General features: G+C 43.9%; 1 protein-coding gene across 1 annotated transcript; it reads right to left on the bottom strand.

Annotated features, from left to right (window-relative positions):
• Nucleotides 1-16804: 16804 nt before the first annotated feature.
• LOC135515442 (D(4) dopamine receptor-like) lies at nt 16805-34455 on the bottom strand. Its single transcript, XM_064939107.1, has 6 exons — nt 34375-34455; nt 34185-34297; nt 30994-31312; nt 30628-30740; nt 25744-26450; nt 16805-17067 (listed from the first exon to the last, which is right to left on the bottom strand). Exons 1-6 carry the CDS (start codon nt 34453-34455, stop codon nt 16865-16867), a joined length of 1536 nt encoding a protein of 511 aa, XP_064795179.1. The 3' UTR covers nt 16805-16864.
• Nucleotides 34456-60948: the final 26493 nt, after the last annotated feature.

The following is a 60948-nucleotide window of genomic DNA, read 5'->3' as shown; positions in this document are numbered from 1 at the left end:
CCTCATGCTGGTTATATGAGGCAGTCAGGCACTCTGGTGGAACAAATAGTAAAGCTGTTAATAAAAGTATCAGACCTGTCACAATCAGGGTAATTTCGATACGAAAAACAAAATACTTAATTCTACCACAACAAAAATAATAACCTTAATCATGCCTTCTAGCCACCAAGAAATAGGAAACCGAAAGAAAGCTACTGTCACGGTGGAGGAGTTTCTGGTCGCCGTAGGAGAGAACGTAGGAAACGAGAATGTTGCTTATGCATCCCGGATGAATAAAGCGGTGGTGGTATTTCTTAAAGTAGAGTGTCTTGTAGATCGTATGGTTGAGCATGGTGTACTTCTTAAAGGATTGTTTATTCAAGTTACGCCGCTTTTTCTCCGTCAACAAGGGTAACGATTTAAAATGTACCGCCGTTTATTCCAAATGAGCTATTGGAGCGCGAGTTATTGCGCTTTGGGAAGTTCGCCAGTTCAATTAAGGTTGTCCCGTTGGGTTGCAAACACCCGGCGTTGAAACAGGTTATGTCATTTCGGCGACAGGTGTTTATGTTTTTGGACTCACCGGAGCAGACCTTAGAGTTATCGTTTAAAATCAAGTATGACAAGTATGACAGACTGTATATGGCTTATGCTAGTACGGGTAGTCAACGGTGTCTTGAGTGTGGGGATGTTGGTCATAAGTGACATGCTTGCCCGAAAAGGGAGAAGGCCGAGGGAGGGGCGCAGGTGGTCCTCTTAACGCCTGGGCCCACTGATGTAGGGAGAGTTGGGCCGACAGCGGTAGAGCAGCCACAAGCACCTGTTGCTGAGGAACAAGTTATCCGTGTTGAGGGCACGGAGTTGCAACTTGTATTAGAGGGAAATGTTATGCAGCAGAAAAATATTGTTGTAGAAGGTAAGGATGTATCTGAAGAGCCAGTTCCGCAGACTGGTGAGCAGGTGCCCAGTACGAGTGCTGGGGTAAAGGAGGAGGTTCATGTGGAGCTAGGCTCCCAGGGAGTGGAGGAGATGCCCACTACGAGTAATGGGGTACAGGAGGGGGTTCATGTGGAGCTAGGCTCCCAGGTAGTGGAGGAGATGCCCACTATGAGCAATGGGGTACATGAGGGGGTTCATGTGGAGCTAGGCTCCCAGGGAGTGGAGGAGATGCCCACTACGAGTAATGGGGTACAGGAGGGGGTTCATGTGGAGCCAGACTCCCAGGTAGTGGAGGAGATGCCCACTATGAGTAATGGGGTACAGGAGGGGGTTCATGTGGAGCTAGGCTCCCAGGTAGTGGAGGAGATGCCCACTATGAGCAATGGGGTACATGAGGGGGTTCATGTGGAGCTAGGCTCCCAGGTAGTGGAGGAGATGCCCACTACGAGTAATGGGGTACAGAAGGGGGTTCATGTGGAGCCAGACTCCCAGGTAGTGGAGGAGATGCCCACTACAACTGCTGGGGTTCATGTGGAGCTAGGCTCCCAGGTAGTGGAGGAGATGCCCACTACGACTGCTGGGGTTCATGTGGAGCTAGGCTCCCAGGTAGTGGAGGAGATGCCCACTACGACTGCTGGGGTTCATGTGGAGCTAGGCTCCCAGGTAGTGGAGGAGATGCCCACTACGACTGCTGGGGTTCATGTGGAGCTAGGCTCCCAGGGAGTGGAGGAGATGCCCACTACGACTGCTGGGGTTCATGTGGAGCTAGGCTCCCAGGGAGTGGAGGAGATGCCCACTACGACTGCTGGGGTTCATGTGGAGCTAGGCTCCCAGGGAGTGGAGGAGATGCCCACTACGACTGCTGGGGTTCATGTGGAGCTAGGCTCCCAGGGAGTGGAGGAGATGCCCACTACGACTGCTGGGGTTCATGTGGAGCTAGGCTCCCAGGTAGTGGAGGAGATGCCCACTACGAGTAATGAGGTTCAGGTGGGGCAAGTCTCCCAGGTAGTGGAGGAGATGCTTGGTACGAGTAATGGGGTGCAAGTGGGGAGTGTTGAAAGGGATGTGGTAGAGGGGAGTCAGTTGTTTGTGGCCTCAGCTGATGAGGAACAGGAGAAAGATATCTCTTTTGATATGATAGCAGCTGGTGAGGACTCAATTTACGATCTAGAGGAGGTAAATGGGTTTCTGGATCAGACTTTTGGGAAATATGTCAAATTGGCAGATTATTTTGATGTTGATACGTTTGTGAGGTCAGCTGGGATGTTACAGAAGACGGTGGGGTTAGACCAATTGAGTGAGAAGAAGCGGTTTTCCTTGAGGAAATTTGTTACTGCTGTTGCAGCAGCAAAAGGTGGTGGGAAACGTGGTCAGGTTAATAAGAGAAGATTAAAACAATGATGATGATCATGCTTCATAGGGTGTATTTTTTCTCTTTGGTTTCTCTGTGGTTTCTTCTGCTTTTCTTTTCTCTTTTCTATATGGAGGTACTAAGGGTAGGTTCTCTCAAAATTAATGGGGATAGGGACAGGAATAAGAGGGCTTGGGTATTAGAAGTAATAAAACAGAAAAGGCTTAATGTAGGTTTCCTACAGGAGACACATAGTGATGAGAAAATGAGTTTGACTGGGGTATGTGGTGGGAGGGGCAGCATATACTCAGTCATGGTACTAATTTCAGTGCTGGGGTGAACATCTTGTTTTCCTCAGGTTTAGGGGTGACTGAGGTATCTACAACAGAGATTGTCAATGGTCGGGTTTTATTGGTCTAGGTGGATGTTATGTTTTTTTTATATACAGTATTTAAAAAATTGTTTATGCTCCTAATGAGGGTACAGAGCGTATTGCTGTATTTGATAAAATAAAGGAAGCCTTAAGACAGTGTGACCAAGAGGGGTGTATGGTTTTAGGGGGTGACAGGAACTGTACAGTGGATTTTACTGTTGATCGCGCCGCTGAAGAACCTCACCTGCGGTCAGCCACTTGCCTGTCTGGCCTATTAACTGAGTTTGAGCTTTCGGATGTGTGGAGAGTAAGGAATGCAAAAGTTAGGCAGTACACATGGCTAAAAGTTAATGAAGGTCATGTCAGTGCGGCAAGGTTAGACAGGTTGTATGTATCTGAGCAATACTGTAGTAGGGTTGGAAGGTGTGCCATTACTCCTGTGGGTTTCTCTGATCATCATATTGTTACTGTTGATATTCACTTGTCCTGTCCACGAAGGTCATCACCTTACTGGTATTTTAATGTTAAATTGTTACATGATGTCATGTTTTGTGAAAGGTTTTTGTTGTTTTGGGAAAAATGGAGGGTTACAAAAGGGACTTTTGAGTCCTTGAGACAATGGTGGGAGGTTGGGAAGGCCCAAATACAATTATTTTGTCAACAGTATAGTGCTCTGTCTCAAATTGAAGTTAAAGAGACTATCAAGGCCCTTGAACAGGACATCAAGTCTATTGAATTGAAGCTGCTCACTCAGAACGACCCTGGACTAGTCATGAACTTACAGGGCAAGAGACATGAACTGAGGTCGTTTCTGCATGAAAGAGTGAAGGGTGCCTTGATTAGGTCTCGTTTTGCTTCCCTCAAGGATATAGATGCTCCTAGCGCTTTAAAAAAAATCTATAGTCGACATTGCAACGTAAACAGATGGTCTGCCTTCGTCTCCCTGGTGGTAAGGTGACCACGGATGACAGTGAAATGCGTCAACATGCCGTGGATCTCTACTCGGCCCTCTATAAGGCGGAGGATTGTGATGCTCTGTCTACTGAACAGTTGTTAGACGGTCTTCCTCAATGGGGACCTGAGCAGAGAGTCGCATTGGACTCTGATATTACACTGTAAGAGCTGTCCACAGCAGTTATGCAGCTCTCAACAGGCCGAGCCCCTGGCATCGATGGTTTACCATCTGAGTTTTATAAGCACTTTTGAGGGTCTATTGGTGAGGACTTTTATGAAGTGGTGTGTGAATCTTTTCTTGAGGGTTCTCTTCCTGTATCCTGTCAACGTGCGGTGCTTTCACTGTTGCCAAAAAAGGGGATTTGGCTCTCATGAAAAATTGGAGACCCGTTGCTTTGCTGTATGCTGAATAGAAAATTGTTTCTAAATGTCTCTCAAACAGTTTGAAAGAGTATCTGGGATTGTTGGTCCACAAGGACCAGTCCAACTGTGTACCTGACCGCTCTATTGTTGACAACTTGTTTCTGATAAGAGATGTTTTAGACATTTGTAAACTGTCTTATGTAAATGTGGGTTTGCTTTCTTTGGATCAGGAGAAGGCTTTTGATCTTGTGGACCACCAGTACTTTTTTGTTGTTGTCTTGGATGAATTTACTGTATGCTGGGGCCTCGTATATGGTGACGGTGGGGGGTGGTTTGAGTTGCCCCATCCCTGTCCAAAGGGGCATCAGGCCGGGATGCCCAATTTCAGGGCAGTTATATAGTTTGGTGATTGAACCAATGCTTTGTTTTTTAAGAGCGAAGCATACTGGTTTCTCTGTGCCAGGTGTAATGGAGGGTCGCACGATTGCACTGTCTGCGTATGCAGATGATGTGACATTTTTTATTATAGGGGGTGAGGATGTTAAGGTCTCTCAAACGCTTTAAAGCTGTATGAGGGCGCCTCCTCAACTAGAGTCAATTGGGGAAAGAGTGAAGCGCTGTGGGCAGGTCAGCTTCAGACGGGGTCCGCTCCACGGTTACCAGGGGGGGTTCAGACTGGGTCCGCTCCACGGTTACCAGGGGGGGTTCAGACGGGGTCCGCTCCACGGTTACCAGGGGTGCTTCAGACGGGGTCCGCTCCACGGTTACCAGGGGCGCTTCAGACGGGGTCCGCTCCCACGGTTACCAGGGGGCTTCAGACGGGGGTCCGCTCCACAGTTACCAGGGGGTCCTTCCACAGTTACCAGGGGGTCCGGGGTCCACTCCACGGTTACCAGGGGGCTTCAGACGGGGTCCGCGGGGTCCACAGTTACCAGGGGGATTCAGACGGGGTCCGCTCCACAGTTACCAGGGCGGCTTCAGACGGGGTCCGCTCCACAGTTACCAGGGGGGCTTCAGATGGGGTCCGCTCCACGGTTACCAGGGGGCTTCAGACGGGGTCCGCTCCACAGTTACCAGGTGGGCCGACGGGGGTCCACTCCACAGTTACCAGGGGGCTTCAGACGGGGTCCGCTCCACGGTTACCGCGGGGGGTCTTCAGACGGGGTCCGCTCCACGGTTACCAGGGGGGCTTCAGACGGGGTCCGCTCCACTGTTACCAGGGGTTCTTCAGACGAGGTCCGCTCCACAGTTACCAGGGGGGACGGGGTTCAGACGGGGTCCACAGTTACCAGGGGGCCACGGTTCCACCGGGGGGTTCAGACGGGGTCCGCTCCACGGTTACCAGGGGGGCTTCAGACGGGGTCCGCTCCACGGTTACCAGGGGGGCTTCAGACGGGGTCCGCTCCACAGTTACCAGGGGGGCTTCAGACGGGGTCCACTCCACGGTTACCAGGGGGGGTTCAGACGGGGTCCGCTCCACAGTTACCAGGGGCGCTTCAGACGGGGTCCGCTCCACAGTTACCAGGGGGGCTTCAGACGGGGTCCGCTCCACGGTTACCAGGGGCTCTTCAGACGGGGTCCGCTCCACAGTTACCAGGGGGGCTTCAGACGGGGTCCGCTCCACGGTTACCAGGGGGGCTTCAGACGGGGTCCGCTCCACGGTTACCAGGGGGGTTCCGACGGGGTCCGCTCCACGGTTACCAGGGGGCTTCAGACGGGGTCCGCTCCACGGTTACCAGGGGGGCTTCAGACGGGGTCCGCTCCACGGTTACCAGGGGGGTTCCGACGGGGTCCGCTCCACGGTTACCAGGGGGGCTTCAGACGGGGTCCGCTCCACGGTTACCAGGGGCGCTTCAGTGGGGCAGAGACGGGATGAAGACTTTGTTTTTTTTCCTAGGCTCCGGTGTCTTTCAGAAAAAGAACTGGGAGGGTGTATTGGAGAAAGTGTGTGCCAGACTGTCAAGATGGAAATGGGTGCTGCCCCAGCTGTCTTATAGGGGAAGGGTCCTGGTAGCTAATAATCTTGCTGCCTCTACCCCGTGGCACAGACTAATGATTTTGCAGCCACCAAAGGGTCTGATACAAGAGCTTCAGAGGACCCTTGTCAATTTCTTCTGGTCTGTACAACACTGGATTTAAACTGCATGAGGGTGGGCAAGGCCTGGTGGACATTTCCTCTAGAATCATGGCTTTCCGGCTTCAAGCAGCCCAGCGATTGTTGTACAGAGACGGTTCTAGCTGGGTCGAAACAGCCTACACATTGATGAGGAGAGCGGGCTGTTTGGGCTTAGATAAGCCCCTTTTCCTCTTAAAGCTGGAGGGGGTTGATTTGCCTGCCTGACTACATTTTATGAGTCTGTTATGCAGGCTTGGAGAGTCCTTGTCAAGTCCCGTAAGGCCTGCACGCCACCAGGGATGTGGCTTTTTGAATAACCTCTTTTTCACAACACTGCCATTCAGTCCCGTGTTCTGGGTTCAGCTAGCCTACGTTCATGCCTGTTAGGAGTAGGGTGTACCAAGCTGGGTCATCTGATGCGGAGCAGGAGCAGATCGTTGGAGGAGCTGGGAGAAAGAGCGGGGATCCGATCATCTCGCCTACTGAGGAAGGTCGTCGCTGAGGTCTGCGACTCCTTGCCAGTGCTTCATCTTCAGTATATGACTGACACTTCCAATTCTGATCGGTGGAAGGAGGGTCTGGATTATGTGTTCCCTGCACTGATTGTTAGTGCTGCGATGGGGGCATTCGAGGAGGACGTGGGGATGCTGCTTTCCTTCGATACCCCGGAGCTAGGGGAGTTCAAGGAGGTGGGAAAGAAGGCCATGTACAGAATATGTGTAAAGGTGTCCCATGCCTCTTCCCTGGAAGGGGTAAAATCGGCGAGGTGGGCGGGTGTGCTTGGTCCAGGTGCCTCTCCAAAAGGCCGTTGGTGATCATTATAAAAAACTGCTTATTGATAAGAGGATAGCTGACCAGCTGCTTAATTTTGTGTTATGGGCAGCAAAATTAGCGATATGGAAGACCCGAAAGAACATTATTCGGGGACAGGGGTTTGTGGATGTGGTGGGAATGCTGGAGGGAATGTTGGCAGCGAGACTAAGGATTGAGTTTGCCTATTATAAACTTGTCAACAATATTGATCTGTTTTTGAGTATATGGAGTATTCAGAGGCTGTTGTGTTTAGTTACTGTGGAGGAGGAATTGGAGTTGTGTTTTTAATTGATGTGAAACTGTGGTTTTGTATGAGTATTTATTGTGTGGTGGGCCCCCAGACCCAATAAAGATTATTTACAACTTTTTTTTTTTTATCTCTTTCTCCCTCTCCCTCTCCCTCTCCCTCTCCCTCTCCCTCTCCTTCTCCCTCTCCCTCTCCCTCTCTCTCTCTCTCTCCCTCTCTCCCGCTCCCTCTCCCTCTCCCTCTCTCTCTCTCTCTCTCGCTCGCTTGCATCTCTTTCCCTCTGTTTTGCCTTTCCTCTCTCCCTGTATGTGCCCATCTCTCTATCAGTCTGTATGTCTGTGTATCTCTCTCTCTCTAGAAAATTATCTATATCCCTCCTCTGCACTCTTTACTTACTTGTTCTCTATCTCGTTCTCCCTCCTCCTGTTTAAGGGCCAAAATCTCAAATTTACCTGATTCTACACCTGGTGACCGTTCTGCTATTGTTCTCATCCATTTACCTTTCTCAGGCTCAGGGCTAGATGTCACAACAATTAAACAGAGCTTCTGTGCCAGCAGTAGTCTGGAATATGTTAATGAATCTCTCGTCTCCTTTAGCTTCCCTACATTTATCACAAGAGCCTGACATAAAAACCCATGAAGTTATTGTCCAAGGTGCGCTAAGGCTTCATTTATTGGGGTCTGATTTCGTGTTCCCTCCCGCTGAGTTGGCCACTAGTGTGGAAGTGTAAATTACATTGTGTTATTATGTATTAACACCTTCTGTTGGGAATGAAGGGGAGTTATATTGTGAATAGAGCAGGAGAGGTGTTGAAGAACATGCGATTGATGTCATGTTAATTCTGAGAGAGTCTATTTTAGATGCTAATGAAACACATATCTATTTCCCACAGAATAGATAATTAGTGGTATGTGTGTGTGTGAGAGAGCGAGAGAGGGACAGACAGACAGACAGACAGACAGACAGACAGACAGACAGACAGAGAGAGGGGGTGGGGAGAAGGACAAACAGACAGTGGGAGAGAGAGCGAGAGAGAGAGAGAGAGAGAGAGAAGGTAATGTGATGTGTGTGTCCTTAGCTAGTGAGCTCCTTTCCTGTTTTGAAAATGTTGCCACTTACTCATCTCTCTCTCTCACTCCCCCTCTCTCCCTTTATTTCCCTCCCTCCCTCTCTCTCTCTCTTCTCCCCTGTTTTATCTATCCTCTGACACTTTGTGTCTGTCAGATTAGCACCTTTAGTTTCTCAGCAAAGCAGGTGGGGAACATCATTAGAGCTCCACAAATAGTCTTGGCAAGCTCACCAGTGGGAGAGAGGTGTCACTTTAAAAAACACAATGTTGTACATTGGAGTCATGCCATGGTTACGTCATACACTGCTACCCCGAGGCCCAGGCGGAAACATTTTCTCAGCCAGAGAGATTTAGAGAGAGAGTGCAAGAGAGAGAGAGAAATTAGTATGGAAACTAGGCTCATATCTGCATTGGGATCCTATTTCAATCATAATTAACGGGCTGTTTTTGTTTTCAAACCAGTCATTTTACTTTCTCTCAAGAGTAGTGATTGCTGAATGATATATTGTTGTGTAGCACTCGTAGGGTGATATTTTTTGTACCATCAATCATCGGAATGAAAGCTGCCGTCAAGGCTCCACTTGATAAAACGCAGCGCAACAGTCTGACGGGAGATCAGTCTTCATACACAGCAATTTGAAATCCAAGCAGAGGCAGCATTTTTTTTTTTACAGCGCTCCTCAGATCACTCTCATTTTAGTCTTGATTCAAACCAAGGGTGCAACTTTGGTTTTAGAAGTGGGGGTGACATTATTATTATTATTGTTGTTATTTTTGTTTATCCAGTCAGATCAACACTCCAAACAGCCTACCCGACGGCTCGGAGACAACCACATGGTCCTAAAGCACACCGTTGCCTCGTTTTGTATCCCCCGTCCCGTCCCCCCCGTCCCCCTATCCCCTGTCCCCAGTGAAAGTTGCGCCCCTGATTCAGACACCTCAGCCATGTGCATGTTTCAAGGTGATGCTCAGTGTGAAATCTCATCACGTAGGCTTTTATTCACTGTCAGCTCAGTCAACTGTTGGATCAATCTTTCATTATTTTTCACCTCAGGGGTCGAATAATAACTTGAGATATTATGCACGTGTAACTCAAACTTTCCCGTTGATCATGTATTGATATCAGTGTAGGATTAGCAGGAATACTGGAGATGCACACATTGTTCAGAAGTACTGATAAAACTTTTAACCCTCGGGCCCCTTGATGAATTCAAGAAGCTTATGTTTCTCTGCCTGTTTAGTGTTCAACTTTGACTTTGACACGTTGTTTCAAAGACTATTGAATACTTTTGTTTGAGTGTGGACAGCATCCCTTAGTAGAGTATTTTTTGTTGTTGTTAAATCTCTTCAATTCCTCACAGCTTCTGATCTGCTCGCTCGATGATAGACTCACACATAAGTGTGTGCCTGTTTTTTCAGGTAGTATACAGACATTCAGTGTATCACTAAAAGTGTCACTTTGTTTAAGGGTGTTTTGTATGTTTTCTCTGTCTAGCTATTAAATATTATGGCCATAAGCCTCTACTGTTTTATGAATGCATTCTGTTTACCTGACCTTCATCTTCTTAAGTAAACTTAAGAAGGCTTTGATAACAATGTTCTTTACTTTCGGGGGAAAAATGCACTCGAATGGGATCCGTTGAAGTCAGAAGAATAGAAGTTGTTTTCTGCAGTATACTTTGCAAATTCGATACTTTTTTCATGAAACATGTGCCACTGCTACTACACTCCCCTCCGTATTTATTTGGACATTGAAGCTAAAATGTTTACATTTGGCTCTATGCTTCGGAATTTTGGATTTGAGATAAAAATGTTTCATGTGAGGCAACAGTACAGAATGTCACCTTTTATTTGAGGGTATTTTCATACATATTTGTTTTACGATTTAGAAATTAAAGCAATTTCTGTATTTACTCCTCCCTTTGGAAGAAGTCATAAGTATTTTGACAAATTCAGTAATACAATAGTCAAAAGTTTAGTATTTGGTCCCATATTCACTGCACACATGATTACATCAAGCTTGTGACCTTAGTGAGAGTTGAGAGTAAAACATTTCATTACAATTTTTTATCAAAACTTTCAGAACAACCTTTTAACAAAAATCTGTGTGCTTAGGCAGAAAAGGAGAGACGAGGGATTAAACACAATTTCTCGCTGAGAGGAAAATACAGTCAGTCTTGCATTAATTATAATGCTGCAGGGATGAGAGGAGCTATGGCCAAACAAAGGTCACATCAGTGTCTCTGCATGATAATTTGATCTCCTAGATCTGATGTGGACCTGTAATATCTATTGTACTCTCTAACAGAGAAGGTATGGTCAAGAATCTCATCGATGACCCTGTTCATCCTCCTCCTCTACATATATTGGGTTTTGGTGGTTGTCTTGGCCATGGTGGAAAGTTTGGAATCTGATTGATTGCTTCTGTGGACAGGTGTCTTTTATACAGGTAACAAACTGAGATGAGGAGCACTCCATTTAAGAGTGTGCTCCTAATCTCAGCTCGTTACCTGTATAAAAGACACCTGGGAGCCAGAAATCTTTCTGATTGAGAGGGGGTCAAATACTTACTTCCCTCATTAAAATGCAAATCAATTTATAACATTTTTGACATGTGTTTTTCTGGATTTCTTTGTTGTTATTCTGTTCAAATAAACCTACCATTAAAATTATCGACTGATCATTTCTTTGGCAGTGGGCAAACGTAAAAAAATCAGCAGGGGATCAAATACTTTTTTCCCTCAATGTATATACTGTAACCTAGCAACAAATTAAGTTTCCCCCAACTTTAATCATAGTACCTTGCCAGTGTCTGCCTGCAGTTGTGGCTTCAAATACCAAGCTGATAACAACTTCAGGGCTCCTTCCCCCTCCCCCTCCCATAGTTATAGTGTTCCACATATTTTCAGAGCTTCTTCTTGAAGGCCCCAGGCTCGAAGCTCGAAAGTATTCGCCCCCCTTGGCATTTTTTCTATTTAGTTGCCTTACAACCTGGAATTAAAATAGATTTTGGGGTGGTTTGTATCATTTGATTTACATAACATGCCTACCACTTCGAAGATGCTAAATATTGTTTATTGTTAAACAAACAAGAAATAAGACAATTTTTTTTTACTTGAGAGTGCATAACTATTCACCCACCCAAAGTCAATACTTTGTAGATCCACCTTTTGCAGCAATTACAGCTGCAAGTCTCTTGGGGTATGCCTCTATAAGCTTGGCATATCTAGCCACTGGGATTTCTGCCCATTCTTTATGGCAAAACTGCTCCAGCTCCTTCAAGTTGGATGGGTTCCACTGATGTACAGCAATCTTTAAGTCATACCACAGATTCTCAATTGGTTTGAGGTCTGGGCTTTGACTGGGCCATTCCAAGACATTTAAATGTTTCCCCTTAAACCACTCAAGTGTTGCTTTAGCAGTATGCTTAGAGTCATTGTCCTGCTGGAAGGTGAACCTCCGTCCCAGTTTCAAATCTCTGTAAGACTGAAACAGGTTTTCCCCAAGAATTGCCCTGTATTTAGCGCCATCATTCCTCAATACTGACCGGTTTCCCAGTCCCTGCCGATGAAAAACTCTGGGGATGGTGTTGGGTTTGCGCCAGACATAGAGTTTTCCTTGATGGCCTAAAAGCTACATTTTTATTTCGTCTGACCAGAGCGCCGTGGGATGTTTGAAAGTTTCTGAACTTTTTTTATAACCCAACCCTGATCTGTACTTTTCCACAACTTTGTCCCTGACCTGTTTCGAGAGCTCCTTGGTCTTCATGGTGCCACTTGCTTGGTGGTGCCCTTTGCTTAGTAGTGTTGCAGACTTTGGGGCCTTTCTGAACATGCTGTTTATAGATTTTTCTACTGTATTATTGATTGTACATTTGTTTATTCCATGTGTAACTCTGTGTTGTCGAACTGCTTTGCTTTAGGTTGTAAATGAGAACTTGTTCTCAACTAGCCTACCTGTTTAAATAAAGGTGAAATAAATACATAAAATAAATATATACTGAGATCATGTGACAGATCATGTGACACTTAGATTGCAAACAGGTGGATTTTATTTAACAAATTATGTGACTTCTGAAGGTAATTGTTTGCACCGGATCTTATTTAGGGGTTTCATAGCAAAGGGGGTGAATACATATGCACTTACCATTTTCAAATTTTTTGTATTTTTTTAAACAAGTTATCATTTTAATTTCACATCACCATTTTTGACTATTTTGTGTACGTCCATTACATGAAATCCAAATAAAAATCAATTTAAATGACAGGTTTTTATGCAACAAAAAAATGCCAAAGGGGGATGAATACTTTTGCGAGGCACTGTATGTTTAATAACGAGTTCCTAGGGACACTGATTGATTGGTGGTGAGGTACAGTACAGTAGACTATAATCAGTTGCATAACGAGCCCCCCTGCGGTGGGGTTGTGTTCTGCTCAATATGCCTCTCAGCTGTTGTTTGTCCATTCAGTCGATAGGGAGATTGTTAGATAATGCAGATGTAATCACTGACTGACTGTAGTTCTCAGTGGACCAACACCATGGCGCCAATAAGAGTTGTGATGTTGATGATGCTGTGCGTTCGAACGTGCTGATCAATTTGTGTAGTTTGATTAAAAGTAAAAGTACCTGTATAACTTGATTTGGGGAAAAATAATTAATCAGTCATGTACAACTTCATCTAGGGAAAATAAATGATTTTGCAATGAAATAGGTGTGTTTTGTTAAACTGATGGATTGTGTTTGATTGAGAAAAACAGGAGTAGGGAGGGTGTTAAGATAGAGGGGTGCTTGACAGATCATATGACTCACCCCCTTTGCTCCTCACAGACTCTAAGAGAGCTTAGGCAACGCTCCACCATCCTCACAAATCTATTTCAGGAGGAGTGGAGTGCGAATGAAAGAGCGAGAAATACGTTGGATTGTCTTTCTAACAAAGCCGGGGATAAGGAGGAGCATGAATCAATGGGAAAACAGAAAACAGCTGCATATCTCTCCCTCTTTAACCCACTTTAACCCACTCAGCAGTGGGCGCAAAGCCTCACTGTGTTAACAGACCCTGTAGTGAGAACGTAGCGTCCTGTCCTTTAGCCCTGGCCCCAGTCCAGCCAACAGAGATAATGGATATTAAATGAAACCTGAACGTAAAGCATTCCAATTGATTTAGGTTTCACCACCATAGCTGGGACATCTTGTCAATTGCTTCTACTGCTGTGGATTGATTCAAAGGTCCTTCAAGTATACTTTTTTTGATAACACTCAAAGTTGTTGAGCTGGTTGCAATATCTGTTTCTGCTTCACAGTGAGAAACTTGCAAGCCTCTTTGCTATGAGTTTGAAACGAGTTAGCAGACACTCGAGTCCAATGTTAACGTACCCAGGTATTAAATCAGCCTTCCTTGAGTTAACTATGAAAATCATTCATCCACATGTTTCAGAACAACATGTGCAATTACTTCTCAATTAATTTCAAGTAAAAAGTCACAACATCTTGGTTGATTTCCAGGAAAGGATTTCATTTTGCTTCGCATTTTAACTAATGACAATAACCATTTGGAGACTCATTTAAACGGTCTATTTCACCTTCCATTCATGCATCCTTGTTGATTTAAGTGTGGACGAATGCTAATGTTTTAGGCCCAGCTGTGAGTTGAGAGAATACTTCATTAAAGAAGTGAATTGCTAATATTCTAAATATTCTTTTTAACTTAGAGATGGGAGACAGGAAGACAGATACAAAGAATGACAGACAGACGGACGGACATACAGAAACCAGACAGACAGACAGGACATTGAGCTTTTGAGAAAATCCATACATACTGTATGTTATTACTTTTCCTTCTTTTTCACATTTCTCCACAACAAAACACGGCCTCCTCTACCTGTCGACCCCCCCCTTCTCCTCCTCCTCCATTTATCACATATCAGCCGATATGTTTGACATATAAATCGATACAGTTGGAATTCTTGTATCCTTGTATCCTTGATCATACTTTGATTCCATTTTTACTTTTGGCTTTGTACATTGAACATCCAATCCATGAAATTACAAATGTATTCTGTCGGCTGAATTATTTCTGTCATTAGATGCTGAGGGCCGGGGTTTTGATTTATAACAGCTGTGAGACCTTCTGACTCTCCCGTTATATCTTCTCTGTATGTGTGCAACCATTCTGGACTTCAATCTGCTGAACTTCAATCCCTCTGACTGCCTAACTGTACATGCTTTGCCCTGTTAACTTTGCTTTTATTCACTTCTCCTGGTGTGCTCTGACAGCATCATATATCATTTCACTCTGTTACTGATGGTCTATTTGGGTTCGGAATAGGGAGTGAAATTAGACTCCTTTTAAGAGAATATTGAAGAACCTCTTTGGAAATAAATTGCCTTTCCAAATCCTCCTCATATTGAAGATATGATTTGGGGTAATAGGACATAACTTTTTGTGTGAATGAAATGGATGGATCGAAGTAAGGTGAAAATGGACATCACCAAATCCTTGGTGATGTATTCAAGTTTTTGTCAATCTGAAGAGGGCCACGGGTCTTGAAAGGAAAGGAGACTGAAAGGCAAAGCTCTCCAAAACGCCGTATAAATGGGCATAAAGAGGGATTGGAGAGAAGGAGATTAAACAGTTCGGAATAGATGTTCTCACCCATTTTCTCCGTTCAATACTCTGTTTTATTTAGTCCGTGACAAAGACAGCAGATGGAAGAGATTATCTCCGTGATGCACAATGCATCAACAATGACAACGATGGAAGAAATAGGATTCCTTCCTTGATTTGATTCAGTATTTATCAATGCCGTCTTCAAAGGATAAATACTGTATTTAAAAGCTCCTCTGTCCGTTTTTAAAAAGGCCATAACCCGAAACCCATTGGTTCTACTTTTAACAATTAAAGAAGCCTTTTTATTTAATTCCATTGTTTTCCAAAAGTTGCTGAATATCCTCTGTACCTCAGTCTGCTCCTCTATTCATCCACCTTGGTTGGAAAGGCAGGTAGCGGCAGTGATCCCTTCCGTTTATGGGTGTTTTTGTGCGATAACGCTCTAGCAAACCCCTGGTGTCCGACAACAGAGTTGTGGGCCATTTTCCCCTCAGACTGCCTTTGGCTTTATGGTTTAAGAAGAGTCACATTTCCTTGTGTCAGGTCATCATAGCACGGCCAGAGATTAAAACATCCAACTGTGATTTTATCACTCTTGTCGCTCTGCCTTGGCTTTCAGGCATGCTGTGGGGACGATTGCTAGTGTGGTCAGTGGCTGGCTGTGGATCAGATCTACATAGATTGTTTTCATACATGGTGGCTGGTCACTAAGTATGGCTCATTGGTCCACGCCTCAGCTCTCCATCTCTGGGTGTACGTGTTCCTCTAGCTGGGTGAGAGCTGCGTCCGCCAGCCACAGCAAAGACAGCTCATTAAGCTCAGCGCTCAGGCCTTTATGCTTGAGGTGAAATTGCATGATTGCGTTTTTCTCTCCCCATTGTAGATAACACGATAAGCCTCCCTGGCAACATATGTCTTGCGGACAAGGATCATTTCACGTGTGATGATCATTTCCTGTGGGTGTAATACGGCAGTGTCTGCGGTGGCTTTTGTTGACATGAGGGGATCGACCAACATTCCGTATCGCTCTCAGTGACATGGAAAAATAGATTGTGTCTATGTCATTTCAAATGATTTAATTCTGATTGTGACGAGTGTTCTCAGTTTCTTACATAGGGGAAATACGGCATTCATATTATGTGGAGCATGTTTTATTACTTTTCGATCAATGACAAAGAGAACTGTTTACATTTGTCACATTCACCTCAGTTAATTCACAGCACTTTTGTAAGCATTTGATCAAAATAGGTCAAAGTATAACTTTACGAATGATATCATCTTAAATAGTTCTTTCCACAATGTTGGCCCTGAAGTCTGTAATTTGTCACTTCTTGTGGCGTAAATGTTCATGATATTTATCTACAGGCAATGTCCGTAATCCACAAGATAGAATATGTAATGTTTGTTGTATAATGTAAGTTCCTCTTGAGCCACACTACGTCCCTTAAGTCTCCCACGTCCTCAGGATAAAAGGAGACAAAGTATATTATAAAGAAAATACCATGAAATTTCACAGAAAACCTGCACATTATTAAATCAAAACAGAGAACCATACATAGCATTAACATTGAATTCTGAGAGAAATCAAAACTCACATATCAAATAGTTACGTGTTCTTAAATGTGCACATTGTTCACATATTTTATGCCTTTGGGCTATGATATTAACAGTATTCACCATCTTCTTTATCCAAGCAATATTTTACAGGACGAAAAACCGTCACACAGTATCAGCTTCAATGTAGAAACATCAGATACAGTATGTCTTTCAGTTCACAATATGTCAACTAAGGCATCAGTCGAATTCTGTCAGGTTGTCCCCTGCATGGTTCATCCACTTTGACAACCTCACCTTCTGCCAGCACTTAGATCCAGGAAAACCCCTTTGGGTAAGGAAGTCACTCTCACATCCGTCAACCGAGGAGTTTTGTGAAAGATAATTTAATTCAGGTCTCATGGCCGAGTGCAACATTCTAGAATTCAGGTATCAGATTGAACCTTAAAGAAAGTTGTTCTTCTATCTCTTGGTCAAAGAGGTTCCAGAACTCAGGCCTCATGCTCGACAGCAGAAAAGTTTGTGAAAGACATTTCGGAACTCTGCGTTGAAGGCAGTGTAGATGATGGGGTTGACAGCACTGTTGACGTAGCCCAGCCACGTTACCACGGAGATCAGAGTGGGGCTGATTTTGCAGGATACGCACAGCACGTTGGTCACATGTACCACAAAGAAAGGCGTCCAACAGGCTAGGAACACACCTGGTATAGGTGAGAGAAGGGGAGGAGGAGAAGAAGAGGGAGGATGGGTGGGGAGGAGAAAAAGGGGGAGGAAGAGGAAGAGGGGAAAGGTGAAGCAGTCAATCTTTTCAATAAATTAATGCATGGCAAGGGATACATAACTACAGTATATTACTGTCATGATGTTGGCCTGGGGATAGATTTATGACAGTCATAAATACCTCTTCCCCCCTTTTTCCTCTCTCTACCCTACTGTTGTTAGAGAGAGATTCTGGGAACATCAGAAGGTGGGGGGAAATGAAATATATTCTGGTAATCAGACCAATTGAACATATGCGGTGGTACTTAATGAATATGATGTCAGTTTGGTTGTCATCTGAGACATTCTCATCAATGATAAGATGACATACAGTGGAATGTCAACACATCAGAGTTATCGGATTCACATGGAATTGTTGTTCAATTTAAATGTTTGAATATGAAATTATTCGTGATGGGATGACATGTGATTTTAGCTTCTAAAATGTGAGATTTGGGTTTTCATAAGTTAGAGCCCTGCTCAATCAGTGGCCCGCCCCTGTGAAGGGACATGGGCTATAAAACCTTTCAAACACGCCCTCCTCTCCCTTCCTATATAAAGCCTCGACGACAATGTAATCTCCTGTTCCGAGGATGCAAGGACGACGGTCCGATGTCAGAATGGTTCAGATAATAACTACAGAACGAAGCCAACATCAGCGTGAGCTTTGGTTGCGAATGGTATGAACTCTTATTCACTACAGTAGTGATACCTCCTAGCCGTTGAGTTAGCAACAGCAGCTGCAAACGCAGGTTAGGAAGGAACAGACAGAGTATTCTGTCTACCACACAACGACGTTACTACAATGTATCCAATTTACCAGCAGAGATATTCTTCAAAGGACAAAGGACTCGGTTTGGCACCAACCTACCGAAGCGCAGCTCAGAGTAAATATTTATTGCATCTTCCTTTTCCAAATGGGCGGTAATTTAGAATGCATAAGATACTGTATTTATGATAGCACAGCTTCGCCCTTTTTTCCTCTGTCTTCCCGCTCTTTCACTCAAACCCAGCCCCTTTTCTTTTGTGTAACCAGCTGTCATATCTGTTCCGCATGCTAGGGACGTTTTCCTTTATGACGTAATTTGTAATCAAGTGATTAATGATTACATAATTATGATTAATTATGTGTATATGTAATTCTTGGTGATTAGTTAGGTATTTAGTAAATAAATCATTAAACCCAATTTTGTATTGCTGATTCAAATTGTTAGCCAGGGTTCGTGCAGATAACCAAGAATTTACAGCTTTCAGATGAGACTGAATTAAGGTGACGAGTAATATTGACTGCTATTGATGTAAAATATTACTTGGTCTTTAAGAGTTTATTCAGAAGATAACAGCTCTATAAATATTCTTTCATGGTGCTCCGACTCTCTACTTAATTACATTTACATGATTAGCTCAATCAGGTAATATTAATTACGGAGAAATGATTTTATAGAATAGCATGTCATATCACTTAATCCGGCATAGCCAAAGTCACGACAATTACTATAAATAGAGATGGTAAACATCAATGTGATATGACATTGAGGAAAAGGTGTTTATGACAGAATCTGCATATAGAGTTACTGGTTTTGTATAATACCAGTATATTGGTATAATGTGAGATGGTAAATATCATGTGGTGTCCCATTGAGGAAAAGCTGTCTTTGACAGGCAGACTGTAGCTCACTGCATATAGAGTTACTGGTATTGTGCTATCTGTTTGTGGGTGTGTAGACTAAATGCATGTGGCACGAAAAAGTGTTTGCACAGATCGTGTGAACCATGGTAGAAGATGGCAATCGAGTGGCTGTTTCCTCCTCTACTTGTACTGCAGGCTGCATTACCATTACCAGGCTGCATTACCTTGCAGACACTTATACCATGTGTTAACTCTATATTTGGTCGCCAGCTAATTAGCCGGTAACACTTTATCACCTTTCCAGCAAACGTGCCATGATAACGTTGTCACACTGAGTAAAGTTAGTCAGCTCTGCCTGTACACCTGGCCTGCGCCAGTTTCGGCGTGAACGACTCTCTCAGAGTAGACCTGCATAGATGTACGTAGACAATGGGGGTGCGTATGTCATGTTTTCCTTCCATTCATTCAGCACGCACCGACACTCACACCTGTGCACACACGCACACATATGGTATGATATAGCTTCGATCCACAACACAGACTGCGGACTCTACTTCTTTCTGCTTGGTCCGTTCAGACACAGCGGGAGTTGGTTTATCAGTGGATACGGTCCTACATTAGTAAGCAAACATGCCCAGCATTGTGTGAAGAGACTGTCCTGTGGAGGGTGCCATTATTCATTCCTCTATTTTTCACAACAGCATGAGCATAACGCTCAACACATCCTGCTAAATCTGTGGAGCATCAACACCGTCTAACACCACCGTCTCCCCTCGTTGCATTTGAACAGTCTTGTGTTTTCAAATGCTGAATACATAGCCAGTGTGAGCCTTTTTCTCACATAATCAAAATGTTAGCCCCTTCTCAGCATGTAGCCTCTTTCAAGCATTCAGGGTTTGTTATATTGATGCCATCCCCTGTGGTCTCAGATTGCAAAAATCTGATCCTTGTTTTGTGTTGCTATAAACCTATGTTATTATGTAATGCTGAACAAAAACCATTGATTTCAAACATCCTCTTCTTGACCCTTGTCTGGCAGTAGAGTATTTACTCGTCTCTCAGGAGAGGCAGGCGTAATGCCTTTAGTTGGCGTGGGCACTGCCCGGAGGTGGCGACAGTTAAGTCATAGTGTTCCTCATTTCTGCATCTCGACGTCGTAAAACCTAGGTGTGGCGCTTTCACCTGTTACCACTGCAGGTGTTGTCCACTCTTTTAGGCAATCGAGCTTGGTGAGCACTGTTTCTCCTGGCGGTAGCAACTGTCGTGGTCTAGCCCCGTGACGTTGGTTGTAGTAGAAGGCTCGTTTCCTCTTTTCTGCTGTATCCTGATGTGTTTTTTTTTGTTGGGCCACTTAGGTTGCAGGTTTCTCACCAAGGTTGGGAGCGTCGTTCAGATTTTTCTACCCATGAGGAACTCTGCTTGGCTCATTCCCGTTGTTGTGCATGGGGTTGACTTGTAGCACATGAGAGCAATCAGCTGGTCTTTCTGCTTCAGAATCCTCTTTGCGGACTGCACTGCCCTTTCTGTGTGACCGTTGCCCGGAGGGTTGTGACCGCTGGACGTAATGTGCTTAACGTCAAGCTGCTTTGCCATTTCTTGGAACTGGGAAATAGAGAATTGGGGCCCATTTTCACTAACGACCTCATCTGCAATCCCATACCTTGCAAAGGTTCCTTTCAGCTTAAGGGCAACCTGTGTGCTTGTGGTTGTAGGCATGTGTAGTATTTCTATGAATCTTAAGTAGTAGTCAGATATAATCAGATAGTTTTGTTTGTTATGCACGCATAGATCCAGATCAATTCTTCTCCATGGCCTGCCAGGGAGCGGTGTTGAGATTAGTGGCTCCTTTTGCTGGGCCAAGAATGACATGACCTTTTTCTTCTCTGAGATCCCCGACCACAATACCGAGTCATTGGCCCTCTCTCTGCATTTAGTCTGACCTTGATGTCCATCGTGTATTCTATCAAGAATGTCCGCCCTCTGTGTCTGTGGTACTAGTATGCGGTTCCCCCTTGTGACCATACCATTGTACTCTGAATGTTCAGTTTTCACTGGGAAAAACTCTCGTGACTGGGGTTTTACTCACATGTTCTGGCCAGCCTGAACCAGTACTTGATCACTGTCTGTAGTTCATCATCTGCTGCGGCGGCAACTCTGCTCTCCATTTCTGTCTTTGTAGCAGGTATGTTGTTGATCATGGCGGCAACGTAACACTCCATGTATGTGTGTGTGTGTCTGTTTCCTTTTCTGTGAGTATCGGCAGACTCCTTGAAAGAGTGTCCGCCACGACCATAGTTTGTCCTGGCGCATACTCCGCTGTGGGTTTGAACCCCATCGGCCTCATGAGTAGTGGCACCATAAAGGCACGTTATCCAAGCCTTTGCTGTTAATTAGTGGGACCAAGGGCCTGTGGTCTGTCACCTAAGAATGCGACACGAGGCGACCATCTCTGTCAGCGCCATCTCTGATTATCTGGTATCTGCCTCCATGAGCCACAAGGAGCAGTACACCACAGGCTTCCATTCCTCACCATGGAGCTGTAGCAGTACACCACAGGCTTCCATTCCTCACCATGGAGCTGTAGCAGTACACCACAGCCTTCCATTCCTCACCATGGAGCTGTAGCAGTAAACCACAGGCTTCCATTCCTCATCATGGAGCTGTAGCAGTACACCACAGGCTTCCATTCCTCACCATGGAGCTGTAGCAGTAAACCACAGGCTTCCATTCCTCACCGTGGAGCTGTAGTAGTACACTGTCAAGCCCAAAGCTGCTTGCGTCTGCTGAGACTGCAATGGCTCTGTTGCTGTCATAGAACGTCAGGACTGGGGAAGTCGTCAGAAGTTCTTTGAGGCACTGGGACACTGCCTGGTATGCGTGATCCCATGTCCATGCCGTCTTTGACCTCAGGAGCTCATGCAGTGGTTGACCCACTGTGGAAAGGTTGGGGATATACTACCCTAGGTATTTATCCATCCCAATAACTCTATTCAGCTCCTGCAATTTCTCTGGTGGGGAAAAGCTGCCAGATGGCCCCCACTTTCTCTGAATCGGGCCTGATTGGGTCAATGAGGTGTCCCAGGAAGCGTCGCTGTGTTTGACTGAGGGCACACTTTAATTTGTTCAACTTTAGTCTGGTTGACTCATTCTCTTTTTAGTCACTCGTCGTGCTCCTCCATGGTATTTGCATATACCAAAATGTCATCCATAAAACGGTGACTCCCGCAAGGCCTTGCAATGTCTACATCATTTTTGGGGGGAAGATTTCTGGAGGGCTCGAGATCCCAAATAGCAAACGGTGGAAACAGTACCTGCCAAAAGGTGTAATAAAGGTTGTCAACTTTCTGCTGTCACAGCGTAGGGGTATTTGCCAAAACCCACTTGCTGCATCCCTTTGTTGAGAATACTTTGGCTCTGCTCAGCTTTGCCAGCTCATCCGAGGTGCGTAGGATAAACCGTTCTTTGCACTCTCTTTTCAACGCTTCGTTATTCTTTTTCAAACCCACACATGTTCGCACTTTGCCAATTTTCTTCAGGACAGGCACCATGGGTGCACACCAATCTATTGGCTGCGTCACCTTCTCCATGATGTCATTTTACTCCACCCTGCACAGCTCCTCTTTCACCTTCCGCGTAAGTGGTATTGGGATGCTGCGCGCTGTGCGTTCTCTTTCAGTTGTATTTTAAATAGGTACACAAAGGTATAAATATGAAATATCCTCCTTTCATTATTTGGGTTTTATTCTACACACTGGCTATTATTTGAATGACCTCTGCCCCCAAACAAGACCAAATTTGGTTGGTCCGAACCTGACCAAATCTAAACCAATCACAGACGTCTATGTTTCACAAGTTTGGACATCAGCACAGTAGAGCTCAGTAGAACACAATAGAGTACAGAACAGTAGAGTTTAGTACTGTAGAGTTCAGTACAGAGCAGCAGAGTACAGTAGTGCAAAGTATAGTTCAGTAGAGTATGGTAAAGTACAGTAGAGTTCAGTACAGTACAATACATTACATTATAATGTACTAAATTCTAGTGTGCTCTACTGTGTACTGAACTACACTCTACTTTTCTTTACTGTACTGTGCTGTACTGTACCATACTGTGCGGTCCAAACTATTATGTGACTACTATGATTTCCCATTGTAGCCAACTCAATTGCAGAAATTCCTGACAGATTTTTCGGAATTTTCGGTTACCGATTTGGTACTCATAGCTTTCATTTTACACCCAATTGGACATTCTCCTATGAACTTCACATGCTGGTGCTCATGGCTCCTTTTACATGGAAATGACCCCATTCATCTTATGATAGATATGGGAGACAACCACATGTACATAAGTACATTTTCCCACAATACAGAAATGATCAGCAAAGTCACTGTTAGCTGGAAAAGACTATTTCTTTTTTTTTATGGGGGGAGGGGAATAAGACAGATATCTTATATTAAGATACTCATTGAAGAGGTAGATTTTCAGGTGTTTTCAGAAGATGGGCAGGGACTCTTCAGTCCTAGCTTCAGGGCAAAGCTCATTCCACCATTGAGGTGGCAGGACAGAGAAGAGGTTTGACTGGGTTGGGCTGGAATGGACAAGATACCAAAGGTGGCAGAATTGAGTACTCGGGTTAGGATGTAGGGTTTGAGCATAGCCTGAGTGTAGGGAGGGGAAGTTCCCCTTGCTGCTCCGTAGACAAGCACCATGGTCTTGTAGTGGATGCAAGTGGAGTGTGCGGAGGACTGGGTGACATGGGAGAATTTTGGAAGGTTGAACACCAAGCATGCTGCGGCGTTCCAGATATGTTGCAGGGGTTTGATGACACAAGCGGGTAGCTCTGCCTACAGCGAGTTGCATTAGTCCAGACGGGAGGTGACAAGTGCCTGGATTAGGACCTGCACTGCTTCCTGTGTGAGGTAGGGTCGTACTCTACAGATGTTAAAGGGCAAGAACCTGGAGGAGCGAGTCACTGCTTTGATATTTGCAAAGAAAGATATGGTGTTGTCCAGGGTCACGCCAAGGTTCTTTGCACTCTGGGATGGGGTCACTGTGAAGTTGTCAACTGTGACGGAGAGGTCTTGGAGTGGGCAGGCCTTCCCCGGGAGCCAGAGTAGTTCCGTCTTGTCGGAGTTGAACTTGAGGTGGTGGGCCGATATCCAAGCTGAGATATCTGCCAGGCACACAGAGATGCATGTCACCACCTATTTGTCAGAAGGAGGGAAGGAGAAAAGTAGTTGAGTGTCATCTGCATAGCAATGATAGGAGAAACCATGTGAGGATATGATGGAGCTGAGTGACTTGGTATATAGAGAGAAGAGGAGAGGGCCTAGAACCGAGCTCTGGGGGACACCAGTAATGAGAGCATGTGGTGCAGACACAGATCCTCTCCAAGTCACCTGGTAGGAGCGGCCTGCCAGGTAGAATGCAATCCAAAAGTGTGCAGAGCCTGAGACGCCCAGCACTGAGAGGGTGGAAAGGAGGATCTGATGGTTCACTATGTCCAAGGCATCGGATAGATCTAGGAGGATGAGGACAGAGGAGAGAGTCAACTTTGCCAGTGTGGAGAGCCTTCATGACACAGAGGAGAGCGGTCTCTGTTGAGTGACCCGTCTTGAAGCCAGACTGGTTAGGGTCAAGAAGATTTTTCTGAAAGAGATAACGAGAGTGATGGTCAGACTGCATGCTCAAGTGCTTTGGAAAGACAAGAAAGAAGAGATACCGGTCTGTCATTTTTTATGTCAGAGGGGTTGAGTGTTGGTTTCTTGAGGAGGGGAGTGACTCTAGCCATTTTGGAGTCAGAGGGGATGCAGCCACTGTTCAGGGAAGAATTGATGAGGGAAGTTAGGAATGAGATGGTCTGGAGAAGGGAGGAGGGGATGGGGTCAGGTGGGCAGGTTATCGAGCGGCCAGACGGCACTAGAATTTCATCTGTAGAGAGAGGGGAGAAAGGGGTCAAGGTGTAGGGTAGTTCTGTGTGAGTCATACCAGTGGACTCTAGGCTGGCAGTGGATATTGTCTACCTTCTTTTCATAGTGGTTGACAATGTCTTCCGCAGAGAGGGGGGGGATTAAGGAGGGAGGAGAAGGTGGCAAAGAGTTTCCTAAGGTTAAATGCAGGAACCTGAAATCTGGGGTGATAGGAAGTGGTGTTAGCAATGGCTACATAGGAAGGGAAGGTAGAGAGGAGGGAGTGATATGATGATAGAAGTTTAATTTTAGTTTAGTTTAACTTTCCTCCATTTTTGCTCACCTGACATACTCAGCCACCGAGCAGAAGGATAGGGCAAGCCAACCGGGAGGACAGGGGACAGTGAGTGTCATACGATACAGAAAGGGAGGATAGTACGTAAAGAAGATGGCCCGAGCTAGCAAAAGACAATACTAGACAAAACAACAAATTAAGACAAAAAAATGATTCTTCTCTCTCTTGGAGAGAGTAGGAGTCGTCTTGCTCTAGATTGAAACACACTGAACTGGAGCTTGAGAAGCTGGATATACTGTATAATCAGAGAAGAGGTGAAACCACTCACCCTCCAGGCACTGATTACCAAAACAGCAACAATCACAAACTGCCCTGCACTTTAATCATAGTTGATGTGTCAACAGTCAGCTGTAGGTTATGAGGTTATGTATTCTGAGTGGGAAACCCCTCATTTCCATACCCCTCCATGTTTATGTAATTAATACTTTTTAAGCTCACCGCAACCTACTGTTTCCTTACCCCAACGATGCTAAATGTCCTTTGTTGACATGATTTGTGTAAATATTAGACCTTGGAAGACACATGCATGCACACACACACACACACACACACACACACACACACACACACACACACACACACACACACACACACACACACACACACACACACACACACACACACACACACACACACACACACACACACACACACACACACACACACACACACACACACACACACACACACACACACACACACACACACACACGTACACATACCTACCAACTACAACAGGAAGGACCTTCATGGCTTTTCGCTCCCTCCCACTCACTCTGCTACTCTTGCTGTTGCGGCGCCCCCTCTTGGTGGCCTTAGCGTGGGCCAGCCCATTCTCCTTCCGGCTCCTCCCCTGCCAAGGCGGCTTCTCCGTGGGGTCTGCGTCCGAAAAGCTTTCTATCTGGGTAGTCATGGGGTCGCTCTCCGCCATGCCAGCCCCCACACCATCCTGCTGCTTGTCCTCCACCCCCGGGGTCGCTGTGGGCGACGACATCGATACGGTCGACGGTGACATTGGGCTGAGCCCTGAGGGCATGAGGTACACCACCTTCTCCTTGGCCCCCGCCCTGACCCCTGCGTTCTCCCTCTGCAGGGCGGAGCTGAGGCGCAGGGACAGGCCCCGTTTTCCTCCCCTCGTCAGCTGGGAGCGCCTCCTGCCTGAGCTCCAGCGTCTCAACCCCCGGAACATCCAGTAGTACAGGTAGAGCATAACTGGGCAAGGCACAAAGAAGGAGCACACTGAGGAGTAGACCACGAAGCTGTCGTTCTCCAGCTTGCACACGGTGGGGTCGCGGCCCGGCACCTGGTTGAGGCCGAAGATGACAGGACTGGCGACGCCCAGTGAGAGAACCCAGGTGGCCGTAATGAGGACCAGCTGCCGCAGGCTGAACTGGTTCCTGTTGTACTTCAGGGGCACCACCACCGCTATGTACCTGCAGGGACACAAAAATCACAGGGGATAGAATACATTTAAAATACATGGAGCACATCTGTTGTACTTCAGGGGCAATGCTGCCACCATGGCTATGTACAGTTAAAGTCAGAAGTTTACATACACTTAGGTTGGAGTCATTAAAACAGAATTTTCAAATATTCTTGTTGACAAACTATAGTTTTGGCAAGTCGGTTAGGACATCTACTATGACGCAAGTAATTTTTCCAAAAATTGTTTACAGACAGATTATTTCAGTTATTATTCACTGCATCACAATTCCAGTGGGCCAGAAGTTTACATACACTAAGTTGACTGTGCCTTTAAACAGCTTGGAAAATTCCAGAAAATTACGTCATGGCTTCTGATAGGCCAATTGACATAATTTTAGTCAATTTGAGGTGTACCTGTTGATGTATTGAAAGGCCTACCTTCAAAATCAGTGCCTCTTTGCTTGACATCATGGGAAAATCAAAAGAAATCAGCTAAGACCTTAGAAAAAAATTTGTAGACCTCCACAAGTCTGGTTCATCGTTGGGAGCAATTTCACAGTAAAACGACTCATATCTCTACATAACCTGAATGGCTGCTCAGCAAGGAAGAAGCCACGGCTTCAAAACCTCCATAAAAAAGCCAAACTACAGTTTGCAACTGCACATGTGGACAAATATTGTACCTTTGGAGAAATGTCCTCCGGTCTGATGAAACATAAATAGAACTGTTTGGCCATAATGACCATCGTTATGTGTGGAGGAAAAAGGGGGAGGCTTGCAAGCCGAAGAACACCATCCCAACCGTGAAGCACGGGGGTGGCAGCATCATGTTGTGTGGGTGCTTTTCTGCAGGAGGGACTGGTGCACTTCACAAAATAGATGGCATCAAGAGGATGAAAAATTATGTGGATATATTGAAGCAACATCTCAATACATCAGTCAGGAAGTTAAAGCTTAGTCACAAATGTGTCTTCCAAATGGACAATGACCCCAAGCATACTTCCAAAGTTGTGGCAAAATGGCTTAAGTCAAGGTATTGGAGTGGCCATCACAAAGCCCTGACCTCAATCCCATAGAAAATTTGTGGACAGAACTGAAAGAGCGTGTGTGAGCAAGGAGGCCTAGAAATCTGACTCAGTTACACCAGCTCTGTCTGGAGGAATGGGCCAAAATTCACTCAACTTATTGTGGGAAGCTTGTGGAAGGCTACCTAAAACGTTTGACCCAAGTTAAACAATTTAAAGGCAATGCTACCAAATACTAATTGAGTGTATGTAAACTTCTGACCCACTGGGAATGTGATGAAATAAATAAAAGCTGGAATAAATAATTATATCTACTATTATTTTTACATTTGATCCTAGCTAACCTAAAACAGGGAATTTTTACTTGGATTAAATGTCAGAATTGTGAAAAACTGAGTTTAAATGTATTTGGCTAAGGTTTATGTAAACTTCTGACTTCAACTGTACCTGCTGAGACACGGATCAAAGCGAATGACACAGTCTAAATTTAAAATACATCAATACATACATTTAACATGGAGGGGCTTCAACACAGCAGGGAAGTACTCAGAGGACATGGTGGCTGTTCTGGAAACATTTGAAAAACCTCAAAGTTGTTCAGAGCTGTTCTGTGGTCCTACAGGTTCAAAGTAAACTTAGATATGGAGACACTGGAAGGCCACAGATGAAGTTACAATAATATTCACCTTCATTTGTAACTCCACTCTATTCCAACCCCCACAACCTGGCTCTACCCTGCTTCTCCTGTCTTATAACTCCAATTAATCTCAATCTATTGATTAGATACCATGTAATAACACCACAATGCTATAGAACCTGCCAGACTCATGAGCCGCAAAACACTAGGGATACAACATTTAACTAGCAAGAAGTGTGTGCCGTGTGGAACCTATTTAATGCTTATCTTCTATTTTACAGTCGGTTTGTTTTTGCTTTGCCTTAGAAGCTCTCGGTCACACTTAGCCCTTAGATGTTGTTTTGGGGTAGAGTCCCCTGGGTGGTTGGCGTGAGTTTGCTTCTCTCTGTTTTGAGTAATTAGCGGGCCTTGATGAGTGGGTCGATGAGGGGGTTCCAGAGTTACGGTTCCATTAGCCTCCTATAGACCACAGCCATCAGTTAGCGTCCACTGTGTGATGTCTGCTAATGGTCTCGCTACGCTCTTCTCACAGTCTGGCAGAATGCTTTGGGGGATTACTATGAGTGACAGGGCTCGCTACAGAGCTCGCTACAGATATTAGAAGGACATTTTGAACTTGCAAGTTGAAGATATTGTTTTTGGTGTTTTTCAATGGCTCTCTTTGTTACTTTCAAAAGTGGGAATTAAGGGTACACCCAGGGTATTTCTTGAAGAAACTTTTTGAAGAAGAACTTGCGTTATTATCAATCTTTTCCTAATAATTCAGAGATATTGCGGTAGTTCTTTGCAATTCTTTGTGAACTCAAATCATACTGGAGACTGCCCAATGGGCACAGCATGTCATTTCAACATGAATAATTAGGTAATAATTGGTTGACACGTCGATCAAAGATATTACAACCTATATTCACCCACTCAAAAAGACAGCCAAAAGCTAGTTGAATATCCATTGGGTCATCACTACGCTTTCAACCATCTGAAGGCACAAACAAATTCCAATGCCAAACAATGTCTGATTTGTGGTTTATTTATAGAAAAGATTATTGTGTTATCACTGTGCATCATAACCAAATGACCTGGATTGCAGTTAAGATTGCATTAAAAGTACACGGTGCATGTGATCAATGCCGTTCGAGATTCTGCACAGATTATTACAGAAATTGTGATCATCTCCACAGACCAGCGGCGACCTATCCATGCTATTTTGAATATGCACGCCTTATCTGATTACATTAGAATACATTCATAGTTACAGTAACCTCAATGTGGCCATGGATGTGTTACTCATTTTAAAGTTACATTCGTTTCCACAATAGCCTTAACTTTAGGCTATTTACTGTATTACAAATGTAATATTGAATTGTGTTTGGTTGTCAACGCAATCAAATATCAACATTATCTTCTGCTTGGATAGTTCCATTTGTGCCACTAACTTAGTCTGGCTTTAATTTCTAGTTTGTCGAAGTCAAAGATCAGAACTAAATAAAATCAAACTTTTAAAACACTTTCAATAATGTTTGTTTTGATGTCCTCTTATTCTTTAAATTAGATTTTTGATTGAGATGAAGACGTGAATCCAACATATCAATTATTCATTTGTAGACAAATTGGAATTAAAAGGCAGACTAAGGCAGTGGCTCAAATGGAACTAGCCAAGCAGAAGACATCTCCTTCAAGTGTTGATATTTGGTTGTGTTGATAATCAAGCACACAATTAAATACCACTAAATATCATTCAATTACAAATCAACCAGAGCTTGAAACCCTAGGTCTATTGTATTGTCTATTTTGTTGTTGAATTCTGGGTTGAAATAAAGAGATAGCTTTGGATGTCTTTGCAAATCCTTTAGCTTGTAGGCCTTAATAGCATGATTTGTGGTATATGAGGGATGGTCACATTTAATTATGGTCACATTTAATTTGCTCTGCTAAACCTACCCTTTTGTCATGACTTCGATAGCAACAGTGAATCTATTTCATTTTTTTAAGTGGACATCTCTAAGAAATCATTCTCACGATAGCACATTGGTAATAGTCAGTGACAAATATCATAGGGTAGCTGTAGATAGATCAATTCTCTAGTAGGAGCCAGGAGATGCTGCCCAGCCTATAGTTTTTTCTTCTTCTGATAGTGTGTATAACGTTGAAGATCTGACATTGTTTTAAAGGTACAAATTCAAGGTTTATATACAAGGTTTCCATATGTTGAAATGTGGTTACCATGAGGACATAATCCTGTTGTAGAAATGTCTCCCTCAAAACAACAGTTAATTACTTTTTTTCAAATCCAATGTATTTTCCACGTATATTCCACGTCACAATATGTTGACAAATTACATTGAAACAACGTTGATTCAACCAGTTTGTGCCCTGTGGATGGACATGTGGTGTTGCTATGTTTCAGAGTCCAGTGTACCGTAACTCGACAGGTTAGAGAGGACAGGTGTGGTATTGAAAACTAGTGTGACCTGACAGCCATGTGTTAAAATAGTGTCCAGGCGAAGTTGAGACAGAAGGACTCACCTGTCCACACTGATGGCACATAGGTTGAGGATGGAGGCAGTGCACAACATGACGTCCATGGTCATCAGAGCATCACAGATGTATGTGCTCAGGGTCCAGATACCACCCAGGAACTGGGACACACAGCAACAACAACAACAACAACACATGGTTAACAAGTTGTCAGTCCTGTCAGCGGTGGACTTTAAACTACGAAGAGACAGACAGGGCAGGTAATTGAACAAAACAACATGTATTTGGGTATATGTACGTGTTTCTTCAATTTAAGAGGTCATGGAGGGAAGGTCAACTTACACACGCACACACAGATACACACATAAATACACACACACATACATACACACACACTCTCCGCTCCTCCCTCACCTCAGAGTAGACGTAGAGGGGCAGCACCAGTACAGCCAGCAGTAGGTCGGCCACAGACAGGCTGATGATGAAGTAGTTGGTGGCAGTCTTCAGGGAGCGCTCAGTGAGCACGCTCAGACACACAAGTACGTTGCCCAGGATGATGATCAGAATGAGGGGCACGCCCAGCACCAGGGCAAAGTAATTGTAATCATACTCTTCCCTCTGGCCCAGGACCACCAGCCCCCCCTCAGTCAGACCCTCTGGGGTGGCATTGCTGCTGGGTGACGTCGTCACGTTGACCATGTCGATTATGGAGGCCCCGGGCTGCACTGTCGCTCTGAAGTTAACATCTAGGGAGGAGGCGAGAGGAGAGTGTTTACTGTGGTGTGTGTGTGTGTGCCTTCAGTAAGTATTCACACCCCTTGAATTTTTCACATTTTGTTGTGTTACAAAGTGGGATTAAAATTGATTTAATTAGATTTTTTTTATCATCAATCTATACAAAATACTCTGTAATGTCAAAGTAGAAAGACAAATGTGATCATTTATTAAACATTTAGGAAAAGTAAAACACAAATATACCTCAATAAAATAAGTATTCAACACCCTGAGTCAACACTGTACATGTTAGAAACACATTTGGCAGCGATTACAGTTGTGAATCTTTGGGTCTCATCAAGTCTCTAAGAGCTTTTCACACCTGAATTGTACAATATTTGCCCATTATATATCTATTTTTTTTATTCTTCAAGCTCTGTCAAGTTAGTTGTTGATCATCATATGGAGCGGCATGTAACCTAGTGGTTAGTATATTGGGCCAGCAACTGAAAGGATCTAATCCCCGAGGTGACAAGGTAAAAACCTGTTGTTCTGCCCCTGAACAAGGCAGTTAACCCACTGTTCCCCGGTAGGCTGTCATTGTAAAATAAGAATTTGTTCTTAACTGACTTTCCTAGTTAAATAAATAAATAAATAAAATAACATTGCTAGACAGCCATTTCCAAGTCTTGCTATAGATTTTCAAGTTGATTTAAGTCAAAACTGTAACTAGGCCACTCAGGAACATTCAATGCCATCTTGGTTAGCAAACTCCATTGTAGATTTGGCCTTATTGTCTTACTGAAAGCTGAATTCCTCTTGCAGTGTATGTTGGAAAGCAGACTGAGCCAGGTTTTTCTCTAGAATTTTGGCTGTTCCTTGCTGTGTTACATTTATTTTTATCCCCAAAAAACTCTATAGTCCTTGCAAATGACAAGCATACCCAAAACATGGTGCAGCCACCACCATGGGTGGCGCTGTGCCACCAGAGACCCTGGGTTCGCGCCCAGGCTCTGTCGTAACCGGCCGCGACCGGGAGGTCCGTGGTGCGACGCACAATTGGCCTAGCGTCGTCTTATAGGGAGGGTTTGGCCGGTAGGGATGTCCTTGTCTCATCGCGCACCAGCGACTCCTGTGGCGGGCCTTGCACAGTGTGTGCTAACCAAGGTTGCCAGGTGCACGGTGTTTCCTCCAACACATTGGTGCGGCTGGCTTCCGGGTTGGATGCGCGCTGTGTTAAAGAAGCAGTGCGGCTTGGTTGGGTTGTGTATCGGAGGACGTATGACTTTCAACCTTCGTCTCTCCCGAGCCCGTACGGGAGTTGTAGCGATGAGACAAGATAGTAGCTACGAAAAAATAAAAACATTGGATACCACGAAATTGGGGAGAGAAAAAAAAAGTAAATTTCTTTGCCATATTTTTTTGCAGTATTACTAAATTGCCTTTTTCCACATGTTAATATTTTAGAATATTTGTTATTCTGTACAGCCTTCTTTTCATTCTGCCATTCAGGTTAGTGTTGTGAAGGAGCTACATTGTTGTCATATCACAACCATTAAACCCTGAAACTGTTTTAAAATCACCATTGGCCTCATGGTGAAATCCCAGAGCGGTTTCCTTCCTCTCCAGCAACTGAGTTAGGAAGGACACTTGTATCTTTGTAGTGACAGGGTATACTGATACACCATGTAAAGCGTAATTAATAACTTCACCATGCTCAAAGGTATATTCAATGTCTGTTTATTTTTTTATATTTTTTTTACCATCAACCAATAGGTGCCCTTCTTTGCGAGGCATTGGAAAACCTCCATGGTCTTTGTGGTTGAACATGTGTTTGAAATCCACTGCTCGACTGAGGGACGTTACAGATAATTGTATGTGTGGGGTACAGAGATGAGGTAGTCATTCAAAATCACGTGAAACACTATTATTGCACACAGAGTGTGTCCATGCAACTTATCACGTGACATGTTTAGCACATTTGTACTCCTGAACTTATTTCGGCTTGCCATAGCAAATGGGTTAAATACTTATTGACTCAATGCATTTCAGCTTTTCGTTTTTTATTCATTTGTAAACATTTCTTAAAACATAATTCCACTTTGACATTATGGGGTATTGTGTGTCGGCCAGTGACACAAAATCTCAATGTAATACATTTTACATTCAGGCTGTAACACAACAAAATGTGGAAAAAGTCAAGGGGTGTTGAATACTTTCAGAAGGCATCTGCATAGGAAGGAGAAAATGACTAGGCAACAGGACAGATAATAGACTGTAGCAGCAGTGTATGTGGTGAGTGTAAAAGTGTGTGTGTGTGTGGTGTCAGTATGCATGTGTGGGAGTGTTGTGTGTGTGGGCATATTTAGGGTGTGCGTGTGTATGTGTGTGGTGGGGTGTCAGTGTAAGCATGTGTGAATGTGTGGTTGGTTCCAGACTTGCTGCACTGGTACTGCTTGCCATGAGGTAGCAGAGAGAACAGTCTATTGCTTGGGTGGCTGGAGTCTTTGACAATTATTTGGGCCTTCCTCTCACACCCCCTGGTATAAAAGCCCTGGATGGCAGAGAGCTCGGCCCCAGTAATGTACTGGGCAGCTTGTGGTTGGGTGCCTTGCAGTTGCCGTACCAAGCGGTGATGCAGCCAGTCTAGATGCTCTCAATGGTGTAGCTGTGGAGCTTTTGAGGATCTGAGGGTCTATGCCAAATCTGTTTGGCCTACTGCGGGGGAAGAGGTCCTGTTATGACCTCTTCACAACTGTGTGGGTGTGTGTGTCCATGTTCATTCTTTAGTGCTCTCCCCTTTATTTCCTTTATTCCACAATCAGCTCCTTTGTCTTGCTGACGTTAAGGGAGAGGTTGTTGTCCTGGCACCACACTGCCAGGTCTCTGACCTCCTCTTTATAGGCTGCCTCATTGTCATCAGTCCTTCCACAATTGTGTCAACAGCAAACTTGATGATGAGGTGGGAGTCATGCACGGCCAAGCAGTCGTGGGTGAACAGGGACTACAGGAGGGAATCCACATACACCCCTGAGGGGCCCTCGTGTTGATGGTCAGAGTGGCGGATGTGTTGTTACCTACCCTCACCACCTGGAGGTGGCCCATCAGGAAGTCCAGGATCCAGATGCAGAGGCAGGTATTCAGTCCTAGAGATTGCTTCATCTGTGGATCTGTTAGGGCGGTATGCGAATTGGAGTGTGTCTGGGATGATGGTGTTGATATGAGCCATGACTAGCCTTTCAAAGTGTTTCATGGCTATAGGTGTGAGTGCTACGGGGCGATAGTCATTTAAGCGGGTTACCTTGGCATTCTTGGGCACGGGGACTATGGTGGTCTGCTTGAAACAAGTTGCTATTACAGACTGGGTCAGGGATAGGTTGAACATTTCAGTGAAGACACTTGCCAGCTGATCAGCGCATGCTCTTGAGTACCCATCCGGGTCTTCCGTCTGGCCCTGTGGCCTTGCTAATGTTAACCTGTTTAATAGTCTTACCCACATGTAATCTGTGATAGTGTGCAAGTCCTGCCACATCTGTCGAGTGTCAGAGTTGCCGTAGTAGGATTCGATCTTAGTCCTGTATTGATGCTTTGCCTGTTTGATGGCTCGTGAGAGAGAGAGCGTGCGTGTGTGTGTGTGCATGCAAATCATGTCCATCAATACAGAGGGAAGTGTGTAATCACATCACTCCCTCACAACCCTGACAGATGTTCCTACCTTCATGAAGTGAGGCCGGGTGATGCGCAGAGCGTGATGTGTGTCCTGACCACTGGTTCTAGACGCAGTGTGTTTAGCGTGTGTGTGTCAGCCAACTGCTTCGCCTCGCTGAGACCCGTGACAGCCATGTTTTATAGAGATGACTCTTCAGTCATGCTCATCTCCCTGAGTGACATCACAGATCACACCTGCCAGGGAAGAGGAAGAGGTGGGATGTAACAAAAACACATTTTCTTTAACCCGCTTCTGCTGCAACTCAGGAGCCCAAAGTGACCTCTGCTATTTTTCATCCAAAGTGATGGTACAGTAGGCATCTGTGTTTTTACATCAGTGCGGATTAAAGGAAAACTCCACCCAAAAACGTTTGGTATTTGTTTCATTAGTCTATTGTTGATGTATTCCCAAACTGTTTTGCATGTCAGCAATTAAGTTTTCAAGATATGTAGCTTTCAAAATACAGAAATCTGGCCTGTATGATGCATTTTGCTCTCGTCAGCCAGTTTTAGGATAGCTTTCTAAGGAAAGCTTATTACTATTCCCTCTTTCGTGTCATATTTTTAACTCTAGCTATAATTCAGATTTCATCATATGCAGCCTCCCTCCCTGTCGTATTGTTGTTTTTGTGTGTTGTTTTGCATGTTGTTCTGAAACACACATCTTGTTTTCCTAGTCTCCCCACTGAGCGTGCTCCAGATCAGAGCAGTTTTTCCTGTGATATGGAACTGTCTTTTTCTCCGCGGCAACAGGTGAGGGTTGCCATGACACCCATGAGAGCTCGCACAAGCTACAAAAAGACCCACTCGAACTGTTCATCCAGCTCATTTCACTTGTATAGATGAGATATGAAAGCTGTGTTTTTTGTTTATCCATTTTTGGAGTGGTTTGGTCTAGTTTTGATTTACCTTTGTTTGTTGAGTTGTCAACTAATGTGACTTCAATGTGAAATCAACAAACAATGTCCCATGTCATTAGGTTTAGGTGAGAAGATAGGTGAAAAAAAAGCATGAAATTCCTTTATGTTAATTTCTTTTTGCAAATCCAATCAGTTTTCCACGTTGATTCAACGTCATCACATTTTTTTTTACAATGTGGAAAAAACATTGATTCAAACAGTTTTTGCCCAATAGGTTGACACATTATGTACAAACAGAGTTTGTCATGTTCTGTGTGCCTATGGCTCTGGTCCAAAAATGATTTTCTTCTCACATCTGGGCAGTCCGGATGCATTCATTGGTGATTATATTGATGATGTTCCTTTCTCAGCAATCTCTTCCTGGTAATAGCCACAGATTGCCAAATAGAAGCGTTTGTCCCAAGCAGAGACGGATTGCTCTTTTGAATTTGATCTATGGTGGAAATTTGAATTGTCATCTGGAAGGGTGTTTAAGCTCACTGCTGTGTCTAATATCTTGGTTTAAATTCTACAAAGCAACCCGGGACAAAAGCAAACGAACACACACACAAGCACATCGCATAGGCCTGCTGTGTAGCAAGGTAATTCGTCTGTGTGGACGGCGGACACAGCGTTCCGCCGTAAATGTCAAACCAAGCGGGAGCTTGCAGGATAACAAGAGTGGCTGAAAGTGAAAAAAACAAGACAGCGAAATAAAGTGGGAGTTATTGAGGTTTATCAGATCAGATGGAATGGACTGAAAAAGCAGAGCAAGGACGTGGAAAGTCATCACCACTCTTAGAACAACCCCACATCCCCCTGGGCAAAACCAGTCTGCAGTGCAAAAACAACCCACTGGGCAAAAATGTGTTGAATCAATGTTGTTTCCACGTCATTTCAACCCCCCCCCCCCAAAAAATATATGTGATGATGTTGAATCAATGTGGAAAACGGATTAGATTTGGAAAAAGTTGTCAACATAAGGGCATTTCGTTTTTTTTACCCAACTTTTAACCTAAATCCAATGACATTGTGACATTTTTTTATTGATTTCACGTTGAATTCATGTTAGATTGACAGCTCAACCAAATGTAAATAAAAACTAGACATTGAACTGTGCCCAGACATCATTAGTCAAAGCAACTTTTCTCCCTCTCGCTCGCTCTGTCTGTCATCTGTCTGTCAGGCTGTCAGAGTTGGGCATTGTTCGGCTCCAATTCCTGTTTAATTGACCTTGGGATTTCTCTGGAAGTGCCACTACAGCTCAACTGTGATTAATTACCTACCAAAATCCCACTATCAAGGTGAATAGTCTCAGGTGAGTATTGTCAGAAGAGCTGGACTTACATGAAAACGCATTACAGTAGCGGCTACTGAGGAACCTATTGGTGCATTTTCACTTCTGCTGCCCTCATTTAAACAGCAAATAATTTAGATAACCATAAAACTGCTTGTTGTGTTACTGTCATTTTGTTAAGATGAATCTCTGCATTCACACCCTGTCAAATAAAGTTGCACATCATTAAAAAAAATGTAGGCTACGTATTGTTTTGTTGCAAGTTTCAAGTATTTCCTTACAGATACTGTGATTGTGACCGGAAAGGATTAACTACAGTACCAATGGTACATACTGTAGGAGGTGTGAATGTCTTTCCACTGGCATTGAGTGTATCTCTATTACTGTATGTGTGAACTTTTAGAGAGAGGTCATACAATAGGTCATACCTATTCTATTCTCTCTCCCAGCTATTGTTCAGAGATGCTGTTCGGTGGTGATGATTTGTTTTCTCCCTCTCTGTAAGAAAATACATTACGCAACCACAGCTACTCCCCCCACACCTCTGGACATGCCAACATGAGCACCGACACACCTCAACATGGCCCCTGAACACGAGACCATTGCAGTCGTTTTAGTCAACGGGTCTAATCCATGGTGGATATTCTTCTTAAGAAGGAACAATGGAATGCTGTAATTATATACCTCCACGTTGCACCTTTACATTACATGACAGCTACTGATAAGTGGTGCTCATAGGGCTTAGGTTAATGTACTGATGCTGTTTGTGGTTTGTTATCAATAATGGATGCCTGTGCTTTTCTGCCCAAGCCAGCTCTTTATTCTGCTAGTTGCCAATTATGATGTTAGAGGTGGCAAGTGCACAGACAAACTGTCACACTGGGCGGGTCAGCGAAAACATCCCGTGGGTTGGAGAGTGGAAGGGAATTGAATGTGGGAGTTGGCGGGTGTGTGTATCTGTGTGTGTGTGTGGGGGGGGGGGGGGACATTCAGCAGAGCACCATTAAATCACCCGCCAGCTTTGCCTATAGCACAGAGAGAGAGAGTGAGAGGGGGCAGAGAAAGGAAGAGAGGGCAAGAGAGAAACTGAGACAGAAAGAGGGAGGCAATAGGGCCGGGAGAGGAGGAAAAGAGAGTGAAAGCGATGAAGAGAGATATAAGCGAGAAATCATGCAGCCTAGACAGCAGAACATAGATATATGCGTTATGATGCTGAATGTCAATTTGTTTTCCTACCGAAGCCTAGCCTGAAACTTTTTCTGGCTGCCAAATTTTGACAGCAGACACTGCTTAATAAGAAGGTGTTTTTAGCTGTGTCTGAGATATACTTGAACAGGAGACAGCCTGTGACATTATCTTTTGTGTTGCTTAAATGCCTTTACAAAGATTTTTTACAGCATTTCTGTTCACTTTGAGCCATCAGTGCTGGGCCAAAGAGCATGCTGGGACACAATAGAGACAACAATAGCAGATGGGGCAAGGAGCTGTCGGAATTAGAAAACAGAAACAGACATGCTGGGGTCAGATGTGCGTGCGTGAGTAGTCGATGTGTGTGTTTGCTTGTCTGAGTGTGTGCGTGTGTGCGTACGTCCGTGTGGGGGTTAACAGTATGTGCAGAAAGATAACAACTGCAAGCCAAGATAACTACCCATCTCCCGGTTTTCACCGTTCCCGCCAGTCAGTCAAAATAATGGTTATCCTCTGTTTGTATGCTCTTGTACAGTGTGTTGAACTGTCAATTAGCCAGGCGGGACCACAGGCGACAGCTGGAGACTACAATGGAGACTACATAATGAGTATTGGGAGAGGAGGATAGTGTGATTGTCAGCTCGGGTGTTTGCATTGACTCCTGGGACGAGATGTTGTTCCACACGCTAAGTTTAGTCTCGCACAAAGAAGAAGAAGAATTCAACACCATACTTAAAGCATCTTTCTGTGGGATAATCGTTTTATGTTGCAGATGTGTGTACGCGTGATGTGTTAGCTTCCTGTCAACACTGATTAGCTCAAATGCGGTTGGAATGGAGTGTGTATGATGTGCGTTTTCCTATGTGTGTGCGCATCTCCATACCAGTACCATACCCTCAGGAGCATTGACCTGCATTTGCCCTCTATCCCTCTCTCTCTCTCGCCCTCCCCGACCCTTTCCCTCCAATATCAATATTTTCCTTTCCTTTCATCGATCCTATGGCTCTTTTTTTCTCACCCCCTCTCTCTGTGGTCTCTCTCGTATTCCTTTGTCTTTCTCTCTCTTCCCCTTTCTCTTCTCTCCCGCTCTCTCTCTGCTCCATGAGGGATTTCTCTGCTTTCATCCTTAGCTGCTGTCGGCCATGGCTGACTGAGTGGCCATTGTCCAGCACCACTCGTCACAGTCCACACCACCACTAGTGCAATTTATCAAACACAACACCCTTGCCAAACAACCCGCTAAAATCAAAACATTTACATCATCAGCCTACTGTGGTGTGATGTCTGCCGGTCAGTATTATAGTACTACTGTAGCGGTAATAACTGGACACTTGTGTCACTCCGGTCTCCCCACACAGACGACGAGCCGGTCGGTATCCTAGAAACGTCCTTTGTCATAACGACGATGCTGATCCGGGGCCTCGGATTTAAATTACTTGGCTAATGAGCTGCCTGTCGTTTTGCATGAGGCGAGGAACCATTCGCATCATCAAGGGTCTGTGAGAGATTTATTGAGAGATGATTTCTCCACGATATATACAGTAAATGTCATTTCTCTGCCCATGCCAAATGATGCGGGGCCACAGATGTTGTAAAAGTGTCTGCAACAGGTGGCAAACGCTCAAATACAACCTAATAGCATAATGAGCGGCATGTCTCAGCCAGTCAATCTGAATATAGGGCATGGTCTGTTTCAGTGGAGGCTGGTGAGGGGAGGACAGCTCATAGTTATGGCCGGAATGGAATTAATGGAATGGTATCACGTTGCATAGCAACAATGTGTTTGATATGTGTTTAATACTGTTCCATTCATTTAATTCCAACCATTACAATGAGTCACCAAACCAGCCACAACAGGTCTGTGTCCCAGTAGCCTCATTACCTCTCTTCCATCCTTCACTGCTAGCCTTCCGATCTGACAGGTCTTCTTGGAGAAAGATATAAGTGCTCTCTCTCTCTCTCTCTCTCTCTCTCTCTCTCTCTCTCTCTCTCTCTCTCTCTCTCTCTCTCTCTCTCTCTCTCTCTCTCTATATATATATATATATATATATCTATATATATATATATATATATATAGCTATATTTTCATCTATCAATAGTTGTGAATGGAAGATAGAGTTTGTAAGGGGTATCTGACAGGGAATATCTGTTTGGGAATGTATAGAGTGTGGCTTGATTGAATCTTGACTTGGAGGCTGCATGCATACCAATGACGCCAGAAATAGCATGTAAGTTAGCAGTGCACCTCCCATTGATTCTGAAATGACCGTGTTCATCAAAACGATAGCAAACGAGACAGCGGGCGGGCATGTTAGGATGCTCGGTGCTCTAAAACTAACCTGTAGCTCGCCTGCCATATGGATTTATAGAGGGCTTGATCTGAGTGTGTCCCAAATGGCGCCCTATTCCCTATAAAGTGCAGGACTGGTCAAAAGTGGTGCACTAAATAGGGAATAGGGTGCCATTTGAGAGGCAACCACACTTTCTCTATCTTCCTTCCATGAAGGTTTAAATTGGACAGCGTCGTGGCAGGTGATGGAGGATTAAAGAATATAAACACAAAGGGTGGGTCAGGGAAGTAATTTCACACCTGAGACAGTTAAAGAGAGTAGCATAGTGTGGTGCCTTGGGAAGCTAATAGAAGTTAAAGCTGTTTATCTTATGTTTTCTTATGTTTTCTGCTCATTAAATTTATGTACTGATGTCGAATTATGTGTAGTTTATGTAACCTGGGTAGTCTTTTCCATTAAAAGCACTGCTGTTTTCCAGCTTGTGCTATCCGTCAGTTTCACTGACGGCTCTATATAGTCTACCGACAGTCTGACAGATAAGAAATTAAATCTTACTTTGTGTTTATCAATATCCCCCAAAAATTCACTTAACTAGCCTCTTTTAGGGTTTCATTGCCCTTTAACTGTGTTTTTGCTTACCACCTGTCCTGTCCCATGTTATCGCTCCATATCCATTGCACATGTGCTCACAAGTTGTGGCTGACACAAGGTCTTTATCCTTGTGTTGGAGCCCATCCAGAGCTCACCAGACTGGGCTGGGTGGTGTTTGGTGGTGACCTGGGTGGTGTTTGGTGGTGACCTGGGTGGTGGAGGGTCCAAATTAAGCCCCCGAAGCCGCTGCGACCAACTGTGCCAACAGCTGCTTACTAGGAAGGGTGGTGGCGTTGGGTTTAGAGAAGATAGCAACGGAGCCAGGACGTATTAACAAGAGGTTATGATACTGCGTATGCCCTACATGTGGCTGTACCTTAGTGTGTAGCAGGATGCAGTAGGGGCATGTCATGACAGCATGTTTCAGTAGAGTAGAGTCTATTGGTTTCTTAGAAATGGAAATACTGAGATATAGTTGGGATGCTGGTCTTTATCACTACTCACACTAATAGAGCATAACTGTTCTATGAATTACGTTTCTGCGTGGAATGATTCTGTAATTGTCTGGGCAGTACTAAATGAGTAACTGCAGGTTTTCGATGGCTTTAAGGCTCTGTGGTTATTTCCTTTTGGGTACAATGCCACCCTGGGGGGGGGGATCATATCTCACAGACAGAATATGACCCCCCCCCCCATCCCCTCAAGTGTCACTGGTCAGAGAAGGCCAGCAGTGCACTGTCTTATTGGTCGAAGGCAAAATGTATGCACTCTTCACAGAGATGTGTAAGGGTTCAAATAAACAACAGGAATAAAACGTCAACAGCCTCCCCCCAAATGACCCCCAAATGACCCCGACCCCATCACATCAGATCAGGAAGCACTACCACTTAAAGGTAGCACAAAACATGGATGGTCAAGCTAATGGAAATTGGACACCCCAACTTTTGAAAATTGTTATTCGTTTTAATTTAATGAAGCTGATATATTTTGATGTCAAAAAGTGGTTGAATAGAGATGTTACCATTAAGATGATTAGATTGAGGACAACAGTTCTATCTGTCTTGATACTAATCATGCCTGATCTGTTTTGATTAAGAAAGTAATTATAGTCATTATAAATTCTATTTAATATGACAATCTTTGAAATTGTATTTCTTCTAGTATACCAATAGTGTGCATTTGCCATTTTTAAAACTCGAATGAATTGTTTATTACTGTTGAACATTTGGATGTAACAACCATATTATGTATACTTATGCAGAATCATATCACCATTTTCCAATTACCATTTTCACCATTACATGCAGATCTTTTTTATTAAGACTCCTTTTTTCATGTTTATATCAATTACACTATTTGTTAATGGTATTAGAGGACTTGATTTTCTAACAAGAGTAGAACATTCCAAAAACACAGAACAAAAAGTATATAGCACAAAAGTCAAAAAGGTACTCACATCAACATCACGCCTTTGACCCCATGACATCTATCAATCCTGTTACCCCTGTCACTCCGAGGTTCCCAGTCCAAACTGTCTCAGTCAGCCTTGATGTTGTCTGCTCCGCTGCTTTCCTTCTCTCAGCTCCACAAAACTGTCCGTCAACAGCTGTTTTCACCCTCGCTCCGCCGCACGCTCACACGAGTCCATCTCCTCCTGCGCTGCAACTGTGCAGAGTTTTACTATTGATGAGCCATCTGTCTGAAGGGAAATTCCATGACTGAGCTGTCAGAAACTTGTCCCCTGCCTTCACATTTATGATATGACACAACGTGACTGAGCCCACATCGTCTCCCTCTTCAACGACTCAGCCACAGAGAGTGTGCTAGAACTCACAAACTCTCTCTCTCTCTCTTTCTTTTTTCGTCCTCACTTTTGTCCGTCTCTCTACATCTCTCTCCCTCTCTCTCTGGATGCTGAGGGACTATCACGTGCTTAATTAGTCATGATTTGCCTGTGATTGGTTAACAGTTAAAGGCTGCTGCGCACCCCTCGCCACTCCCTTTACTCTCACAGAACAGCTGCTGCCCTATCACTGGGTCTCGCTATGTTCTGACTCCCCCCTTCTCTTACTGCCGCTGCACCTGAATCAGTGCTTCGGGGCTTCTTGCCAGCTACAGAAATAGAGCTCGTAGAATAGACATGGTTCTATATTCTATTTGATTTTCCATGGATCCAACCATAGAAAATGAACTACACGTATATCCCAACGAGTCTCACCAATATGACAGCTTAATAGAACTGGCTTTAAGTGTGAGTAGCACTTGCCTGTCACTCATTCTGATCTACACTCAGGAGAGTAGTGAGTCCTGTATTCATCTCAATTGAAATCAGGATTACTCAACTTTATGGTGAAGGGAAAACCAGAGAGTTCTTGAAAACATGCATACAGCTGTATTATGCTCATTCATTTTCATGAGTGTAAGTACAGAAGTATCTATATCCACAGTAAAACGAGTCCTATATCGACATAACCTGAAAGGACGCTTAGCAAGGAACTGATCCAAAACCTCCATAAAAAAATCCAGGCTAAGGTTTGCAACTGCACATGGGGACAAAGATTGTACTTTTTGGAGAAATGTCCTCTGGTCTGATGAAACAAAAATAGAACTGTTTGGCCATAATGGCAATCGTTATGTTTGGAAGAAAAAGGGGGAGGCTTGCAAACCCAAAGAACACCATCCCAACCGTGAAGCACGGGGGGTAGCAGCATCATGTTGTGGGGGTGCTTTGCTGCAGGAGGGACTGGTGCACTTTACAAAATAGATGGCATCATGAGGATGGAAAATTATGTGGCTATATTGAAGCAACATCTCAAGACATCAGTCAGGAAGTTAAAGCTTGATTGCAAATGGGTCTTCCAAATGGACAATAACCCCAAGCATACTTCCAAAGTTGTGGCAAAATGGCTTAAGGACAATAAAGGTAAGGTATTGGAGTGGCCATCACAAAGCCCTAACCTCAATTCTATAGAAAATCAGTGGGCAGAACTGAAAAAGCGTGTGCGAGCAAGGAGGCCTACAAACCTGACTCAGTTACATCAGCTCTGTCAGGAGGAATGGGACAAAATTCACCCAAATTATTGTGGGAAGCTCGTGGAAGGCCACACAAAACGTTTGACCCAAGTTAAACCATTTAAAGGCAATGCTACCGAACACTAATTGAGTGTATGTAAACTTCTGACCCACTGGGAATGTGGTGATAGAAATAAAAGCTGAAATAAATCACTCTACTATTATTCTGACATTTCACATTCTTAAAATAAAGTGGTGATCCTAACTGACCTAAGACAGAACTTTTTACTAGGATTAAACTGAGTTTAAATGTATTTGGCTGAGGTGTATGTAAACTTCTGAGTTCCCCTGTGTTGACGTGTGTTGCAGTGGTTTGCAGCCTTATCTCGTGACACAGCCAGGCATGTGTGAAATGGACTTGGGAAAGGGTGTTAAACATTTTGGCCCCTCCAACCAAGTATAGATGTCCTATACTCCAAGCAGACAGAAATAATGCAGGGAGTCTGCTCTGAGGCTTATAGGAAGACCTGGAGAGAGGAACAACAGCACACTGAGAAATGCCAGCAAAAACCATTACAGGTTGATAACCTAACCTTTCCCTGGCTGCCTTGGTCAGACCTGATGGAATGTGGAATTGGTATTTGATTAGGATCCCCATTAGCTGTTGCGAAAGCAGCAGCTACTCTTCCAGGGGTCCACACAAAACACGAAACATGACATAATGCAGAACATTAATAGATAAGGACAGAACTACATACATTTAAAACATGGAAAATATAACTAAAAGGTTCTATACTGACTCAACACTGAGAAAAAAACACAGAGAGACCTACTATTCTAGGGCTGTGTGTATAATTTATATTTTCTTACATTAAATTTACATTCAGTGGGATCTATCAGTGCAGACACATAAAATATTTAGGTAAACTAGGAGAGAGGTGTTGTGCTGTGAGGTGTTGCTTCATCTGTTTTTTAAAGCCAGGTTTGCTGTTCACTTGAGCAACGTGAGATGGGAGTTCGTGCAATCACGGCTCTATATAATACTGTACGTTTTCTTGAATTCGTTCTGGATTTGGGGACTGTGAAAAGACCCCTGGTAATATGTCTGGTAGGGTAAGTGGGTGTGTCAGCGCTGTGTGTAAGTTGACTATGCAAACTATTTGGACTTTTCAACACATTAATGTTTCTTATAAAAAAAATTTCAACCTGGCCTTAGAATGCAATCACACATAACTAATTCTGGAGTCAGACCTTCCCTGGACATGTCAGGCAGGCTCAGACGCCGCTTCCTGAGATTAAGCTGTGATGGAGTAACCACACTGCATGTCATTGTAGAGCACCGTGACAGAGGGAAATTATAACTGTAACACGATGACTCTTCTGACCCCTTGCCTCCTGTGTGGCTCGCGGGTCTGCTTCTCCACATCCATACACACACATGCAGTCAGAGCTGGCCCTAGCCTTTTGGGGGTCCTAAGTGAAACGGTGTTGGGGGGCTCCTCCCACCTTGAGAGCACAACGTCTTAGTGGCCCCCATCTTGACAGCGGAAAGAAAAAAGGTTTTAGAGTACTGTTTCCCATTTGCCATGGGGCAACGTTTTCCGCAATGCTACACATTTTAACATGGGCCAAAGAGAAGATTTTGCAATTGTATAACTAATTTCATGCAATAGTAATCAAAAATCCACAGGGCAGAGTAAGAGAGACTAACACAATCAATGGGGGCACCCTTGTTGGTAGATAAGGGTAGATAACTGGCTAGACTAACTTACCAATCTTAAAAATGTTAGCTGACATGGGCTCTGTGTATGTATGCGTATGCTAATTGAATGACAGTCGGTGACTAACATCACAAGAGAGAAACTGCTGACGCACAACCACATTTCTACTATTCTAACTCTCAACTGCTGGGACCCCGACTGAGTTTTTGGGCCTACGGGCCTACGAAAGGGGGGTTGACCATCCCCGCTCCAGGTGATGGCTATTCTGTAGATAAGAGAGTTCTTTGAATTTAATTAAACTGGGAGCTGTTCTGATTGAAGTCACCTTGCAGTACTCCACGTTGCCTTCATCCGTCTGGAAAAGTGTAGAATGAAAGGCTACAGCGGCAGGAAGGTTACAGCGAGTTCTACGATTTTGGGTTATTCTGTGTGTGTGAGTACCTAATGTTCAGTTCTGTTCAGTTCAGTTCGCCCAGTTCTGTTCTGTTCTGTGTCAGATGAACTTATCAGTGTCCTCTCTGCTCGCCGTGTGTTGGCTCAGGGTCTGGTTTTTGATTGGTCTGTGTGTTTGTAGCTCTGACTACACAATGGATGTGTCTCAAATGGAACCCTGTTCTGTGTAGTATACGGTGTTGCTGGCCGGCAGCTGCTCACAAGCCAAGGGGGGCGATAGTTTAATTAGACTTCAAACAGCAGCTCCTGTTCCTTCTTTGATCTCTGGTTTGAAGGATGAGGTGTGAAGATGAATGTGCGCCAGAGTGTCTTTATCACCGCTCAAAGCTGCCAGGAGGTTACGTTACATGCGCGCGTCGCTGCCGTTTTACATCTTTAAGGTTTAATTAGCGAGAGCGAGAAAGAAGGAGAGAGAGAAGAAGTAAAAGTGACAGGCAAGTGTGTTTGATCTGTTAAATCACTTCCTGCCCTTCTAAAGAGCTCTGTTTTTGAATTGACAGGTGGAGGGATGAGCAGGGTTCATGCGACTACTTGTAAATGTAAACTGTATGTGGGAAGGACCTTCCATAGCTGCGAAAAATGCTCACCCACCTCTCTCCCCATCCTCTTGCGAACCCCCCCCCCCACACACACACACACAGACAGGGGAGCTCAGAGCCCTCCTCTTCCTCCACCTCTTCACTCACCCCTTTTATCTCTCCGCTGAAGCCATTTCCACAGAGATTGCCTGTGTTTGGCTTGCCCCATTGCTCTCTATCGTCTGTCTGTTTGCCTCTTTCCTGGCTTCCTGCCTCGGTTTCTTTCCAGGAGTATTTGTTTTGCCCCGCTCCACAGACAGCTATATCAGTCCGCTAACACAGGACTAGTAAAGGCCCAGTGCACTACTTTTGTGGAGAATTTTTTATTTTTTTAAATAAATATGTACAGTATATAGAAACAAATAAATAGGGTGTGCTGCAGCAACCCCAGCACCCCTACTTCCCGTGGCTATGCCCATACCCTCTTCAAAGGCACTTATAAATCTTTTGTCTTGCCCATTCACCCTCTGAATGGCACACATACACAATCCATGTCTCAATTGTCTCAAGGCATAACAATCCTTATTTAACCTGTCTTCTCCTCTTCATCTACACTGATTGATGTGGATTTAACAATTGACATCAATAAGGGATCAAATCTTCCACCTGGATTCACCTGGTCAGTCTGTCATGGAAAGAGCAGGTGTTCATAATGTTTTGTACACAGTGTATAACGCTACACTTTTTGACTGTCAGTTGAGTTGAAAATGCGATGGAAACCCATTTAACACCTTTTTTAAAAACCGGTACGTGGGAATTTAACTGAAAAAGTTAATTTGATGTGCATACGTCATCACGCACAGCTTTTTATCCACAATAAATCAGTTTGATGGAAACACATCTCTGGGGGGAAAATGTACATTCAGTTTTATGCAGATTTGAGACTATTTGCATGAAAATCTATCGCCAATCAGAGGGAAACATGGCTAATGTGTGTCTTTTTTTTCTTTTCTAGTTCTCTCCCTGGGTCCCTTGATGGTTGTCATAGTTTCTGTTTTAGACATTTTCTCTCCCGTCCTTTGCTGCCAGTACTTTCTTTTTCAATATCTGTGTCTACGTCCCTTTTTCCACATATTTGTTTCTCTGTGTCTCTGTCGCGTCTCGTCTCTTTCTCAATCTTCTCCTTCTATATTTTTCTTCTGCCCTCCCTCCTGCTCCTATTGACAACTCCCTCCCACATGCCAACCTATTTTCAACCATGTTCACCGTTGGTGCTCTACTGATATTGCTTTTTCAGGGTCGTTGTGTTTCAATAATGATAAATGCTACGACCGGTCCATTTTGTGCAGGTCACTGTAAAACAAGGGTCACGTAATACGATGTATTAGGAGCTCTTCTGCTGCATTTGTTTTGGTCCTATGGGTTCTGCACTGTAGTATCGGCACCAGCTCCATGTGTGTTCCCTCTAATGGTACACTGTACATATATGAGGTAGGACGTGATGGAGTTGTCTACTCAGCTACAAGGTGAACCTCACTTCCCGCACTAATTGGCTCAGTTTGTTTTTGTGGTGTGCGTGCTTGCATGTGTGTGTGCATGCTAGTGTGTCAGTATGTGTGTGTCCTTCTGTGCTGTGTGTGTGTGTGTGTGTGTGTGTGTGTGTGTGTGTGTGTGTGTGTGTGTGTGTGTGTGTGTGTGTATATATATATATATATATATATATATATATATATATATATATATATCTATGTGTGTGTGTGTGTCCTCAAATCATTATTCACCTGGACAGGCTCCCAGCTCTTTAATAAAGTGGCCCGCGGCCATGGTCAGATGGGTGCCAGTTCATATCTGGATGGAATACGCTACATCCTTGGCTAGCATATGATTAAGTGCCAAAACTTGGTCTCATCAACATTGATATCCCAGAACAGGTGATGTGTATTGAACCCTTCAGAATCCATTGACTCCCAAATGCTTAATTCAATTTGAACAGTGTACTCTGGATGTTCTTTTCATGTTGAATATAATTTAGGGTCTATTTGTTGTGTTTAGAAACTGTGTGTGTGTGTGTGTGTGTGTGTGTGTGTGTGTGTGTGTGTGTGTGTGTGTGTGTGTGTGTGTGTGTGTGTGTGTGTGTGTTTGTGTTAGCTACGCTGACTGCCACATCACAAAGCCATCCTGCTTTACCAAGCTTTACTCCAATTAGTGGCTCCCACAATGTCTGCAAAAAGCCATTTAAAAGCTCATTATCCTCTACTTCTCTCCTACTTACATGTTGTTAGAATTTCTTTTCAATGTTTTAATTGCTCCATCCATGTTTTATGCATGGTATATGCTTTAGTTAGGATTGCAAACTTTCAAGAATTTTGATCACTTTCAAGTTTATGGAATTTTATCACATGACATCTAGTGGCCTTTTGGGGTACTTCCGATTTTCGCAGGTGTCTGTAATTAACTCTGGCCCTCAGTGTGGCCTTATCACATGTAAAATATATAAAATAATCAAATAAGAGGATTTTAAATACAATACATAGAATGACAAAGCTGGCGCCAAACTGGTGGCAGTTGTGAAAAATCAGTAGTTAGAAGAGTGTCAGAGTTAATTGAAAATAATGTCATTGTTGATTAGATGCTTTTTCATTAATTAGGCTATTTTCTCTTGAACCATATGGCCTATCCATTAGAAACTCACGGAAAGTATGGACACATGTACAAATGAATACTATACATTATTATTATTATACATTACAAAAGTTACCATTGATTGCCATAGATTACCTGATAATTACCAAAATTACTGAAGGTTCCAGTAACTTTGGTCAATTGCCAGTAGTTTTTAAACCCTTTGCTTTAGTTAGATAAATTCATGCATCTTGCTACTTCTGATACCCACCCCCTACAGTGCCTTCAGAAAGTATTCACACCGCTTGACTTTTTTCACATGTTGTGTTACAGCCTGAATTTAAAATGGATTAAGTTTAGATTCATATCTCTGGCCTCCACTCAATAATATCAAAGTGGAATTATGTTTTTCATTCATATTTTTTCTCCTCCAAATTAATAAAAAATTAAAAGGTAAAAATATTCAACCCTGTTGTTGTGGCAAACTTAAATAAGTTCAGGAGTAAAAATTTGCTTAACAAGTCACCAAATAAGTTGCATGGACACACTCTGTGTGCAATAATAGTGTTTATCATGATTTTTTTATGACTACCTTATCTCTGTACCCCACATACAATTATATGTAAGGTCTCTCATTCGAGCAGTGCATTTCAATCACAGATTCAACCACAAAGACCACGGAGGGTTTCCAATGACTCGCAGAGAAGGGCGCTTTTTGGTAGATAGGTCAAATGTCAAAAGAGACAATGAATATCCCTTTTAGCATGGTGAAGTTATTAAATAGACTTTGGATGGTGTACCAATACAACAAGTCACTAGAAAGTTACAGGCATCCTTCCTAACTCAGTTGTCGGAGAGGAAGGAAACCATGGTGACTTTAAAACAGTTAGAGTTTAATGGCTGTAATTGCAGAGGATGGATGGATCAACAACATTGTAGTTACTCCACAATACTAACGTAATTGACAGAGTGAAAATAAGGAAGCCGGTACAGAATTTAAAAAAATCAAAACATGCATCCTGTTTGCAACAAGGCATTAAAGTAAACTGCAAACAATGCGGAAAAGCATCTTTTTTTCTGAATACAGAGTGTTATGTTTGGGGCAAATCCAATACACCACATTACTGAGTTCCACTTTCCATATTATCAAGCATAATGGTGGCTGCATCATGTTATGGGTATGCTTGTTATGGTTATGCTTGTAATCATTAAGGACTGGATAAAAAAAAGGTAGAATGGATCTAAGCACAGGCAAAATCCTAGAGAAAAACCTGGTTCAGCCTGCTTTTCATCAGACACTGTGGCACATGTGCTCCCTCTCCGGCCTCGAGGTCACCAGGCTGCTCGTTATGGCGCGCACCTGTCACCATCGTTACACACACCTGCAAGTCGGCAGACTCACCTGGACTCCATCACTTCTCTGATTACCTTCCCTATATATGTCACTCCCTTTGGTTCCTTCCCATACCGTTGCGTATGCTCTCTCCGGCGCTCTAGGTCGCCATGCTCCCGCGTCTCAGCCGGACTGACAGGTTTCCCACGCCTCAGCAGAGGTGACCGGTCCGCTCCTGATCCATGGGATCGTCATTTTGGTCGGCATCCTGCAGCTGGAGCCGCGCGTCGGGGAGGGGGTACTGTCACGTGTGCTCCCTCTCCGGCTTCTAGGTCACCAGGCTGCTCGTTATGGCGCACACCTGTCACCACCGTTAGACACTCCTTCAAGTCGTCAGACTCACCTGGACTCCATCACTTCCCTGATTACCTTCCCTATATATGTCACTCCCTTTGGTTCCTTCCCCAGGCGTTATTGTTTTAGTTTCATGTCTGTGCGTTGTTCGTTTTTCTTGTTTTGTTTTATGTTTTGTTTATTGATTAAATGCCTCACTCCCTGAACTTGCTTCCCAACTCTCAACGCACTTAGTTACACACTGGGAGATTTATTCACCTTTCAGCAGGACAATAACCTAAAACACAAGGCCAAATCTACAGTGGAGTTGCTTACCAAGAATACAGTGAATGTTCCTGAGTGGCCGAGTTACAGTGATGACTTAAATCTACGTACAAATCTATGGTAAGACCTGAAAATGGTTGTCTAGCAATGATCAACAACACATTTGACAGAGATAGAATTTTAAAACGAATAATGGTTAAATGTTGCACAATCCAGGTGTGCAAAACTCTTAGACACGTACCCAGAAATACCTCTTAAAAGTTTTGACTCAGGGCTGTGAATACTTATGTAAATGAGATATTTCTGTATTTCATTTTTTTTAAACACGTTTTCACTTTTTCATTGTGGAGTATTGTGTGTAGATGGGTGAGAGGAAAAAAAATGTAATCAATTTTGAATTCAGGCTGTAACACAGCAAAATGTGGAATAAGTCAAGGGTTGTGAATACTTTCCAAAGGCACTGTATCTCTCTCAGATTGAATGGCTGGTTGTGTGGTTGAAGTCCTCTGATCTAGGCTGGCAGCCTCCCCTCCGCTTCCCTTTGTCTGTTCAGGCAGATAAAAAGAGAAAGGAGGAGATGAGATCTGTAGCCATAGAGAGGGAGAGGGGGAGAGATCAGGGTCCTTCTTTGAGAGATTAACAAACACTGTTACTTGCTGTTGTCGTGTGTGTTTTCAGTGACTCACACCGGCTGCATTTTAAATCAATTCGTCTTTATAAACAGAAAAAGATGTGCCAAGAATAAGAATTTTCGTTCTGTTTATTTGATCATTTTCCAAAGCAGAGTCCCCCCCTTTTAGTCGGTGGCTTTTGAATCCAAATCCTTATTTTTTCCTCACTGATTCCCCAAGAAACATGTGCCAAGTCGGCTCACTCTTATACCTGCTGCAGCTTTATGTTAAGGCTTTGTGAAGCCAGGTTGCATTCTGTCCTAACCTGTCTTATTACAGAGGGTCTCCTGCTGATCTGTGTCTTTGCTGTCTTTTTTTATCGAAAGGGGCTTTTATGCCCATTCATAAGGTAGAACGAAGAGTTGACGGATGGTGGGGATGGAGGTATCAAAACCTCTGTCAAATCTGGAATACAGCAGATGCAACGTAGGCTGTGTTCTGGGTTGCAGATAGAGTACCAGCTCAAATATACCAATGGCACTGCGCGTTTGTGTTAAGGCACAACACATTTCCACAGAGAAGTACTGAAGCTAAAAATGTGTTCTCATTCTTAGAAGCATACATTTATATAAACAGTGGTTTAAATAGAAATGTGCCTTCAACCTTTTGTCTTCTGCAGCTGCATAGATACTGACCTTTCTCTCTGCCTTTACGTCGTGTGCTGCGGCTGAATGAAAAAGTGGATAAAAATCCCCTCTCTTCACTACACTACTACTAACACGCATGCACACACATGCACGTGCGCACACATACAGTACACACACACACACACACACACACACACACACACACACACACACACACACACACACACACACACACACACACACACACACACACACACACACACACACACACACACACACACACACACACACACACACACACACACACACACACACACACCTCTTTGCATTGATCACTGTCACTGGGCCTACATCTGTTCTTATGTCCTTCCAGTGGCGAAGGCGTCGAGGCTTTGGCATCATGGTTACCCTCGGTGTCGGAGCTGACAGCCGAGCGGTTCAGTATCAGGTTTCAGGTCAAACCCAAGTGCAGACTGTGTTGAAGTAACAATGTTCATCACAACAACAGGGGCAGGCAAACGACAAGTCAAGGCAGGCACGGTTCGATATTCCAGAGTACTGGGGCAAGGTACAGGACGGCAGGCAGGCCCAGGGTCGGGTCAGGCAGAGGTCGGTAATCCAGAGTAGGGGCAAAGGCACAGGACGGCAGGCAGGCTCAGAGGCAGGATAGGCAAGGGTCAAGTCCAGGAGGGCGAGATAAAAAAAAAGAGATGAGGGAAAAGCAGGAGCTAAGACAAACTGGTTGACTTGAACAAACCAGATGAACTGGCACAGACAGACAGAAAACACATCTATAAATACCCAGGGGATAAGTAGGGAAGATGGGTGACACCTGGAGGGGGGTGGAGACAAGCAGAAAGACAAGTGAAAGAGATCAGGGTGTGACATTCAGTCTTTTATTTCTCCTCGGTCCATTGCAAGGGTTGGAACCGGTTCAGGGAACAGTCCCGAAAACAGGAAAATAACGACGTTATTTGAGGAAGAGAACCCGAACCGGAAACGAAAGTATACTGTTCCGGAACCGAACTGCTATTTCAAAGCATGGGAACCTGGTTAATAACAGGGTTTTTATTTTCCAGGCATTTTTTTCCAGTCCCACAAATATCGCAAACAAAGCGCCTATGCAAAGCCCTACGTATTCCAGTGTCTGTCTACCAGCTGGAAACTTTTCCCAGTGGGAGTATGTTGGGTACCAGCCCTTCCCCTTTGAAGCATAGGTTACTGTAGTCTACTGACAACTTTACAAGCATGATTCAGAAATTAGGGAGATATGTTTAAAAGAATGGATTCACTTTTTCAATGCTAGTTAAGGATACGATTTCTCATTGGGTTTATTAACTCCCAAAAGGTAAGACGTGTTTTTAATTCTAGTTCTGCTCTGCACACACAAACTTGTTAGCTAGCTAACGTTTGCTCTGGTACAACGTTAAAAAGACATTCAAAGTTCCTCCATAGAAGCTGCCTCTCCGTAAGTATAATTCTGTGGGCCTAATTCAGATAATGCATTTCATAACAAGATGCCCAGCGCTTCGGGGCAAGCTTCCTCCATCCTCTCTCCTCACCAGCAAAATTTCAGTGGCATCTCAGGGGTCTGTCTGTCCTCCTCCTCACTCTCTTTATCTCTCTTTCTCACTCTCTCTCTGTCTGCCCCCATCTGTTTCTCCTTCTCTGTCCTCCGTTTCTCTCTATCTCTCCTCTGTCTCACCTCTCTGTGAAATTACTCTCACAATGAAATCACTTCTCAGCATTCACGTCATGTGCCAGTCGTCTGTGGCTCTGACCTCTGTGTCCTTGATGTGCAAGGTTCTCAAATTTGACAATCTGAATAACATCTGAATAAAACCAACTTGACCCTTTGGCAACCGCAGTAGATTCTGCTTCACTCTCTCGATTTAGTGCAGATTTGATGTTCTCACTCACTCAACCCTCCTCACCTCTAATAGTCTTCACTGACCGCATACACCATCATTCTCCTCCCCATCCTGTCCCCTCTCTCATTCTCCCCTCTCCCTCCCTCACTGACCCCCAATTGTCCCCTTAGGTCCTCCCTCCTCCCCTCCCCCTTTCCTCTCTATTCTCTCACCCAGGCAGAAGATTAATCTGGACCTCAAGGCTGTCTATCTGAGATAAACAGGGGACAGGACCATCATACCCACACACAATGTCATCTGAGTGTGAGGGAGAGAGAGACAGACATAGGAAATAACTAACAAAAAACAGAGTAAACTAGAATGCTACTTGGCCCTAAACAGAGAGTACACAGTGGCAGAATACCTGACCACTGTGACTGACCCAAACTTAAGTAAAAGCTTTGACTATGTACAGACTCAGTGAGCATAGCCTTGCTATTGAGAAAGGCCACCGTAGGCAGACCTGGCTCTCAAGAGAAGACAGGCTATGTGCACACCGCCCACAAAAGGAGATGGAAACTGAGCTGCACTTTCTAACCTCCTGCCAAATGTATGACAATATTAGAGACACATATTTCCCTCAGATAACACAGATCCACAAAGAATTCGAAAACAAACCCAATTTCGATAAACTCCCACATCTACTGGGTGAAATTCCACAGTGTGCCATCACAGCAGCAATATTTGTGACCTGTTGCCACAAGAAAAGGGCAACCAGTGAAGAGCAAACACCATTGTAAATGCAACACATATTTACATTTAATTATTTTCCCTTTGTACTTTCACTATTTGCACATCATTACAACACTGTATATCTACATAATATGACATTTGAAATGTCTTTATTCTTTTGGAACTTCTGTGAGTGTAATATTTACTGTCAATTTTTATTGTTTATTTCACATTTGTTTATTATCTACTTCACTTGCTTTGATAATGTTAACATATGTTTCCTATGCCAATAAAGCCCTTGTATTTAATGTAATTGAATTGAGAGGGAAGGAGAGGGAGGGGGAGAGACAGAGAGAAGGGTGTACAAAATAAAGACAAAAAAGACACCGACAGACAAAGACAAGCAGACAAGAATAAAAAGAGAAAAGAGAGAAAACAGAGAGAAAAGAGGAGTAAAAAGAAGGGTTGAGAGACCGAGAGAAGTTAGAGGCAGACAGACAAGTGTTTCTGCACCTTAGAACCCTGCCAATCCATTGTGGGTCTCAGATGTTCTCGTCTTGCCGACCTGATGAATAATGTTTCCCAACTTCAATTCAGCTGTGTAATTCAATTCAGCCAAGACAGGAACAGGGCGAAAGGTTAAAGCTTCAATGCCATTTTTGATGTCCTGAGACTGACCCAATAGACGCCATGAACGATGGATCACTCAATGGGCCAGAGCCCTCTCATTGGGACTGGCAGTTTGCCAAAGGCCACACTGATGGGAATCCACAACATTGGGTTTGTCTGTGCTGAGCAGGGGATGTGTCCCAAATGTTACCCTATTCCCTATGTGGTGTACAAAAGTTGTGCACTTTATAGGGAATAGGGTGACATTTGGGAAGCAACCTGTTTTTTTCTCCTACAGAAACTATGTGCAATATGTTGTTTTTCTATGCATCTTTCTTTTACAGTATTTGACTTGAGTTACAACAACCCTGCTATCACAGCAGGAGAAGGAGAGTGAGCTGTTAGAGATGCTTGGCAGTGTTGAGAAGACAATGGCACCCTATTCCCTATATAGCGCGCTACTTTTGACCCTAGTGTACAACGGGTATTGAGCTTTCGTAATTTGGCAGTTATTCTGCTCTCTGGAACACTCAGAAGAGAGTGCTCTGAAATCGGAGTACACAGCCAGAGTGAATTTACCAACTATGTCTATCAACAGTTTTTGCAGTGACATCATTAACAATATATTGAAATGGTTACTTGCATAGTGGAGTCTTTTGTTAAGACATGTAGCTAGCTAGCTAGTTTTCTAAACAATGAACCATAATCCCAACTCATGATGTTACTACTCTGCATGAATCTGCAACCAGGTTCAATGTTAGCTAGCTAACATTAGGCTATAACTAGCAAAGCAAATGGCTCTGAGATATGAATAATATTACTACACAGATCATACACGTAACGTTAGCAAGCGATCCAGCCAGCTAACATTAGCTAACTAGCTAACAGTACACTTTATCTTGAAATGAAAACTACTTTCTGACAAAATTAGAAATGTGTAATATATAAAAATGTAGCTCGCTAGACTATCTTACCCGTCCTTATACATGAACGGTCGCTTCTCACTCTGTCATGGATGCCATGATTTCCCTTGGTTTGAAGATGTCATCCGGCGACTGTTTTCTCCATCTCCTTAGCTATCATACTCTAATTCCACTGATTTCAAAACTCGGTCCTCCAGAAAGTGGAAAGCAACACTTAAGCATTTCTACTACGTGATATATTTATTTTAAAAGCAGCGTTAGACAGGATTACCTACACATACTGATCAACTCAAATAGACAGATGTGTGCAACATGGCAGACCAATCCAAACTCATCTCTTGGCATGTCCACTCATTATCTCAGCCAATCATGGCTAGCAGGAAGGTTACTGGCTTTTTCTGTGGCTAAACCCAACTAGGCTCATAATTTAACCATAGTATTCATATTTACAGATGGCATACAAATTTGTTATTCAGAAACATGAAAGTTCACATTTTCCAGGAGGCATTTCTGCCAAAAACCACATTTAGATTTTATTTTTTTAAAGTTTGCGTTCAAATGGTTCTCCTATGAAGTAGTGACGAGCGACATATGCCTAGATTCGTGAAAAAACTCACATATGGTCAGTTGAAACAAAGAAAGACTGAGCAAAGCTGCAGCTGGCTCAAAAGAAAGCAGGACACCTTGCCCTTAACTGCACGCACAGAACTAAAATCTTCTGCTTCTGCTGAAGTTGGTCCCTCTCCTTGTTCGGGTAGCTTTCGGCGGTCGACGTCACCGGCTTTCTAGTCACCACCGATCCATGTTTCATTTTCGTTTTGTTTTGTCTTTATCATTCACACCTGGTTCAGGGCTAATCAAGGAGGTCACAGCTCCACTCCGTATAATAACGCAGGAGACTCATGAGGAGAGAATAAGTCTCTTTCTGATCGACTCTCATGCGTTTCCTGTTGTGTTGGGCCTTCCCTGGTTGACCTCTCATGATCCCACTATTTCGTGGCAACAGAGGGCTCTCAAGGTATGGTCCCGTCAGTGCTCAGGGAGGTGTGTAGGCGTTTCCTTAGGTGCCACTATGGTGGAGAGTCCAAACCAGGTCTCCACCATGCACATTCCCCCCGAATATGCCGATTTGGCACTAGCCTTCTGTAAAAAGAAGGCGACTCAATTACCACCCCATCGACAGGGCGATTGTGCGATAAATCCCCTGGTAGACGCTGCACTTCCCAGAAGTCATGTGTATCCTCTGAGGAGGAGTCGGCGGCTATGGAAACATATGTCACCGGACCTCTGGGACAGGGATACATTCGGCCTTCCATTTCACCTGTCTCCTCGGGTTTCTTTTTGTGAAGAAGAAGGATGGAGGTTTGCACCCGTGTATTGACTATTGAGGTTTGAATCAGATCACTGTAAAATACAGTTACCCACTACCTCTCATAGCCAGTATGACAGAGTCATTGCACGGGGCGCGCTTCTTCACAAAATTGGACCTCAGGAATGCTTACAACCTGGTATGTATCAAGGCGGGGGATGAGTGGAAGACGGCATTTAGCACTCCATCTGGGCACTATGAGTATCTGGTCATGCCGCACGGGTTAATGAATGCTCCATCAGTCTTCCAATCCTTTGTAGATGAGATTTTCAGGGAGGGTATAGTGGTGTATATACAGTGGGGCAAAAAAGTATTTAGTCAGCCACCAATTGTGCAAGTTCTCCCACTTAAAAAGATGAGAGAGGCCTGTAGTTTTCATCATAGTTTTCAACTATGACAGACAAAATGAGAAAAAAAAATCCAGAAAATCACACTGTAGGATTTTTAATTTATTATTTGCAAATTAAGTTAAGTTGTTTCCTCTCCTTGTTCGGGCGGCGTTCGGTGGTCCACGTCACTGGCTTTCTAGTCACCACCGATCCATGTTTCATTTTCGTTTTGTTTCGTCTTTATCATTCACACCTGGTTTCCATTCCATTAATTATGTTCCTTATTTAACCCTCTGGCTTCCCTCTCTGTTTTGTGCGTTATTGTTTGTCGTGTGGGTTCGTGTTTTTTGTGCTTTGGATTATTGTGTTTTTCCTTGTTGGAACATTACTTATATTTTGAGTACATTTCGCACTATTACTCATATCTGTGTCCTGCGCCTGACTCCGCATTTTTCCATTCACCAACACCCTCACACATGGTTGAGGAGAAATTAACTACTTATCCTCTAGTCTTTTTAACAAGCATTTGTGTGTTGAAAATTACTAACCACTTGCATAATCTATTTGCATACACTTCAAACAGACATACATACCCCACCAGACACGCCACAATGGGTTTCTTCACGGTACACAAACAAAAAGACAGATTAAATGTGTCGCTCAGTTATGTATAGAGCCATGTCATCATGGAATGCTCTGGCACTAGAGGTTACTCAGGCAAAAAGCAAGTTGAGCTTTAAAAAACACATAAAAAAAACACATTGTACCACAGCACCTCTCCTCTTTCTAAATATTTAATTTAACTGTACTATATGTATACAGTACCAGTCAAAAGTATGGACACACCTACTCATTCAAGTTTTTTAAATGTTTTAAATCTATTTTCTACACTGTAGAATACTAGTAAAGCCATCAAAACTATGAAATAACACATATGGAAAAATGCAGTAACCAAAAGGTGTTAAACAAATCAAAATATATGCAGTCACAAAAACCATCAAGTGCTGTGATGAAACTGGCTCTCATGAGGACCGCCACAGGAAAGGAACACCCATAGAGGATAAGTTCATAAGAGTTACCAGCCTCAGAAATTGCAGCCCAAATTAATGCTTCACAGAGTTCAAGTAACAGACACATCTCAACATCAACTGATCAGAGGAGAATGCGTGAATCAGGCCTTCATGGTCGAATTGCTGCAAAGAAACCACTACTAAAAGACACCAATAATAAAGAGAGACTTGCTTGGGCATTAGAACGGTGGAAATCTGTCCTTTGGTCTGATGAGTCCAAATTAGAGGCCGTGTCTTTGTGAGATGCGCAGTAAGTGAACGGATTATCTCCGCATGTGTGTTTCCCACCGTGAGGCATGGAGGAGGAGTTGTGATGGTGTGGGGATACTTTGCTGTTGAGACTGTCTGTGATTTATTTAGAATATTTAGCATTCTGCAGCGATACGCCATATCATCTGGTTTGCACTTAGTATTTTCACCAAGGATGAGAGTGATGGAGTGCTGCATCAGATGACCTGGCCTCCACAGAGTGAAAGAAAAGCAACCAACTAGCAGTGGTGGAAAAAGTACTAAATTGTCATACTTGAGTATAAGTAAAGATACCTGGGTAAAATTTAAGCTATTTTTAATTAAAAAAATAAATAAGTAAAGATACCTTAATAGAAAATGACTCAAGTAAAAGGTGAAAGTCACCCAGTAAAATACTACTTGAGTAAAAGTATTAAAGTATTTGGTTTTAAATATACTTAAGTTTCAAAAGTAAATGGAATTGCCAAAATGGACTTAAGTATCAAAAGTATTTAATATAAACCATTTCTTATTCCTTATATTAAGTAAAGCAACTGGCATCATTTTCATTCCAACACTTAATAAAGCAAATCTGAAGAAAACGCTACCACATTGCCTGTGCCACCCTGAAATGGTCCACCCACACAGACAGTGTGGTAAAGAAGGCGCAACAGCACCTCTTCAACCTCAGGAGGCTGAAGAAATTCGGCTTGGCCCATATGACCCTCACAAACTTTTACAAATGCACCATTGAGAGCATCCTGTCGGGCTGTACGTCAACTGCCCGGTCCGCAACCGCAGGTATCTCCAGAGGGTGGTGCGGTCTGCGCAAGGCATCATCGGGTCACACTGCCTGCCCTCATGCCTGCCCTCATCTCAAGGCCATCAGACTGTTAAATAGTGACCACTAGCCGGCCCCCGTCCAGTACCCTGCCCTGAACTTTAGTCGCTGTCACTTGTGGTGGGATTATTGTAATCAAAAGGAGAGACTTTTAAGATTTCTTCAAAACAATCCAACTTTATTGTTTAATTACTT

Source organism: Oncorhynchus masou, chromosome 27, assembly GCF_036934945.1.
Source record: "Oncorhynchus masou masou isolate Uvic2021 chromosome 27, UVic_Omas_1.1, whole genome shotgun sequence".
Lineage (NCBI taxonomy): Eukaryota > Metazoa > Chordata > Actinopteri > Salmoniformes > Salmonidae > Oncorhynchus > Oncorhynchus masou.
The sequence above is the reverse complement of the archived record's forward strand: the minus strand, read 5'-3'. Positions and strand labels throughout refer to the sequence as shown.

What these genes read in the sequence shown, in the direction of transcription:
- LOC135515442 (XM_064939107.1), bottom strand. Translation starts at nt 34,455, where the DNA reads ATGAAGCAATCTCTAGGACTGAATACCTGCCTCTGCATCTGGATCCTG. An exon ending in AGGCAGCCTATAAAGAGGAG is followed by an intron (nt 31,313 to 34,184) that starts GTCAGAGACCTG and finishes TGTTAACTTCAG; the next exon opens with AGCGACAGTGCAGCCCGGGG. An exon ending in GGTCCTTCCTGTTGTAGTTG is followed by an intron (nt 17,068 to 25,743) that starts GTAGGTATGTGT and finishes CACCTATACCAG; the next exon opens with GTGTGTTCCTAGCCTGTTGG.